Below are 59161 nucleotides of genomic sequence, written 5' to 3'. Positions count from 1 at the left end.
AACGGACTTTCTTGTGAATATGATAACTCACAAACACTTGGAAGATATTTCTTTAAATTTAGCACAAATATGCAGTTGAGCACAAGGATGAGCTAACTAGATTTTCATGGTCAGAGAGGAAAGGACACTGTGACATATTGCCTTGAGAAAATGTTGACTTCAACGAACGAACTGACTAGGAAAGAAGTGAAATCATGAATGGGCTTCTAGCTCTTGCTGGGACACATAATCTCTCACTTAAATTTCTGAGATGCCAAAAAGCAGATTTAGTTACAGCTTTAATGTGGTCAATGAAACTAATCCTTATCCATGGTTACACAGAGATTTATCGCATGAGTTGAGTTCTTTAGTGCACAAGAGTCCACAGTCAAATATCAGTCACTCTAACCTCATGACGATGACATTTTACACAGGATAAAAAGATAAGGCAATGACATTTGTCATGTAAAATGTCAAGTCTGGATAGACATGGATATGAACTGCAATTTGACTTATTGGTGGAGGCTCAACTAAATTCAAACTTTGCCCTGTGACTTAGTTTTTGTGAGTTAAAGTTGCACTGAAGTATTGACATTTACCATTTGATCATGAACAGCAGGACAAAAATCGTTATACATTTTGAGGATTTCCCTGATAATCCCTTTCTCTTCCAATTATAATGTACAATACTATGCAAAGGTCTCGAGTGACCCCTCATTTCTTTATATTTTCCTAAGAAAACAAAATGGTTGCAGCGATGCATTAAACATATTCAACTATACATGGATCATTGGTCATGCTGAAAAATTAAGCCATTGCCAGTCACATACTTTATGTAGGTTGCATTACATGGTGGATCAAAATCTTTTTATGTTTATAATTTCATTAATTTTGACAAGCTCCCCAAAACCACTGGCTGAAATGCAGCCCCAAACCATGATAGACCGTCAACTTTGCTTTACACGTGTCTGTGGACACTTACTGCTCTACCTCTCGTCCACTGAAACCATGTGTGATGTGATGAGTCTTCAGTGAACAGTAATGTCAGGTCTTTGCGTGATTTTTTTCTTGTTTCTTAAAGACACGACTTTCAGATACTTTTTATATGTTGTAGATAGTTTTTTTAAGGCCTGCTACTTCTTTTGTCCTCCACTTCTCAGCACTGCACACCATGCCAAGATAAAGTTGATAGCTCTTTGGGAATTGCCTTGTTGGTGGTTACGCCTGTCAGGTTGCTAATAACCAAGTGCCTAAAGATAACATTAAAATGGAATATTTGCTAAGTTGTCTGTTATATGTAAACACACCACTGGTTCATCTCTCGAATTAGTTTGTTAGGTAGGGTTTTTGTTTTTGTTTTGTTTGTTTAAGTACCTTAACAAACCTAAAAGAATTCTTCTGTTCTTCTGAAAATGTCAGGTGCAAGGACTGGACTAAAAATGATTTAAAAGCAGCCAAACAATGAAAGATCTCCAGAAAGCCTGAAGAAATATTGCTCAAGACCAGATTAAAAATGATGAGTCTGGCTCCTTGGAAGTGAAACATAAAGAGATGAGGAGTGGCTCAAGACCTTTCCAAAACACTAAAGATGAAAATCAAACAGATTTCCCTTTAAAACCTGCTGGTATGAGCTACAAAATAAATAAAACCTCAAGTGTTTATAATTTGAAAAATAAATTGTTAACAAGTTTCTCTTTGCTACAGAGGCTGTACCAAATGACAGGAGTATGTTTGTAACATTTTGCCTGTATTGTTCTGAGCTAAACATCTCAAATTTGAAACAAAGTACCCACATAAACAAAATCAAATCAAAGCTCTGTGAGAACATTAGAGTCAAATACGTGGTGATCCTTTCCTACAGCCTTTGCACTTAAGTGTTAACAATTAGTAATAAGAAGCAAAAACACGTCGACGTCACAATGTGCCGTAAGTTTTAAAAAAGGGTGTGGGAGATTATTGCAATAAAAGAACAACTCATATTTGTGGTTATATTTTACCCCATTTGGTAGAATTGGTAGTCTTTCCCAGTGACTGCATAAAGGAGTGCTTTTTACAGTCATTGGTCTCTCCCACGTTACAACCACATCCGGTCCCATCTCGATAGGGATTACGGTGAACAGCGCCATCTAGTGCTTATCTTTATAAACGAATCAAAGTCTTCACTATTACCATACTTTAAACCATTATTAATTGATATAGGGTACTTTTTCTTTCTTTCTTTCTTTCTTTCTTTCTTTCTTTCTTTCTTTCTTTCTTTCTTTCTTTTTTTAAAGATGGAAATGGCCGTTTCCAGTGTGCTTCATTTGTTTTTATCGATAATTTTCCGGCCGCCCCCGGATCTTTCATAACTTTCCTTCTCCTGATCAGCCGTTGGATCATCTTAACACTAGAAAACGACAATTTTTTCCCAGGTAGGCGGTATTAGGTATTTCTCTGCTATTAACAATAATAAAGGTCTGACAAATAGGATTTTATATAAAAAAGTAAATATTTGTTTTAATTCCGTATAAAACAGTGTTTCCCCTCTTCTGCTGGTCTGTTAACTGCTTGATAAAATGCAGTAGTAGCTAGGTAGCTAGTTAGCTGGCAGCTCTTCTTCTACCTCACAGTTAAATAAATGCGCTGTAAAGTAAGTCATGTTAAGTTCAGTAGATCTTTAAACTTCATGTAAAACTATCTGTGTGTTTCTGCAGTTTTCTCTATCAGGTTCACATTGCTCATGGAAGTAGTGCATAGCCAGGGGCGTTTCCAGGATTTTTAAATGTTGGGGGAGACAGGAAGTCTGAATATTTAAGCTGATGGAAATACCAGGAATGGGTTTTTCAAGCAAAGATATTTCAAGATCAAGTTCAGTTATCACTGATGACTGTTCTCTAAAGATTGCCCACTGCCCAGTGTGCTCTCTGCTATTGTGGATAGTGGTGGTAGACTCTCGGTAGCTTTAATTGTGCCCCTCTTTGATATATTTTTGAAGGGGTGCCACACATAACCTTTGCATGTTTAGACTGTCATCTCACTTTGTCGGTAGAGTCTGGGTACTTTGCATAGTTGATCACATTTTCTTCTTTTATTGTTGGGCAGTTAAATAGATCTCATCTGAATATTTGTAAATCATGCACATCCCTAATAAATTCAGCGTAAAAACTTTCATGTGCGGCTCTTTGCACTCATATAGATGCTAATGCCTAAAAAGTGGCAGTGCACAGGAGTTTAAAAAAATTCTTTTGTATTGATTGTTTTGCTGAGTGGTGGACTGAGTACACAGTGTTGCTTAAATAGTCTAATATCCTGCAGCAGTGAATCCTACCTGTCTGCTCCTCTTATATTATCTTCCAAACATACACTTGAGGTTGTCAGGATCTCGTGCCGGGATGAATAACATTCATGAAGACAGTGTGGATTTTCAGTCCAATTCACAAGAGGAAAAGCAGCAGCCCTCTGTTCAGTCAGTCCTGTCCAGAGGATCCCAGGAGGAAATCAAGTTCACTAAGGGCCAAGCAGGGCAAAGTGATGATGAATGCAGCACTGACCTGGAAGACGATAGTATGTTCATGGAGCAAAACAATTCCGTAATAGTAGATGTGTTTTTTTATTTACCCGTCACGTCTTCTTATTTTCATTTCAGTTTTCACCTCCAGCAGGAGATTGAATTTGTCCCCAGCAGAGGTGTACCTAAAGGCCTGCAAGCAGACAGGAGCCGTTCCTGTTTCCTACATCCTCCGCCACTTGGATGATGCTATTCTAGACCTGAATTACTATGGGCTGGGACCTCTGGGGGCCAAAGCTCTGGCTATCCTTCTGAAAGTAACCCTTTTTTCTAGCTATTCATGCGATCCCCAAATTAAGATGGTGTAGGTCATGCTGGATCAGGTTCTGGTCCTGTAATGAGTCTGTAACATATTTCAAATGAGTTTGTACTTTTTAAACAATATTGTATCATTTTTTATTAATTTATTTTTTAATGTTTTAGAGTCACAGTGTAGTCACCCACCTCGAGTTGAAAGGGAACTCACTTCAGGCTGAAGGGACACAGTATCTGATGGCGATGCTTTGTGAAAACATCAGCATTCAGAGTCTAGTAACAACTTTAAAAACATCACATTCAAAACTTCAGTTTTGTTAGGTCTACATGTAATCATCTTGCTGTATGTGCAAGAGAAATGGCATTAATGTTATTTTAAAATAAAAATCTCAATCTTGTCTTTTCTTCAGAATCTTTCCGACAACAAGCTGGGCCTTAAAGGAGCGGAGGTTATCTCCAAAATGCTGTCAGACAATCATAAGCTCAAATCCATCAACCTCTCAGGTGCTCAGCCAAGTCTTAAGCTATGCTGACGTGAACTCCTGTCTATCACTGTAATACAGCAGCGAAATGAAGAAGATAATTCACTCATTTCCCTTTGTTCTCTTAGAAAATGACTTTAGTGACGCTGCAGCTAAATGCTTGGCAGAAGCATTAAAGGTGAGTGCAGACTGCCGAATGCTGCATACATAATGAATTACACATGTCTATATGTGTCACGTCTATATGTGCTTTAAGCTGCAATTCAGAATTTTCTTTCTTATCTAACAGAATGATTTTGCGGTCAAAGAGCTTGACCTTAGTTACAACCGCATCTGTGATGCAGGAGGAGAAGACCTGGGTGTCATGTTAGGTACTGATCGTCTCTATTTCTGTTCTCATTAGATCCTTCAAATTAATCTAAAGGTTTACTTTTATTTTTCATAAATTAGAAGTTCTAATGATAAAGCAGCTTTTGACAATATTGGAATAGCATCTGGGCGTTAAGCCTCAGGGTAGAAACAAGCTATCGTCACTTTGGAACATCCAGCTGTAAATTTCTCTCTCTCTGCATTGGCTCCCTGTTAAGTCTAGAATTTAAAATTGTTCTCCTTACATGCACAATTTTGAATAATCAGGCCTTGTTATGTCTTAAAGACCTTGTAGTACCATATTGTCCTAATAGAGAACTTCACTCTTCACTCTCTGGTGTTTCTCTACTTTTAAGATTTGACTTAAAACTTAGCTTTTTATGAAGTTTATAGTTAGGGCTGAATCGGGTGACTCAAAAGGATCCCTTAGTTACTTGTTATAGGCTCAAACTGCTGTGCGACTTCCTGTGATCCACTGAGCATTTCCTCTCTGCTCACCTTGTCATCACTCAGCATGTCATTAGATTCGGCCTTCTCTCTCTCAGAGTTGCGCTCTCTCTCCCATCACCCTCAATCATTTGCAACTGATGGCTACCCCCTCCCTGTTTCTGTGAAGATAGGAAGTACCTTGAGGCAATTTTACACCGTATAAATAAACCTTCATGTGGGAGGACACCTCTGTAATGATAACAAAGAATACCATAGATCATGCAATGGGAGTCAGGGAAAGAAAGTTGCTAAAAAGCTGAGGACTATAGCTTCTTATTTGTAGATATACTGTGAAGGCTGTTTGAGCATTATTGTTCTTGTTGTTGAGTTTCCTTCCATTATGAAATATAGTCAGTGTGCCCTTATGATATTATACTATATCAATGTAGTAGTTTAAGTATTTTAGAGAAAAAGACAAAGTCTGCTGCACAGCATTGATTCTCAAAGTGGGTGTTGTAGCCTCCTGGTGGGCTGTGGAAGTAATGCAGGTGGTTCATTATGTGATTTTAACTAAAAAGTCATATTATATATTTACATACATTACATACATTTCCATACATACAGCTCCTATTTAAATAAGAAATAGAACTGAAACCAAAAAAGAGGATTTTAAAATAACACATTTTTTATTTTCTGACCGTTTTTGGTCTTGATTTTGGTCTTGAACTCGAACTTGAACTTGTATCTCGTCAGCAGTAGGGAAGAAGTAAAACTGAAGCAATGGCTGTCTGGTAGTAGAAGTAGAGCCAGCAGAGCAAATCATCAGGTGATCAAAATGCATCAACAAAAAATAAAGAACTAACTACTATATACTTCATCTTAGGCCCGTGTGATAATGTACTTTGGTTGGGCAGCATTTGATTTTCAGATTTGGGTCTCAGCAGTTTGAAGTCCTGGATTGGCTGCTGTACAGACTTTCTAAACTAAAGTCATTATGAAAACAAACAAGCAGACCTATAAAAGAGAAATGTGACCCACTGATATATTACTTAATAGTAAAGTATTAAGTATTCCTAAAGTATTTCTTGAACTTGAGCATATTTTACATGTAGCTTGTAGATTAGTCTCAAATGTATCGTGGCTTTGTAAAAATGTGTATTTCACTTCCTTGTAGCAGAGAACATCGGTATTGAAGTCCTAAATCTGAGCTGGAATCACCTTCTTATACGTGGCAACGCGGCTCTGATTGCTGGTCTAAAGGTGGCTAAAATGAAACACTCGAGCACAGAGTTCAGTTTTGTTAACTCTCGTTGCTGACCTTCTCTCCCCCTTTTCTTTCCTCAGGTAAACGCGACACTGAAGCAGCTCCAGCTGTCGAACAGTGGATTTGGCCGTCCTGTGGTACAGCTGCTGGCTGAAGTGCTGCAAAAAAATGACACACTTGCGCTGCTGGACCTCAGCATTAACTGTGTGGATGATGAAGCTGTAAGGCTGCTCTGCCAGGGCCTGGCCACCAACGAAACCCTCGAGGTTCTCAAAGTGAGTAAAAGACTCCTGCAGCATTACTTCATTGTAATGATTTTAACGTCATTGCACCCTATGAATTTCAGATCATGTTTGGTCTTTGCGTGTACGTTTCAGCTCTCTCGCAACCCCATAACGAAAATCGGAGCCGTCACGCTGCTCAGAACGGTTAAAAACAACATGAAATCAGCACTGGAGGAGATCGATATTTCTGTAAGTGCCGCAAAGCAATATTCACCTGAGAATATAAGCTGAGGTTTAAATAAAAGTAGTATCTGTTTTAATTTACAGTCTGTTTTTGGTTAATGATGCATTTGTTGTAATTTTGCCTCTGTACACCACCGAAGTGGATTTTAAATCAAACAGTCACAATGCCATTTTTGTACACAAGCCCCCAAAAGTAATTAGAAACACAATGACAATATTATATGATCATAATATGTCTGTGACTGTGTGAGTGCAGAGTGTGCTTGTGTGTGAGACCTTTGTGGAGCTGCTGGAAGAAACCCGTGTGACCCGCCCTGCTCTGCGGTTCCAGTATTATATTCTGCCCTCCATCGCCAAGAACTTATTGGCACTCGGGATCTTTAAGGTACATTGTCAAGAAGGCTGGGAAAACTGGTGATGGGAATATCAATAAAATTGCAGTTGTGCTAGTAATTCTGTATTCTTACTGCTTTTTCAGTTCATACTGCAGAAGTCTCAGCAGCATCTTTAACATGCTTCCAACTGTAAAACAAGATCTTTCTCTCTGTTTTTTTCCATAGAAGTTCTTTGAAGAGCAAAATAAGAGCATCATAGATTTCTTCCAGGCTCTGGACAAAGAGGGAACCATGAAAGTCTCCACCTCTGCCTTCAGGAAGGCTGTAAAGGTCAGGCTAACGGTTTGTCATGCTGCAGTGATAATGTAATAATGCACCTCATGAGCAATGATAACAAATCTATGACAGAATGTTAACTTAGTAAGTTGTAGCTCCCACTCTTGCGTGAATGAGCGATTGGGAAATTGAACTTGTCACACATGCAGGAAGCTAACATACCTCTGGATCAACGGCAGCTTGGCTGGTTGGTCAGGAAGTTTGACAAGAACTGCACGGCAACCATAGTGTACAGGTTAGTCTGCAAAGACACAAACAGCAGCACATAATGACCCCTAATGATGTCTTTAACAAATGCAGCTCATTTATTCTCATTTGCCTGGGCTTTTGAAAACCTGGACAGCACTGGGGTTAAATAAAAAAAGTTTATTTTTTTGTTCTTTTCTAAATCCAAGTTTGACAGAATCATCTTAACTCAGGCTTTTTCAACCCGGAGTATTTTCAATAATATTTTTATTGTCTTCATTTGAACACAGAGTTCAGTGAGGTTGTTTTTTATGTGTGGATAATAGACTGTATATAAATGATGGACGTAGGCACTGTGCTGTCATTGGTTAGTGATGTCCCATTGTGAAATCTCAAACTAAGCTGCTTTGCATCCTGTTTCATCCATTTTTAAAAACAGTCTGGGGTGTGAAGTAAGCCTTTAAATGTAATTAGGGGTGTTTCAAGTTAAACACTAAGTAAGAAATATCTTCAGAACGTTGTCTGTCAGCCGTGAATCTAATGTCAGGTTCTCTTTAAACTATGTCTCTGTTTTTGCAGTCAGCTGACTGAGCTGTCATAGACGTGGAGACACAGTATCGATAACAGGAAGATTTGGGAAGGCTGTTGACATCTTTAAATAAACGTTGTTGGAGTTTATATTTGATTTTCTCCTTAATATGCAGTAGTTCCTTCATTTTTTTCTAGTATAACTTTCAACTAAAAGCACAGTTTCACAATTTTTTCACAGTTTTAGCTAAATCCAAATCTGTCCACTTCAGTGTGTACACTTGAACCTGTGACATCAACCAGCTGCACCAACCTCAGTGCTGTGAGCTGTGGCTCGGCCGGCGGGGTCCTTTGCCTCATTCTCTCCATCCAAAATAATCTTCTGGTATGACAACAGAACAAGAGGAGGAAGAAGAAAAGAGCTGGGGTCCATATCAAAGGACCGAGGCGACACAAAGAATAGGGCCAGATGCGAGCCAGTTGTTTCGCCACATTCGTTAGCTTTGAATGAAATGGCCCGCAAAGGAAACGGTACACTTATGAATATGCATGCCGAGCACTACTTATGCAGGCCCTGCCGAATAGGATTACTATTATTATTAAGAGTGTGCAGAATTGAATTGTCTCAAGGTGTGATATCGAGCAGCGCCATCGGTTTTTGTCAGGTGGCTCCAGATGCAGCTACAGAGGAGACAATGACACAACGCACGGTCTCATCTGCGTATGTTTTTTGTGTCACAATTAAATGGCTTTTTGTGATACAACTATGGGTGATCAGAAGATGTGTCACCCTTTAAACTGACAGTTTAATTATCATTATTCTTTTGAATATTTTATCAGAGGTTTAGCAAATTTTAGAGAGAAACCTGGGGAATAGTTTTGAAACCTTTAAGTGAAAGGAGCTCCAGTTATTAGTTTTTTAACAGGCATGTGTTACAAAGAAACTTTGAGTAACAGTTCCATAGATTTGTCTATGAGATGAGCTACAGGTGTCAGCAAACCACTGTCTGTTTTGGTTGGTGCTTCTTTCACTCTTTCCGGATCTTCTTAAACATGAATGTTGACTTCTATGTCAATACCTGGGTTTTATTGTCAATGCTGCTGAAACAGGTTTTGTAGAATCCAGATCCAGACAGATCCAAATTTGAGCCCATCTGTATTCTTCAGTATCCAAACTATAGGAACTACTGAGTACTGGGCCACACCTCTTCGTCTTTGAATTTAAGGGGGTGTTTCAGTCCTTTTCCACATGAAATCAAGCACCCAGGCTTGCAGTCTACATTCGCAAACCTGTGTGAAAGAACAGGTCGTTCTAAAGAGCTCACTGAATCCAAGTGTGGTGTTGTAACAGGATGCCGTTGTCAGTTTGTGAAATTTCTTCCTTCCTAGATATTTCACCATCAACTATAAGCGGTATTATTGCAAAGTGAAAGCATTTAGGAACAAGAGCAACAAAGGCATGAAGTGTGTTAGAAGGCAGGAGAGAGAAGCAAAGGCAGGAATGTGGACCTGAGACTAAGGGATCAGCTGTGGAGATCCCTGGAGGGAGCAGCAGAAAGGAAAGAGTAGATTTTTCATGCATTACTGTGAGGTTGCTTAAAAAAAAAACCTAGGAAAAAATCACAACAATCACAAACTGTATTAACAAACAGTTTACCTGCATCTGATGTTTGGCAGCTAGATTGTTCCAAGCAACATGAAGAACTTGCCACAGGTCTTTTGTGGACTTCAGGCTTTCACTCCTTTTTACAGGACACTGTCTTCTTGTTCTAAATGATTCTGGCTCAATTTAGCTTTTCTGTCATGCTCATTGATGCTAAATGAATTTGGGACCAATCAGAGGTTTCGCTGACAAGACTGGAGGATGAACTGAAAAAAAACCTAAACTGAACTAAACATCTTAAGTGCGTTCAATCTTTTATGCAGTACTGCTCCCAAAAAACCTTTACATAGAGTGTACTTAGTTTTTTAAATCAGCTGTCCGGTAATGGACACATTTCTCTTAATGTACTTTTTCAGCTGGACTAAAATATAATTCTTTATATAACAGTATTGACACAATGAGCTTGTTTTGAAAGCGAGAAAAAAAAATAACAGAATAATTTAGGTAAATTATCTCTCTGATGTGGCTTAATCAAAACAAACAGCTTGCTGCCAATTTCTAATGGGCCATCTTTCATCTGAATGGACACAAAGACTTGAAACCCACGTCTTATTGAGCAGTCCCATTGGAAATTCACAGATTTGGCCAAATTTTGAAGACGAAACATAAAACCTGCCAACAGGCCCTTCAGATATCTATGCACCCACTGGCATACGCTGCCAATTATCCTGATCTCAAAAGCGCTAATGGAATCTTGAGCGGTAATAAAAGTAAATAATTAAATTAAAGGAGCTCTTGTATCATTGTTTGCTGTATTCAGGCCCATTAGAACCTCCAGTATTCTCATGGTAATGTAATGTTTTGGTTTTTTGTGCCCGCGTAATGAATTCTGTGTTTTTCCTCCAAACAGTGTTGTTCAGACATTTGTGTAGGTGCTGGCAGAGAAACAAAGACGTACATTAGGACCCATTGTGCCCTGTGATTATTAAAGTAAACAGAAATACTGAAGAGGTATCATACACAGCTGCAAACACTTGAGCCTGTGATTGTGAAGTGGGAGAAAGGGCCAAGCAACCCTCAAGACTTTGTCAGAGATGATCCCATTATTTGGAGCTTCTCAAGAGCTGAGCGGCAGGCTGGCTAATGAGGCTTTGAAGATCCATCGCTGGCACACAACTCACATACGGCAGAGAATTCGGGGAGCGAAACAGAATCTGGCACGAGATAAAATGTTTTTGCCAAGATCGGCCGCAAAGACGTCCATTGCCTCGGCGCTCAGCTTTTATTTTGCCGGCATTGCTTTTCCAAGACCTTTTAAAAAGAGACAAAGACTTCCCAGGAGATGAATGTGAATGTGTAATGTAAAAAGACAGGTTTTTTTTGAAAGATCAGGAGTAAAGTTAGGATAATACTTATGAAAATAAAATATCTGCCAAGAGAACAGGAAGAAGAGATTTTTAAAACGAGTAAAAATATCTAACACAATATCTAATATACAACATTTGGCTAGATACCAAGATTTATTTATTTTTCTCAATCCGTAGGAAAATGTGTCTAAATTCACTAGACTTCTTCAGCTCAAGAAAAAAAATAGCAAGAGGAGAATAGAGCACCTATGTATGAACATGAAGAAGAAAAGTGTGAGACAAGTTTCAGTACATATAAATCAAGAGATTTAATGTTTGAAATTGTTTCTTTAAATAAGTAGAAGCATTTCATATATGAGAGCGGACAATGAAAATGAATGTTCCAGCATTAAAACCTGCAAATTGTGCACTTTGAACTTTACTTCGAACATATTTTTCATAAAGTAACAAATTCTGTGTATCTATGTAAAAAAGCATGAGGTTTTTGTTATGTAAAGTTTCTGCTAAACAAAAATGAAATGTTCGTTTGTTTTACTAAAATCTGATAACAGTTGGATCAGAGCATGTAACCTTGACAACAGTGAGCGAGGCAAGTTTATACTAGATCGCTATATACAACACAGGACAGGCAGGAATATGATTAAACCAAGTCAAACAGAGTTGATGTGGACAGCATAGCACTGCTGTACACACAAGTTCCATACAAAGACCTGGTTTCCTGGTTACTGACTCATTTTCCCCAGGCTGCTGCCGGTTACAGTGTCTAACCAAAGCAATCTGTGAAACCTGTGTTAACATCAAACATCTTGAACTAATCTGAATTATCCCTGTTCGGCCCCGCTGTGGAAAAAGTGGCTCAAGAGCACTAATTAACAAGCGGGGGGAAAAGTTATGCAAGCAGCTGCTGTCTGGAAAAGCCATTCTGTTTTATGATTATACAACTGTGATGAGAGTAAAGTGAGTTTGCATCTTTCGACAGGCTTATGCGGAGTTGAAGCCAGAGTTTTGTCTTGTTTTTGGAGTTACTTCATTTGAATTCAAATGTCGGAAAAGAAATACTGATCAAAGTAGCAAACTTTTAGTTTCATCAATTTAGGCAACTTGACAGATACTTTACAGGTAATGACATGCATTTAAGTGCAATGAGTATTGGAACACAACCCTGGTACACCCCTGTAGTATCAACACTTATAAAAAACAATAATTGTACAGGCTATTTTGTGCGTTTTCTGTGATGTGGAGTTCATTTTTATGGAGCTGAGTATCTTTAAATAAGAATTTAGTGGCGGAAACGTCACATTCCCAGGAGCAGGACTCTTGGATCTTCCACCACCGCTTTGATCTTGCGTAAAAAGGTGACGGCTTCTCTGCCGTCAATGAGTCTGTGATCGTACGTCAATGCCACGTACATCATGGGCCGGATCTCAACCTGCCAAAGCAGACAGTAGTTAGTAGTCTTAAAAATATTATATATGAAAAACTGTATACTGATCTGATTCTAGGATTATAATTTAAAGAAAGAAGATCTCTGTATTTCATCAGTGCACACAATTCTCACCTTGCCATTGACGGCCACAGGTCTGTCAAAGATGCCATGCATGCCCAGTATGGCAGACTGCGGGGGGTTAATGATGGGTGTGCCAAACAAGGAGCCAAACACGCCACCGTTGCTGATGGTGAAAGTGCCTCCGTCCATATCCTCGACAGCGAGCTCATTTTTACGAGCCTGAGGAACAAAACGCAAAGGATTTACTCATTTATTCAGGGGTGCACAACAACGTCCAGAAACAACAAATATCTGAAAGACTGCTTTTCCCAGTGAGATGAAATGGTTCAAAACCAAATAATTCTAGGACGTCTGTGCTGTCTCATCATTTACCTTTTCTCCCAGAGCATTAATGGCTTTCTCAATGTCAGCGAAGTTCATGGTCTCAACATTCCGGATCACAGGTACAACAAGCCCCTAAAAGTCAAACCTGGTTAATGATGTCTGATCCATGTTACCTGGAGCAAAAATTGAAGGAGTCAAGCGATCTAACAGCAGTTTACAGAGACTCAAATCTCATACCTTTGGAGTGGCCACGGCAACACTAATATCTACATAATCTCTGTAGACGATCTCTTTGGTTGTGTCATCAATAACTGCAAAAGCATTTTGTAAAATAACAAAAAGAAGTTTGAATCAGTAAAGTTGGCTGCTTGAGCTCTGCCTGTGAGAGTGGAGATGTTTGTGTGTTCTTACCAGCGTTGACGGCGGGTTGGTCGATCAGAGCGTGTGCAGCAGCCTTAACAAACGCCGACATAAAACCCAGTTTGGTTTCGTGCTTCTTTAAGAAGCCGTCCTTGTGGAGTTTTCTCAGCTCGTGAATGTTGCTGAAATTTTGAACATTGGAGAAAACGATGGAAATCCAGCGCCTTAGGTACGGCTCAAGAAATCTGGACTGATGCTCACCTCATGTCTACCTCATTGAAGGTAGTCAGCATGGCGCAGGTGTTCTGAGCCTCCTTCAGCCTCTGAGCGATCCTCAGCCTCATGCGGTTCATCTTCACCTGGACACAGGAAACAACAGTCATCGTTATGCGTCTGTATTTTGAGACCAAATTATTACAGATGCTGATGCAACTGAGGAATATATGAAATGTTATGTCGACGTGTGTTACCCTGCTTTCTCCTCTCACTCCTGGAGCTGCAGGAGCTGCTGTGGGGGCTGGAGCTGCAGCAGTGGGTTTGACAGCAGAAACTAAGTAAAAACATAAAGACATATATTAATAATTTAACAAAAATCATTGATTTTTTACATAGCTCTTGTAAAACAAGGGTGTGAGAGCCAACATGAATTGATTGTAACTAGTGCTGTCAATAGATTAAAAAAAATTAACTAAAATTAACTTAACTAAAAACCATACAATTTTCTGTAATTAATCACGATTAATCGCATTTACTTGATCAATAGCCTGGTTGCAATTACATTTTTTTCAACTTTATATTTAAGCTTCTAACTGACATTTATGCAATATAATGAAGTAAATGCAGAATAAACACATGTACGCTTAAATTCAAAGAGAATTTGAATAGTTTTCTTCAGTCTTTTAGAACAGGTTCTCTCCTGTGAAATACAACTTTTTAAAAAACCTATATACTAATAGGTAAGTATACACTAATATACAATATATATTAGTGCTGTCAAACAATTAAGATGTTTAATCTGATTCATCACAGGGTTACTGTATATTAATTTGATTAATCACGATTAAATATCATTCATTTTTATTCTATATTAATCGCATTTCATTTTGCATGAGCAAACAGACTCGAAAAAAAGGTAAAATATATGCACTTAACATGTTTATTGAACATCTTACACATTCATGTTAACAAAAAACTCTGTAAACGTTTATCCGCTCTCTCTCTGTCAGTCTTGGGGAGGCACTTCAAGTCCTTGAAACGAGGAACCAAAGCTATGTAAAGTGCGTGTTCTCAACAATATTAATAGGTCTACATTTTGTTGCAATCCACTTGACAATTGTGTCAGTCAATATGTCCGAGGTAGACTTACTGCGTGAGTGGTTTGTCGCAAGCTGGGTGACGCGTTACAAGCCCAATGTGCGTTTGTCATCTTCCGTATTGAGTTGATTGGTTCAGCTGCCCGTCACTACCAGATCAACTGCCCATTTGCGCATGTACGAAGGTAACTCTACTTGGACAAACTGCCCCAAATGCGTTGACAGAAACATTTCAGGGACTTTGAGTCATTCTGGACTCCAGATGCGTTAATTGCGTTAAAAATTTTAATCGTGTTGACCGTGATGACGGATTATTTTGCGTTAACGCGTTAATTTTGACAGCACTAATTGTAACCTAAAAAGATGCAGAGGTACACATGAGTACACAGTCAGCAACTACATAAAAACTACACACCAGGCTTGGGTTGGGCGGGCTGTGGTGGTGGTGCTGGAGGAGTGGCAGCTGGGGCTGCAGGTGGAGGAGAGGTTTCGGCTGCTGGAGGTGGTGCATCTGTAGCTTGGGAGGGGGCAGCTTTGGCAGCAACAGCTGAGAAGAAAGAAGTAGAGAAGGACAAGTACAGTATAGGTTGCAATGATTGCCATATTTTGCTTTCCATTTTCATAATTTTACATTAAAAATCTGATATTTTTCATCTATAGGACATTTACAGCAGAATTTTTGACACCCGTGTTTCTAAACACCAAATAGATCTAATGTTACATGTTTTGTCTTTGATTTTTCCCATGTATTGTAAACTGGGCTCAAGTTACTGAAAATAAACAGGCAAACCTCCTTTCCGGAGTTTAAAGAGAGGCGTTCCTCCTTCTACCTTCCCTCCATCAGGCACCAGTAACTCCTCGATGACACCGGCTGCAGGAGCGGGGACTTGCACCGAGGTCTGGAAGCACAAGACAAAGAAATCTGTCATAATTTGAACAACACCCCCACCCTCCAAAAATAGACCATCTCACGTTTCCTCTGTCATACCTTGTCAGTCTCGATTTCACAAACCACTTCATCCTCTGACACGGAGTCGCCCACAGCTGAAAATGAATCGATAAAAACAATCAATCCGAAAGCATGCACGCATGTGTTGAACATTTACCACCAATATTCGGCTTATTCTCACGGTCAGTTATTTGTGGCATATTTATACACACCAACCTTTCTCCCACCTCACATCCCCCTCTGTAACCGATTCTGCAAATGCAGGAGTTTTGACTGTGACCACTTCATCCCCTGTGGAAAAAAAAGTCAGTTAAATGCAGAACAGATACAAAGCATGATGCTAACATTGGTTAAAGACATAGATTTGATACATACTGTGATGAGCAGATGTCTTAAAGTATCTTATTTGGTAGATATTGGCTGATGATGGAAAATCACATCTAAATGTCAAGAAGAAGGGATTTAACTTTTGATTGGGAAAAAACAAAAAAATACATAGATAAAAAAAAATGTATTTAGGGATTCAGTTTGTGGTATTATTTATCACCCAGCTGATCTGTTTTTGATTAGGTCTAGTTCACATTAGGTGTTAAATGACGGCGTTAAAAAACACATGCAGCACTGTCACACTTAAAGATCAAATATTTCGATTCATTCTGTACAGTGGACGACATTTTTGTGGACATGCCGGGAATGGGAGTGCGTTCACAGAGAGACAAACTTACGGCTGAGGTTTCCTGTAAACGATCTGGCTGCAGATGGTGTGGCCTTGAGGGGAACAAACAAAAGACAAGGAAAGAAAATCAGCACAAACTGCCGCCGCTTTTCCTCATGCTCTAACATAAGATATGAGTGGAGCTTTCTGAAAGCTGCAGTTAACCACTTGTGGGCTCCTCAGGCATCTTCGCCATTCAGCCAGCATTACTCATCCTGCTTCAGACGACCCGCTAATAGAGCATGGTTATTCATGAGAGACCGGATAAAAAGAGCAGCCCGAAATCCAGGCTCTAAAATCCACCTAAACGCTCTGTCCACTGATAAGCGTGCTTACCTGATGCGCTCTGTCGGACCAGCACATCATTGAGCTGTAAAGATATGAAAAAAAGAATTTGATTAATTAGAGCAGCTGCAACTAAGAATTATTTTTATCCTCTAATAAACTGCAGACTGTTTGGATTCATTTCGATTGAAATTTCTTTTTTTACAGAGGCTGTGTTTTGTTTTTTTGATCCGAAGATATAACTTCGCAGTTATCCACCCACTCACTGACCCATCCATCAACTTATCCAATTAAGGGTGTATAGAAAATTAAAATCTTGCTTCATTTCAAGTGAATTACTTGATCAGGTGTTGCTATTCTACAATATGTTAACCGGAAACCTGTAGGAGAAAATTCAGTTGTCTCACACACAAAATATTCTGTAAATTCTATAGGTAGGAACCACCTTTTCACAAGGTGAATCAAATGGACCATTACGGCAAGGCTGGGATGGTCCATTTGGTAAAGTAAATCCGTTGGGCATCTTTCTTCGCCTTTAGACAATAATTCTGATGGCAAAAGAACCAAACGGGAAAGGTTAAAAAAAAAAAAGGAATCACCTTTTACCTTTTATTTAAATGAAATATCGATATTTGGTCTCTCTGTATCGATACAATATTGCCAATGCAAAATATCAGGATACTGCGCTGTACTGATTGATCCTCTTTCATTCTGATGATTCTACATTTCTGCTCTCTCTTTTCGCTTTTCCTCAGTGGAAAATAAACAGTCTAAAAATCCTTCATACTTTTAACATTCAACCATAGCCGCAAGATTTTTCCAATGCTGACAACACAGGCTTCCGTAAGGCCACTCCGCTGCTGCCTGATATGAGTCGTCTGTGTATTTTAGAGGAGAGGTCTGTCTAGTTATGACTGCTTTTACAGTAATGTTTGTCTGGCGGAGTCACTTGTGCCCCAGAGCTAAACTTGCTTACTCTGGGCTTGCCGGAGCAGGGTGGAGTTGTCAGAAATGGATGAGATAATTCAAAGTACTCGGAAGCATGTGCAGGCACGCAGCCAAGTGTTAACAGCTTAAAAAAAAAAACAACCGGCTCATCCTGTGTGACCGCTTTCAGTGTGTCCCCAAGTGTTTTTCCAGTAAAAATAATATATGGAATTAAAAAACATTTATCTTTTTACACACCCGGCTTAAATGACTGCAAACTTTTCCAGATGTTACCTGATGGACGTGCATGTGAGAACACAAATGTCACGCCTGTCCGATCAGACATTAAGTGGATGTCCCGTTTTCTGCCTCCTGCACGCCCTATCCCGGCAGCACCACACCTAAACCAAATGAAGCCGTGGGAACATGGCTCGAGTGGACTGTTTTCCATCTGAGCTAGTTATGAGAAAGAGAAACTTTGAAGACTGTTGTAACTGGATTCTCCACACATCTGTGCAACATCTGAGTTGTACGCATGAAAACAAATTAATATTTGTTTTTGTTATGTTACAGATTTTATGCAACCGGCACTAGAAGTACACCAGCTTGTTTTGTCTTTTCCTGCTCTTGAACCACCTCACTAATGAAATTTGAAGGTACAGTCAGTTTTTTTAGGTTATTAAATGGTAAAATCTTGTACTCATAAATATACATTTACAAGTGTGTAATTACGTCTTCCAAGAAACTAATCCCTTGTCATAAATGTAGAATGCCCACAGTGGACGAGATGGATGTCACTGTTCCACCTTATAGTGTTTTATATACATGGCTAGAGGCTAGCGACATACATAGTAAACTGATTTGTACACCATAGTACAAAAACAGAATTCAGTTGACTACAATCTGCAATCTACTGACATCTAGTGTTGAAATTTTCCACACTGTACCTTTAACTATAACTTAGACTGACTAATTAAAACAACAATTCATCAGAGCCCTACTTGTAAATGTGGGATGTACCGGTTGTGAAATTCTGGCCTGACATGTATTTTTAAATTAATCATTTGGCAATTTTTTTGTTTGTTTGTTTGTTTTGTTTATTCTGTTCCTGTATTTATTACCTCATGAACTAAACTGCCCTAATGTCATCTTTAGACACAAAAATGTTGTAACACAACAAATAAACATTTGTTAATGCCATCTGCAGGGCAACTTCTTTTCCCATAGCCCAGTATCATTTAAAAAAAAGTTAATGACAGCCTAAAAATCTGTGCATCCTATTATAATCATCCAGCTGATGTGTGTGCAGTATTAAAAAAAATAAGCATGCAGCACCACTGTGTCATCACAAAGCCACCAACATGACTTAAAGAGGAGTCCACACCTTTTTTTTTTTTTTTTGAGGCTTCAGAGAAAATGCCAGCCTTTAATCTACACTCCATCGCTTTTATCCAAGTAACTGACAACCAACACAGCTCAACCAGGAGCTGTGTTGATAGCCAAGATAACCATTATCAGCACAGCTCTGCAAACTAAACCCACTGACAACACACTCATGAGAAGTACAGTTCAACTCTGAGGAGACACTTAGTACCATCCAGCTCATATTTCAGCTCATGCATCTGCACACACTGCTGGACTTGTGAAGGAAAAGCCATGCTATCTGTTACACACACGTCTGACACGGGCTATTTCTACACACAAACATCATCCTATTTCAGACTGTGCCTCCCACATATAGCAGTGTACAGCAACTGCTGGGCTTTCAAAACTACCAAGAAACAAAACAGTTAGCGGGACAGTGAATGGGTGGGTGTGCTGGACCTCTTCACAAATTTGTGCTGCCTCTCTGTCAGTGTGCCTGCAGGTCTATCCCTAGTAACGAGGCCCAGCTTTTACGAGCTAACAAGCTAGCCATGTTGTAACTCTTCGAAGCGCTTTTAAAACACAGGCTCGTTTGGCTATTTCTTCCCAGCCTACCTGACGAGCCGCTGACAGAGAGCAGCACAGCGTCCGGTAAACACGCGGAGATCGCGATAACATAGCGTGGCCGGGGAGTGTCTGCCTGGTCCTGACAGTGGTTGAAGCGGCGGTACGGAAGCCCGGCAGAGCTCTCAGAATGGGAGGAACCACTGCGGCTGGACTGAAGGGGTCCACAGTAGCGGGCGGTGGGAGCAGACTGGATATTATTCCCACTCCAGTCATAGTTCGCCTCACCATGAACTTTAATCCTTTAAATATCGTCATTAAAATTAAATAAATTTAGCTTTTGTTATTATAACATAACGAAAATAATTTATTATCAACAGGACTGTACCATGTCTGGATACTATACTAAAGCAACTTATAATTGATAACACATCATGCAGACCACGGTGTTAGAGACATAAGAAAATAGAAACAATGAATGAATACACTCATAAAGAAGTAACAATTTATTCATTACTAGCCATTCAAAGTTTCATATATTTATTAATAATGTGGTAGGTTACTGGGACGGGATAGGCTGACATATTAGAACACACCTCCTGCTTTCTGAAGCGCTCAATGCTGTACCACTACAAATAACCGAGTCTCCTCCTCCAGGTCCCAGACCTGCACCCTTCCTCTGAGCTGTAAGACAGGTAAGTTTTATATTGTATATCGAGTACAAAGGATGCCATGTTAATGATACTTTAATATCTGTTTGTATTTTTACTTATTTAGTTTGATTTCAATTAAATAGACACATGTTTTGGAGAAAATTATAAGGTAACCTGCAACCTAAAAAGGGATATCATGTATATGTGAGAATGTCTCCACTAGCTGTACCAAGTTCTCTTTCCTGCTACTATTACTTGCATTTTATTATTCATATGTGTTTTTTCTACTTCTGTCTTTTTAACCCAACCAGAATGAATCAGAGTGTTTGGAGCAAAGCCATGTATTCCTCCAGCAACATCTGCCTGGATGGCTGTGCTGCAGAGAATCTCTCCTCTTTTCAGCCTGACCTCATGCCATCAAACTCAGATTCATCAGGTGTTTCTTTGACCTTACACAGAGAAGGCGAGAACATGAAAACACTACCAGATAGTGCTTATTATAGCAGTGTAGATGCTGGTTTGATGTATTCCAGTCAGCTGGATCTCACTTCATCTAGAGGCAGCACCAGTGGACCTTTATCCATGAGAAGACACCCGTCTCCTGCACCCACTTCTTATGGTCACCATGACTGGAACCTGAACAGAGGCCATCAAGCAAAGCGTGCGAGAGTAGAAAATATAATCAAAGGTATGACCAGCCCTCCTCATATGTACGACACAGAAGTGAAAACAAATGAGCGTGAAAAGACCGACTGCATGCACGATGACGAAAAGATCCAAGAAGCGCCTTCCCTTCAGAACCACATGGAAAGCATGGCTAAAAGCCAGGTAACAAGAAAGCAGCTGGAGAGCCAGCATCAGCACCCCAGGCAGCTCAGAACAAGGGTTACTCACCTGGATGGAGTGAGTGAAGCCCATGATCCCATCAAAACATCTGGTGATGCGTTTACAGATTTGTACAGTGAGTTTGAGAGCAGTTCGAGTCTAAAATATCAAGGATGGAAGAAGGTTAAATTGATGAACTACTTCCAATCCAAACCGACCAGAATAAGGCTGATGGCAGATGTTCTGAAGTACGAGCTGTCCAGAGTTGTCAGCAAGAGCGTCGACTCCATTTTCAAAAGCGTGCCGCTTTTACAGACATCGCCATACGAAGTGGAAAATGTAGAGACTGGTACGCCTCTTCAGCCATCGGTGAGCAGTGATGATGATAAGTTAAGACTTCCATGTTGTGGGACTCCAGAGGTGCAAACCCCAGATGTTCAAACAGAAGCTCTGTCTCTGGTTGTGCAAAAACACAAACTGGAAAGATCCAGGTTAACAGCTCACCACCGTCCAAAATCTCCAACTTTCCTCATCAATGACTCCACCCTGCAGGAATCTCAAGCATCAGAGAAGAATCACCGCACGGATCATCATCGTGCTCTCAGGAGCCTACAGGACAGATGCTCAGAAGAACACTGGAAGTCAGTCAAAGTGAGATCAAAGGTCAATTCCAGATCTGTGAGAAGCCCACAGACTCACGCTGTGTCTGCAGGTCCGGTGCTTTTGGAAAGCATCCATCTCCCTCATGTGAAGACAGAGTCTGATAGCCTGGTGAAAAGCAACCTGTACATGCTGAATGTATCCTTTCTAATTTCTTTTGTTCACCTGTGGCTTTAAGTAGCACTGAGCAGCGACAGAACACCTCCAATATATCTGAATACTGTAGCATCTCACGCAGATGTCTTTAAACTCTTTACTGTAAGTACTATAAATCTCATTTAAATACTTTCTATAAAGCACAAACATATCAATGCAATTTGGGGTTCAGTATGTTAACAAGGACACTGAGACATGTTGACTTGAGGAGCCAGGGATTGAACAACTGGCCTTCCAATCGGTAGGTGACCCGGTTTTTAATACCTCTTTTAAACACTTTGTGACTGGTTTTGTCTTAAAAGGTGCTTAAAAAAACTTTATTTACTTAGTAAATGATCTGCTGGACCTACTGATTCCCAGCCACCCCCTTTAAAGAAAAAGGCAATAAACCAACCCATTGTGGAATAAACATTTTCATCCCTTGAGGTATTGGCTATAAATGAATCAGTTTTGAAGAGAAAATATCTTGTTTTTGCGTGTTTCGTCCTTAACAATGGTGAATTATAGGAGGGTCTGACCACAAACCATCTGAAGAAAGCAAAGCTTATGTTTTTCTACACTCGCTACCCGAGTTCACTTGTGCTGAAGATGTGTTTCCACGATGTACAGGTGAGAGACGGCTTGCAAGTTGGATTCTTGCACGTGTCATGTTATCGTTCTTCTCACAGAATAGAAAACATGTTACGTGTGGTGAATTTACAGATGTATACAATTTCATTTATTTTGCATTTGAGAAACAGCGATGCTGCTTTCCATTTTGGGAGAAAACATACAAAGTCCTCTGTAACCTCTGGGTTTATTATTACATCTTTGTCAGCATCATAATCCACAAACCAAAGACGACATCATATAAGTGTGTTTAAAAAAAAACAGAACACAGTTAAATAGTTTCATGGGTCATTTTATTTGCTTCACATATTGTACTGTGCACTGTAAAAAATACAAATCAGAAAACAACATCGTTCATCATCACATTTGACAAGCTCACTCACCTTTCTTTCCTCCTCAGTTCACGCGCTCTATCACCTCTCAGCTCATCAAGTGGTTCAGTAACTTCAGGGAGTTTTACTACATCCAGATGGAGAAGTTTGCTCGACACGCTCTCATCGAAGGAGTGGCAGACGTGAGGGGTCTGACTGTGGGGAGAGAATCAGAACTTTTCAGAGCTCTCAACAGGCACTACAACAAAGCCAGCGACTTCCAGGTGAGGAACAACTGAGGACTTGTTTTACTTAATTTATGGTCTCATTTTTGACCATGTATCATCCTTGTTTTAGAACCACTGTATCTGCAGCTCCTCTTTTTTATGTCGCTGGTATAGGTTTCAGAAAAAGTAATAAAGGAATACAGCTTACCAAGATTCATTACATTATTATGACTACTAATAATATTCTGTAGATGTTATGTAATAAAGCTGTAGAAACATACATTAGTAGCTGTCTATTATTATAACAGCACAGGCATTAGGGTATCATTTATGTTTCATTCTTTTTTTTAACCCCTTAAAGCCTAGTGTTTCATATTTAATGCATGAGGTTTTTTTATCCGCTGAAAATACAAAATAAGAAGCCTTTCTAAGCATTAAATTGGAAAATAAATAAAAATATTTAAAAAAAAAATTAAAACTCATATACGCAAATTAATATTTAATTCAATTTAAAAAAGTAAATAATAGATTCTTTAAATACCCCAGTTTTGTAAAAACAAAAACAAAAACAAAAAAAAACATTTTCTGGCAATTATTTAATCATTCAGGCTTCGAAGGGTTGAGTCAAATGTTTATTTAGCCTTTCCAAAATGTGAACTGGACCTGAAAATGTTACAAATCATGTGAAACTGCAGCAAATACGCAATAATTAGAAACAAAAAAAACAAAAAACAAAACAAGAAGCGTGTTTCAAAATAAGAAGTTTCTCTACAGTCTGATTTAACCCCCATGTGGAGAGGTCTTTTTCACCTATGTATAGTACAAATATAGCGGTTTTTCCTTTATTGAACAGTTGACTGCAGTGAATGAAACAGGATAAGAAAGTAAGATGTTAAGCATTATGTTTCACCCAGTTAACGTTAAGTTTGCAAAACTGTAAACAACCTATTAATTTGTAACTACTGATGAAGAGAAAGCAGAAATTGACCTATTCTGATCTTATGGTTTCTCTCAGATGGTCACGATGATTTTTTTTTCTAATTCATAATGTGTCCATGTTGAGCTGTTAATGCAGAGAGATCATAAAAGGTCAAATGACACAAATTATTTCATAGAGTTCATTTAAAAGAAAGGTTTAATATGTTATATAGATGTGAGTGTTGCACTTCGATGAAACAGCTGTGACAAGCTTTACTGAAGAAAAAAATAAGTCAGGGCACTTAGTATTATGTTAAATGAAGATCTGCTTTGAAAATGCAGATTGATTAATACAGAGTAAATGTCATCAGTGTGAACAGAGCTGATCAGTACAATGGACTAAAATGTCCTGATGATGACTCTGTTTGTACTGAGAAGCTTAAATCACTGGTAATTAAACAGCAGATTCTAGTCATTTATATGTGGTCAGTATGACTTAAACCATTAAGAACAGTGATGACTTTTAATGAAGCACATTATTTCCCACTTGTACAAATAAAAATAACCATAAAATTATTTTTCTTTATTATCCAACTTTTAAATCAAAACACATTTCTGTGTAGATCTTAAAGGTTGAGACAATTTTAACATGATTTGACAGAACTCAGAATCGGCCTAATAAAATCTAAACCTTCATGTGATTACCAGAGTTGTTAGGCTTAGTGTAATTGTTTGAAAATGTTTAGTTATATTAATTGTTTCAATGTTACCAAACAAACAGATACTAAAAACTAAGAACTTTCCTCTATATTTTTTATTCATTAGTTTTCCAGGATCTGAAATTGTTATTTTTTTTTTTTTCAAAAGTCTAGTTTTTTAGTTAACTAAAACATTTTTCATAACTAGCTCTAGTTTTTATTTTTGTTTTATGTAACTATAATTAACTTGGTGATGACCGTAACTTATAACTTCTCTGCAAAGACAGCGCACTCAAAAGCAAGTCAAAGCTTTAACACGAGTATTCCTCTAATTTCCAAATGAGTAACAGAGAAATTAAACCTATAAATTGTGCTTTGAGTGGGAGAAGACAAAGACAGCAAGGCAAACATAAGAGGAGCTACATGTATGTCAAACAGATTGGTTAATAAAAGGACAAAAAAATGATCCAAGGTTCTTCATTAGACATACTTGTGCTAGCTGTGCAACTGGACTGAGTAAACCTGTAAAACGAATAACTGCCATTTGAATAGGAAGTAAAGATTTTTTTTTTAACGCACAATGAAATTTTGTATAATTTAGCATAGTCCATATATGGTAAACACTTATTTCACAGCAAGTATTGCAATTCCATTTCACATATTAGTGTCAGCTGTTAGTGACAAAAACAAAAACTGTTGTTATACATATGTCCTAATGCCTGTTCATTAAATCCACCAATTGAGTGTTGTTGCTAATAAATACATTTCTTCTGTGACGATAAGACTTTAAACTTTGGACATCCTCTTGGCAGCAAAAATATATTCTCATGAGTTTGTGCAAAATAAGATTTTAATCTTTGTGCATATGTTTTAAATGTTAAAAAATATCCATACCAAACCCCACTGTTATTATAATTACTTATATTCTCGCTGTAGTCATTTGAAATTTCACCAGATTTAACAATTGCACTTCAGCATGAGTATCTTTAAATAACATAACATTGCTTATCACGTCCATTTTGGAAAATTTGTGTATGAACTTTCATTTTGTTACATGACGGTAGTTAAAAAACACTTAAAGGTTCACATTTCAAAATAAGAAAAGCTGATTACAGCACAGGTAGTTGTATACTCATTGGTTCAGTTTCCCAAACATGGATTAATCCTGATCCCAGACCACAAACCTTAGTTTGGGATCAAGGCTGAATCAGTGTCAGGGAAACCTGCTAAAATAATATTTGTTTTCGATCATTTCACTTCCTTTAATTTTGTTCTCAGTCTCTGTGCTAAGACCTGAATTGTTACTTACCTGAATTTGCTCGGTTAGAGTCGCATCTAAAATATAGTGCCATATACAAGTCACACTATCTGTCGAAGACAGACGGAACAGAATGGCAGCAAAGGACGGATATTCCCTCTCTCCCCCTTTTAAGAAATTCTTGTGTGGATTCACAGGTGCCCGAGAGATTCCTGGAAGTTGCTGAGATTACACTGAGAGAGTTTTACGTTGCCATTTCAATGGGCAAAGATCGTGATCCATCCTGGAAGAAGGCAATCTACAAGGTGATCTGTAAACTGGACACTGATGTACCAGCTGAATTCAAAAGTCATCACTCTGGATAAGAACCAGGAGACATCATGTGCCACAGTGACCGGTCACAATGTGGACTTACTCATTTCTTCATGGGAAAACATTTTTTTGTTTTTAATTTAATAATAATAATTAAAAAAGATTGGTCATCTGAAAAGTAATGTAGATTCTGCCATACAGAAGGCAGTGGGGTGTATATATATCTACTGTCAACCATTTTTGTTTCATCATTGGCTGGATAGATGCATGTATTTTGCTACATTATATAGCAACAATACATATTTTACATGATTAAAAACATTTTATTGTTGACAAGACGAGTCACAGATCACACTTTGTTTTCTGTAAACAGCACAAAAAAAATTCCAAACCAGGAATTTAAAAAAATCTTTAATATTGATGGAACAGAACTTATTACTGTACATACAAACAAAATGACAAAAGTATATCGAATGCAAACTATTTAAATTCTAGAATTACAATGTCAGTGAACCAGTTAAAAAAGTATTAATATAAAGGAATAGTTTCTTGCTTTGTTCCATACTTACCACCTGGATCCATCCACTCATTTACCACATGGCACACTTCAACCGATGGTCCAAAGCCAATTTAATCCTTCATCAGAAGTGATTTGTCCATTTGTAATTGTCGATCCTTGTTGTGTCTTTCAGTTACCCCAGTAACAATGTCGGTAATCCAGATTAAATTTATTGTAAAAAAAAAAAAAAAAATCCTGATGTGCTTGATTTCAACAACAAACAGGGGCCAAAAAACCAAAATAGTTTGGGAAACTATACATTTCACACTAAGAAGCCATTTCACTAGGTACAACTGTTCAACTGCTTATTAATGCAAGTATCTAATCAGCTAATTGCCATGTAGAAATGGTCAAACCTGCTGAAGTAAAAAAAAGTGAGTGGGAAAAAGTTGATTAAAGGGACTTTAAATGTGGCATGTTTTTTGATGCTAATTGGGCTGGTCTGAGTATTACAGAAACTGCTGATCTGCTGCGGTTTTTACACATAACCGTCACTAGGGTTTATGAAGTAACAACAAATAACCATGTGTCAAAACCAAGGAATGCAAAAGAACATCACAGAGCACACAACACTTTGAACCTTGAAGCAGAATGGCTACAGCAGCAGAAGACCACATTGGGTTGCACTTCTTAAAGTCAACAAAAGGAAACTGATGCTACATAGGCTCACCAAAATTGGACAGGAGAAGACTGGAAAAACCTTGCCTGGTCCAATGAGCCTTGACTTCTGGTGCGACATTGGGATGGTAGAGTCAGAAGTTGGAGCTTGACAACTTGTTTTCCATTACAACAGAGTACCATCTAATGTGCGTAGGGTCATTATATGAATGCGGTTGAACGCCATTTGTATGCAACACGGAACGCCACAACAAAGGTGGACGTCGAGACAATGGTATACCTGCAGTCAGTCTGTGGCTTTTCGTTAGACTCTGAGTGTTGTTTCTGTGTAGCCATTTCCATCATTGCTGGATTTCAAAAATGGTGGGTTTGATTTTCGTGAAGGAGTTGCTCTCATGACTTATCAAGTGACGTCCCTGACTAGCCAATCAGTGGCATGCAGTCTGTTGATGTCACATTTTCAGATCGCTTTGAACCCCGGTCGAGTAGGTACTAAAAAAGTACCTGGTACCAGGTACTAAGACCTAATGGCAAACCCTAAAAAAAAAAAAAAAAATGTCGAGTTGATCTGAGTAGATCCTAATGGAAAAGGGCTATTAGAACTAAATGAGCATTGTTCATATGCCAGACATACTGTTACTGACCTTGTCCTTCCCTTTATGACCACAGTGTACCCATTGTGTGGTGGTGGCTAATGCACCATGTAAACAGCTCATAGCATCTCACACTGGTTATGGAACATGACACGTTTACTATACTAAAATGACCTCCACATTCACCAGATCTCAATCAAATAGAGCACCTTCAGAATGTGGTAGAATGGGAGATTCCACTATGGATGTGCAGCTGAAAAATTGTGCATTAACTGAAGGCAAAAGGAAGCCCAACCCAGTACTAGTAACAGGGATGATGTGGCCAGTGAGGGCATAGTAATCAAAATGTGGTACAGGTAACATCTTATTTTGACTTTGAGAGCATAAAAATAATATTAGAATTTTTTTGTTTTGTTTTTCTAATAATTAAAAAAAATAAACAAAAACAAAACAAAAACTAGTAGCAGAAAACTTTTTGAAACGGGTGGTTTAATCATCTGAACGGCCAGTGTTCCCAGTATTTTTGTGCATGTAGTCTCATTGACTATTTCATTTAAACCTATGACATCTAAGAACCCCAAACCCAGAGCGGACTGATTTTTCCCTTACAAAATGTTCTTCCATATTTTGACAATTTGATGCACTGTAAGCCATTTCAACAGATGCTGCCCACAGTCCAATTTCAAACTAATCATCAGCTCTTTCTAAAGATGTTGTGAAGGGACTGGGTAAAGCAATCCAAAGTGTTAAAGCTTTTTATGTGAGAAAATGCCATGTGAAAATCAAAGTAGGTCAAATGATCTACATGGTAATTTCTAAAAAAACACAATTTTATACAAAATATGTAGATCATAAAACCCACCCGATAAATTCAGTAAGACTCAGAAAGTTTAGATTGTGTTTTTTATTGTCTTTTTTAAAACTATGGATGGACCAAGAAACAGTGCTACAGGTATACAGTACATGAATTAGGAAGAGTATAAAACAGCAAAAAAACCAAACATAAGAATAATGATAGGATGCAAGACTAGACGTAGCAGAGAATTATAAACTACATATTGATTTGATTTATATCCAGAGAAATAAAAGCCTCTAATATCTGTAATAATGAATGTAATAAGAAACATATAACAGCTGGTGAAATCACCCTGATGAAAATTTCATCGCCAGTAAGCTTCAGCAGTTTTCACATTCTGGACACCTGCAGAAAGAAAAGCAAGATATTGGTCATTTCACGGTTAAATTTCACTCAAGTTTATTTGTTTTATGTGACAATTAGGACTGCATTAATACAGTGAAATTTCATGTATTTTAAGGCATTCTGTTAACTACTGTTAAATACAGAAGATAATACTGTTACCTGCATTCTCATATAAGTCATTCTTAATCTGTATGCTCCCAATCAAACTCAATAAGATTACTTTGGAAATGGTAAGACGAGTCTTTTTCAGGAAAATGGCTGGCTGATTGACCAAATGTTTCTCTCATTATATTTTCCAGTATTACTGATACAAAAGAAGTTCCCTCAAACTTCTTATTTGAATCATTAAAAATTCTGATTAAAATATTTTAAATTGTAGAATATTATGACTTAACAGCCACAAACATCATCTACAATTGTTCTAACAACCTGAACAATATGAATAGGAAAAATACGAACCTTTCATTGAAACCAAAAAAAGTGTAAGATTATCTTCTTAGAAATACTTGGTACGGTTGAGAGCTCTTTGCGCCAGCTGGCCACTCTCGTCTGTTATTTTCTCCCAGTCCGTTTGACCCACCACGAAACCGATAGCACGCTTTCGATCCGCATCCTTTTGCTCTTCAAGATCAGCCCATCGAACCTTTGGGGGGGGGAGGAACAAAAACAAAAAAACAAAACAAAAAAAAAAACAAACAAAAAAAAAAAAACAGGGAGAAAACCAGGGTATCATGTTATGAACAAGAAATGGGTAAATGATTTCAGATAATTCAGTAATATCTTTTAACATTCAGTATCATAGAAACTACTAGGGACACAACAACTGTGAAATAAATGCTAAAAATAACAATTTAGATTTCTATTATATATTTTTTTAATTTTTAGTGAACTGTCATTCACTGTTTAAATGTATGTTTAAACATTTAGCCAGCTCACACCTGACATAAATATACATATCAGTCTCTGACATTGATAAAGGTCATATTTGCTGATTAGCTAGCTGTTGTATCAGTACATTCTTAGAAATGGTCAGGAAAAACCAACCCTGAACTTTTGTTTTTTCTCACTAACAAACAAATGCACTCATAGATGGTCAGGTCAAATTTTACCCTCTTCTTTCCAGGTTCGGACATGCGTGTGGCATAGTCATCTGGCAGCTGTAGGTAGTCTTCGAGGCCTGCCATATGTTCGCCTTCACGCTTCCTCTTCCCGCCACTCCCCAGACCGTCCAACTTGTCTGTTTAAATTGAAGATTACCGTTCAGTTTACCTCTACTCTCCCATAAAAACAACATAAAACCTCAACAAGGTATCACTCATTTATCAAAAGAAAAAAAAAAAAAAAGTATGAGACAACTACTAATATTTGTTTTATCATTGCTCCATAAAAAGATGATCCAGGACCTGAGCTTTTTTATTCAAAGAATTAGTCTATAATGTGTCTTTTTAACTTAAAGAGAAATGACGTCTTTATTTAAAATGTAACCTTTTTTATTTTTTTAAATTTACAATCACAACGGAAACAACTTAAGGCGCTTTCCTAGTGTTCTTACAGAAACAGCAGCCCATATCTCATTCAGTAACTGACTGTTTCCTGTTGACATGCTACCAACATAAATAGCGGTTTGTACTAGATCTGATCAGCCTGGAGGTACTGTGCTGTTATTGATTATAACACCATAAGCCTCATCTAACAAAACGCCTGCCCAACTAAATGAAGAACAGCTGTACAAGTCCTATGAAACAATTGTTCTCTCTCTACAAGCATAATTCATAAACTGGTTTATGGTTGACAGTGTACTCTAATGTACTAACAAGCAAAAGATCCCCGGTTCAATGCTGGGAGGAGACAAATCCCTTTGGGGGATTAAACAAATTAAACATTAGGTAGCTACTAACTGTGGCTACCCCTCATCAATAAAGGAGCAGCCAAAAGAAGCTTTGACTCAAACTTTTTCTGAATAAATCCCTTCAGAGCACGAAAACTGTACGTTCCTAAAGAATTATAGGTAGATATGAAGCTAAAACACCCTTAAACCCCCCCCCAAACGATTGTTAAATATTTTTTTATTTGCAGTATCCCCTATATGCAGTTTTAATAATTATGAGGTTTGGCTGTTGGTTGGTCTTTAGTGGGATATAGAAACCAGTTGAAACTATGGTTGCTTTTCATCAGCAACAAAGCATTAGACCAGTAACTTGGCCAAGTCCACCAGTGACTCAATCAAAATGCAAAAGAATCACATCAATCAAACAAAGTTCACAATAGAAACAGAAAAAATAACACAAAACAAACACACACAACTTCACAGATCTCGCTACATGACACTTAAAATGCATTTTAATGATGCAGAAGGCTCTATATGACAAAGGCAAATGACTGGATCATCATTAAAAAATAAATACCTACCAAGTTTTGCCTCAGACGTGTCCATCTCCCATTTGCTTTTTGGAATGTAGCCCTATATTACATAAGGAAACACTGCAATGGTTAAACTTCTGGGTGATACAGGGGGAAAAGGGAAGGGTGGAGAAAGTGGGGAAAGGGGTTGGCTGAAAAGACAGGAAACTGGTTTATCAGAGGTTATAAGACACAAAAACAAGCACAACTGTAGGGTGAAACTGCAATACTTGGTAAAGACATACAGTAACTACTAACAATGGCATGCACAGAGTTTAATTTGTGTTATTGCAAGGTGAGACAAGAGGTAAATTATTTGATGTAAGGCATCAGGAACTTTTAAAATGAAACTGTTCAGATCATCTTCTCTAGCATGAGATTGTGAACTGTGTGTGCCATTTCATTTAAAAATTTAATGTCCGAATTTTGAGAGTCCTGAGATCATAAGGGGCATATTTAATGCATGTTTTGTCATTTTAACCGATTGCATTGCTTTGATTCCTATATCAACCGTTTTGAAGGTCCTTTACTTTTAAGCAATTTATTATCCTTTATTTATCCAGGTGAAAGTCTCATTGAGATTTAAATTCCATTTCCAAGAGAGAACTGGCCATCATGGCAGCAAAAGTTACAACAAATACAACAATAAAAACATGCGTTTTTAACCTTGACCAACCATACATATTATAAAAACACAAAGCATCAGAATCAGTTCACATATGTTGTGAATACTGCGTTTAATGATTGTATAAGGTGTTTTTTAAGTAGTTTTTCTATTTTCAAAAACAAAGTGTCAAATCCATTATATAAGTGTGAAAATCGCTCTGCAAATGAGTATGATAAAATCTGACTTATGTTTAATTCCACATGGCATATGCATGGCATCAGGAATGTAGGAATTTAACATGTGTTATTTATTGAAGACACTTGGTTGCTGGCTTGTTTGGATTCTTTATCAGAATTCACCTCTGCAAAACTTCAACAACATCAACAAATGTGTTAAAACTAATGTGTGTAACTATTTAACTGCAAAGTTACAGGGACAAAAATCAACACCAGCACTCTGGTGCAGTTTTTTTTCTCCCACAGAAAATACTGCCTGAAAACGTCAGGCTTTTCTTTTATAACTTTTCGACATCACCAACAAACATTTGCATAACGGCTTGCTGTAAGCTTTTTTTTTTTTTGCATGCCTTTAAACAAAGAATAAGCAGCAGATACTGAAATTGTAAACTTTTAAAGGAATGTTTGTTCACTCTGAAATGCTGATTGTTGGCTTCCAAACTGAAGATTTATTAACCAAAGACCCAGTAGATTATTTTACTTTTGATGGAAATGTTTCTAAAATGTTAATGCATCACGTTAGTAACAGGGTAGTCAATATGGAATGCATTACTATCAGCTTTAACTGTATGGCCACAGGCCAGAACTAAGATGTAACTGAAACAAGAAAGTGTTAATGCTACCTGACCTGAGCTGAATTTATTTATTAGTGCTGCCTTATTACACGTTAACTGTCATGTTCAAGTGGTCACAGTCCAGGTACAATTGGGAGATATGCAAAAATGCATAAAACAAAAGCAGCTAAGCAGAAATGATCTAGCTTATTCGATGGATGAGCAATTAATTCTCCAAAGGGGCCACATGTGAAACTGGGACTGATGTGGAGGGCCACACCAACAAACTGAACTCAATTCTGCTCAATATCAATTTCATCTCTTTGTAATGTTATTGGTGACGCCTTCCACAACAGTTCCATAAGCTCCATAGGATACTTTTAATGATTTTACCCATTTGTAATACACATTTTGGAAGAGTTAAACGGTGAGGTCAGTACTAATATGACCACTGAGTGCATCCCTCCTAACACCAAAGAATGTTCAATAAGTAGAAATGCAGTTGAAACCTGTTCTCAGTCTATAAACAGAGATATATACAAAAATTATAACTGAGATCTGTTTTGATTTTTAGTTGCACATTATTATTATTATTATTACCTACTGAAGTCTGAATGAATGCCATTTTAAAATGTTATTTCAAATACTGGTAAAGTACTGCTTATATTACCCTGCAGCAGTTATGAATGCTTTGTATACACTGTATGTCAGCATATACGGGAGGAAAAGAAAGGAAAAAAAACAAACAGATTTTGTGTTTTTGTGAAAATTAATCAAAAACACCAAAAACATGTTATATGCGACTGATCACCAACATCCTCAAGTATATGCACCTACTTGCAGAGTTGTACAAATCCTTCTCTTTTATTTGTTTTGCTGCATGACCCTGTTAAAAGCCCAAGTACCGTGGGTTTTTTGGAAAAGTTAAAATGCAACTGGCACATTGATGGCTTTAGGATTAGTATCATTTTAGAGGAGCCTCTTTTTAATTGAAGATTTTTTTTAACATATGCCCATCATCTCAAATATCACAGAAAAAAAAGAAAATCGCGACAAAATATACATATTCCTTTTGTTTTAAATGTGAATGTATTCCTTGTTCAACATTAAATTAGATGAAATATTTTTTAAAAAGAAAAGAAAATAGCTCAGGTATTTTTCTTCATTTGATATGATGGCATTTGAACATGTCAGCTTTCTGCAGGGTTTTTTCCAGGGGTACCCCGAAGATGATTTGGCCTTTGCCCAAAAGACAATCATCAGTTTTGTAAAGTGATTTTTTTTTTTTTTTTACATTTCTGGTTAAAGTTGAACAAATAGTAAATAAGAGGGAAATACATAAACATCTGTTGCGCAAGCTAACATAGGCACATTGCATTAACCATTTTAGTGTCAATTTGAGCTTATATGCATAGTTACTCAAAAAAAGCCTTTATGTGAACTACAAAAGACCCTGGGGCTCGATGTCTTAAGGGATTGTCAGTGTTTCCTTCTTGTTTTTTTTGTTTTTTTTTTAAGGCACACTTGCTCACATCTGTTTTTCACAGTACGTCCACAAGAGACCAATCCAACAAGAGACAGTTTGAAAATCCAAAAGTAATTCCAAACTGGACTTGAGGTTGCCCTCAATTCTAGGAATAAACTGACAACAGACGGATGAACAGGAGAAAAAATGAGCACTCAAGTTAACTGTAGCAGCTACAGTTAACTTGATGATGGCCCAAGTATCTCCAGTGATTGGAGACACACATGATAAAAAGTGTCATCAGTGAATCACAAGTAAAAAGCACTTTTGGAGTATAAGAATGAGATTAAGAACATCCATCCATTCTCTTATGCTTATCCTTTTTTCACCAACTATAGCTTTAAATACACATTAGCCTAATATTAGTTGTTGCGTGATGATCTGATGTCCTGGTTTTACTTATATAATTGACAGTGGCAGTAAGTGATGTCTTTCATAATAACAATGCTTTGCGGCTGTTGTATAATGGTTGTGTACTTTGGGTATGCTTGATATCAGAACACTGTTGGCTTTGCCAATGTGTGAGTCATTGCAGGTAAGGTGTGGGCTTTCTGTGGAATATTGTACATCTGGCTTTCCTATGAGCCAGTACCCAGCCTCTGTAATGTGTGTCGAGTACATTTTATTTATGTTTTGCTAGATGACTATCCTTTCATAGCAAATTGTATTTGTATGATTGAAACTGTATTTTTATGGCTTATTTTAAGGAAAACTAAATTTCAAATACCATTCATACAAAAAAGTTTTGGTGCTCAGGGTGGTATCCACACTTCACACACATAAATCCTAAAAGCTCCCCCAACTTGGACTAAATTCTATCAAGAGGACCACTGTCCCCTGCATCTCAAGTTGCTTGAGAAAAAGAACAAAATTATACTCAACATGGAGACTAGATGAGTCAGAATTTTGTATACTTCACTTTAGACAGGTGAGCTGTCACACAGTTTGATATCTAAGCAGTCTGTTACATTTGATTAAATACATTAGCTACATCTTCTGTACTAACATCTCAATATAGAATTTAAGAATAAAATCTAAATTCAATATGTTAGTTGTACATAGTACATAATGTACCAAAAACACTGAGCAGAATGAAGTGTAAAGTGCAGAAAAGTTAAAATGTGCACATGGGGTCTTAGGAGGTTAAGTAAAACAATTAAAAATGTTTTGTTCATTTCAAATTAACTCTGAAGTTTAGATGTCTCACCTCCAAGTATTTATCAACAAAAATGTAAAGAACTTAATTTTACAGTGACAGCTCTGATAATCAAACAAACATGGCGGCCCTTCAAAGTGACCCAATTTGATTCAATGTCAGAGCAGTTTGAGACCTGCAGTTTACATGGACTGTTAATCTCAGTTTGTCAAAACAGCAAAAAAAGATAACACACAAGTTTTGTGTGGGACTGCAGGACTGAAGTGGTCAAAACAGCCTTACACATTAGTGTTTTTTTCTGTTTGTCCTATGACAGACTGCGCATTTCTGCACAATCCATATTTTTATCTTTTAATCTCATAAATAATAGACCATACTCCAACAGGTATTTGTCAGATACATCAATGACCTGGTGGTTTAAGTACCAAACAATATTTAAATAAATAAGAACAAAAATAACTTTGAATAAAAATAATATTTTGTAAAATGACATAGTCCTATATAACATTGGATTATTTTAACTTGGTGCGCACATGCTAGCATTACAACAACCGCAATAGTGTCTGTTACTTTAATATTTTAGAATTTAAGGGATATTTAGAATGTCTTTTCTTTATTCATTTAGTTATTTACATAAAGTAAAATCATCTCAGTGTCAATAAAATGAAGCCATATGCAAAAAAAAAAATTGTCACGTTTATAATTATGACATACGCAGATAAAGGAGAAAACACCTGCATAAAAATGGTCTGCACTGTAAAATTTTAAATATGTAATCACAATACATATTAACTAATATTAACAATTTAGCAGGATAAATCTCTCATCATTCATTTCATAAAACTACTACAAGCCATAAAAAGTACAAACAGGGTAAATAATAAAACAAAAACCACTAAACAAAAGATTTTAAAAAATAGTTTGGAATGAAAAAATCCACCCAAGCCTGCAAACTGCTTTAACACCACAAATGTTAACTAATGTCTCAGTTAACAACCTGGGACAGGAGCTCATCTTTATATTATAATGAAAGAAATATAAAAATTTATTAAGATATTTTTATGTAGTTATTAATATTGACTGTTTTTAGTGTTGTTGAATGAGCCATTTCCTACTCCAAGCAGGATAGGTTTAGTTGGGAACTTTATCATGCCTTTTAAAAGAGATTTAACTAAAGTCAGTCTTTTTATCCAAGACTGCCCGTGCTACTTCAGAAAAACCAGCATGAGAGAATACACTTGCGGTCCGGACCTAAATCCAGACCCATTACTAAACTGATGGACTGTTTCTATTTTACTCTGTGCAGCTTTTCTTGTACTTATGTTAAGGCTATTTTAAGCTGCACATCCTTTTCCTTTGTCTTTATAGCAGTCAGTTTATATGCACAGAAAAACAGACGCGTGCTTTCTAATTCATCCCAGGTGATGCTACTTAGCCAAGCAAACTGTTTATTCAAAGCGTGTGCGAAAACAGGAAACTCTGCAAGGAGACGAGATGTATATGTCTTAAGAAGTAAGTCAGAGTACTAGACTAAGAAAAGAGGGGTTGAAGCTGAGAGGTGAAATGTATTCAAGAAAAAAGAAGAAAAGAGGAAATGCAACTATAATTTTTTCAAAAGCTCTATTTTTTACATTTATGACTGTAAACCTTATTTTACTTGAAATGAGAAAAGAACATTTTACTATTATTTCATTACTAAAATTCCCTCCAGCTCATTGTGAGAATTAATATATGATGTTTAATATAACAAACATATATAAAGATTGTTGATTTGTACTTTTTGTTATATTTAAAGAGATTTTCTCAACTGGACCTCCTTAAATGTTAATTATATACCTCTGCACTAAATGAACAAAAGAATTAGGCCACAACTTATGCTGGGCTTACACTGTGCGATTTTTGGCCCATTTTGAGCCGATTTTTGAGTCGTGCGACCGTTTTGGTGATCGGCCCGAGTTTGGCCTTCATCGTGCGTCGTTCATCGTGTAGTATACGTGGGGTAACGAGAAGCGATTAACACCTCACGACCAGCTCCCGATCATCAATCGCTTGGTCGGGAGGGTGTCACCGCAGCCGCTCACAGTGCGCACGCGCAAACACATAAATGTCGGTGAAAAGACGGAGCAGCACGGCTGTGTAGCGTGTGATCTGGACCAGTGTTGGTCAAGTTACTTGAAAAAAGTAATCAGTTACTAATTACTGATTACTTCCCCAAAAAAGTAATCCCGTTACTTTACTGATTACTTATTTTCAAAAGTAATTAATTACTTAGTTACTTAGTTACTTAGTTACTTTTTAAAAACACAATTTACAACCTGAATAGGTAATAAAGCAATAGATCTTTCAGCCCAATTCTACTTTTTCTGCATAATCCATCATACAAAATGTAATCAAATGGAAACGTCTCTTTTTAAAACTTGTTTTATTAGTTTTAATCTTTTAACTTAAATTATATGCAACATTCTCTGACTGGAAGAAATTTGTTTAACATTTAAACTTATTTTCTGCACATTCCAGCACATAAAATTAAATATTTTTTTGTGTTTACACTCACTCTTTCAAATAGATGCAAGTAAAACACAGCAGAAAATAAATAAAGTCAAAGACTAGTTGCTCTATTTTCACCTGTAAAGCAGGAGGTTTAGGCGGAGGTTTGCCCTGGTGCAGGTGTGCCGCAGCGGTCAGTTGAAGACTCCGCGAGTTTCTCTGTGAATTTCCCATTACAGTCGTAGCGCATTCGGTGCTTGCTTGGAAGTTTAGGGGGGTTTTTTCGCTGTAAAAAGAAGTTTTCTTCCCACGCACAACGGACACTAATGTTTTTGTCACTTTTTATGGAATCAAACTCAAAATAAGGTCAGTACTTCCACACTTTAAACGCTGCATGCTCATGCTTTCTCCCGCACTCGATATATTATCCATTGTTGATCTGCAGACAGCTGTTGTCACGAACGTCGCACTCGCCACGCCACTGTCATGAGACATTCTCGCTTAAAAAACTCACGGTTTTAGTAACGCAGTAACGCAGCGTTCCTACGGGAGGGTAACGGTAATCTAATTACCGTTTTTGCAATGGTAATCCCTTACATTACTCGTTACTTGAAAAAAGTAATCGGATTACAGTAACGCGTTACAAGTAACGCGTTACTGCCCATCTCTGATCTGGACACAAGCGATGGAGGCACTTGTAGGACTTTGGAAAGCTCATCCAAGCCTTTTCGATGTGGCCTCACAAAATTATCACGACCACAACAACCGTGAAAATAGTTGGATTTACATTGCTGCTCAATCACAGCTGCCTGATCAATGTTTTTCATTAGCACTTTAGCAAAGTTGATGGTGGTGATGTGCGTGTCTGTGTGAGTGAGAGACAGAGAGGCAGAGCAAGCGACAGATTTTCTGTTATAACCTTAATTTTTATGGACGCACAGTGTGAGCACTCAGGTCGCATCAGAGCATCGGGCCGTATAGTGTGAGACCCTGCATCGTGACCTATGAACTTGTAACCCCTGCGAGTCAATCGTACAGTTTGAGCAGGAGCTGAATCGCGCGACTGAAAAGAAAAAAAAAAATCGCACAATGTCTGCCCAGCTTTACTGAATAATGCTATGGGTTGTTTTTCTTTCTCTCTCAGTGAGGGAAAACTTAATGCTGTATCTTACCAAGCTATTTTGGACAATTCTCTGCCTCCATCTTTGTGGTAGTAGTTAGGAGGAATGCCCTTTTCTGTTTCGCCATGAGCATGCCCAGGAATGCTCTCGTGAAACATCAGTGCTCAACCTCACAAATGCTCTTCCAGAAGAGTGGAAGCTGTTACAGATCCAAAGGGAAGACCAATTTTGAATGGAATGCCATAAAATCTGCAGCAGGTCTAATATATATAGGTGGCCCAATATTTTTGTCAATATAGATTAGATTAGATAAAACTTTATTAATCCCTTGGGTGGGTTCCTCCGGGAAATTCAGTTATTTATTTATTTAAGATTAAATAAAACTTTATTAACCATCAAATATAGTGTATATTTTAAGAATGTGTTGCTCCCAGGATGTTTTATGAATATTAGAACAAACCAGAAACAAAACATATGAGTTTTAATTTAATAAATTGAGAGTTTAACTTGAAACTGGTTTACTGAATTTTTATTAATGAGTTCATAAACTTTTTCCCAGCAGTCCAATGTGGGAACAAGCCACTGAATTTGATATTGTATGAAACACGTTTGGAAACTTTTAGACTTTGGTTTTTTATGTGGTATATCTTTAAAGGCTTCATCAAACAGTGAAGAGAAAGTTTCATTTTACCCTTTTAAATAGAAAAAAAAAGAAAAAAAAAAGTCCATCACTCAAATTTGCCCGGGTTAGAAAATCTTTACAGCTGTGAGTCAATCAGTTACCTCCTTTTAAAATATAACTCAACTGCACTGCATGTCAAAAGGCATTGTTGACCTCGGGTGCAAAATTTGGCAGAAAAATTAATGTCAATTCTTTCTCGGAAAATGTTCAACTTTGTAGTAACGGCATACAAAATAAAAGCGAGTGGTAAGGAGTAAAAACATTTTGCACAATGAGAATTTTTTATAGGGTTGTGTTACATTGTGATTTGTCTAGATAAAAGTGTGCCTTAAAAATAAAAGGAAACCAAAACTGAGCAACTGGTTCTGGTTTCACCAGAATCATGACAGTCTTGGTACTATTTTCCCTGCTCTTCTCTGTCTGAGCTTCACTGTAAATTTTCTAATTGCTACATAAACACAAAAGAGCACGAGCCTAATTATTTTGAATGAACCTGACAGTTTCCATGAATTTCACCTGTTTTGCTTTTCATTTGAGACATAAAACTCACCTTGTTGAAACAAGAAGTGGTGAGATAACACTAATGACTTGTGTAAAAATTACTGGATAAGCCTTGTATGGAAGATGGGAAAAAAAAATAGTGGATATGAATCTAAGAACTACGCATTTATGAAGTGAAGTTTTTCATGTCCTACCAGATCACTCTCTTCTTCCTCTTCTCTCTTGGGTTCCTTGGGCTCGTCATCGGGATTGAAGTCTTCCATTTCAACCTAAAAAAAAAAAAAAAATACAACAAGCACATGTTGGTTATCTTAATTAGCAACAAAGAAGTGTAATTTTCTGATTTTTGTCAAGACTGAAAAATTTCACCTCCTCTATAGCAGCATCCTGCAGCAGGGACCGGACATCCAAGCGCACCATGTGACGTGGTGAAGGCTCCCAGTTATTAGACATCTGTACACAGAATGTATCATTGAGAAGTGTACGCTGCATCTATAAGTTTAGTAGACATTACCCTTTTTGCAGTCCAAACAAATATCTCTGTATTTGAGATCAGCTAAGTGATCTTATAGACCTTCATTATATCCTTAAGCGTGCGCCCATGGACATTCCGCTTTGCACAAGTCTGAGTGTCTGCAGTGATTTCAGCCAAATACACCTTGAAACGAGAGAAACAAATCCTTTTTAGCACAGGGCAGACTGGAGTGTTTTTCTGGCTCTCTCATTAATATAACTCACCTCAAAGCCTTTAGTTTTAGCTGCACTCCAGAACTGATCAAAATGTTTAACCCTGTCATTAATAGTGTCTAAAATAATGAAGGGAAAAAAGCCATCATCCAAGGTTTTCTTAAACGTTTTAAGCATGCTGCTCCGGTAAGTATCCTCCATCTCCGGCTCATACTCGTACTCCATAACCTGCAAGACAGGTTTTTCTGCATTACATCGTGCATGTATTTTGCTTTAGTGCATGTTCTATGCAATTCATCTGTCAGACTTACCTTTTTTTTGACCCTCTTCCCAGTGTCTGGGTCCTTCTCAACTTTCTCAACCTCTGTCATGAAATAATCATCTAAAACCAGAACTCGGGGAGGTGCACCGCCACATTCAACCTCTTTGTCCTTAACATTGTCGACAAGACAGAAAAGAGTATTTAAGATTTTGTGTTGTTACAAAAGAGCATTTATTATGTTGAAACCTAATGACACATAAAGACAGCCTATAAGTAAGGGCTCTACTGTTTGTGCACTTATTATAAAAGTTCATTTAGCTTACAATCAAATTACATAACCCTATAATTTGCTAGAAGGACTCGACTCACCCGTATGAGCTTTGCAACATGGGTTTTTCCACTTCCTGGAAGCCCCCTCATGATTATGACAATCTGTTAAAACAGAGAACTTCAATGAGTGCTGCTCATTTAAAGAGTGGGGTATCGATGCATGAATTAAGACCGCAGTGGTAGTTGGTACCCTTTCAGGGCGAGACAATCTGCCAGGTAGTTTAAGGATATCGTCGATATTCTTGATTTCCGGCTTCTTCTCGACACGTGGGGGAGGTTGTGGAGGTGGGATTGGTGGTGCAGTGGGGGGCCCTCTGTCATCTGGATAACTTCTTCTGTCCACTACAGGATAAAAAAAAAATCTCAAGCTTAGATTTTTTTATTTCATATTTACTTTACCAATTTACCGTGATTTACCTCATGTTCAACTTACTGTAAGGTGATGGGCTATGGCTGTAACGTTCAGGCCCAGTACGCTCAAGTGTAGCACGCTCATATGGAGGTCTATCATAACCTGGCCTCCCATAATGTTCATCTGGATCACGGCTGCCACTTCGGTCCCTATCTCGAATATCCCGGTCCCTCTCCCTGTATCCGGAGCGTAGAGAAGATGCCAGTGGAGATCTACAGAGAATGGGGGCATTATAAGTTTCATTTCATCAACAGAACTTCACATTTCAGACTAGCACAAAGGCACAGTGGAGACTTATCACAGTGTATGACACAATGTGATATAGTACCTTTCATCATTCATGGCCTGAGTGCTTGAATCAAAAATACAGACAAATAAAAAACAATATTATATATATAAAGAAGCAGCACACTACTCCATAGGTAGGAAAAAATGCTGTCAGTAACAGTGAAGAAACTTCTTACCTGTCATCTCTCTCTCTCAGGGGGTAGCGCTCCCTGTCAAATCTTTCTCTTTCATATTCTGGCTTCTCTCTGTACAATTCCCTCTCTCTGCTGTACTCCCGGCGGTCCATGTAAGGGTCTGATCGTCTTTCGTAATATGGGTCTCTGCCGTAAGGATCTCTGAGTGGTTCTAGGAGAATCAAGTAGTTAATAACCATGTATTACAAAAAAAAACTTTATATATATACGTAAAATATAATAAGGCTTGGACAACGATGTTAGTGACTGATGATAGACAAAGTGCAGGATTTTAGTTAACTTCTCTATTGATGCATGACACATGTGAATAGCAGCCAGCTGGCTTGTTTCTACTACTGTTCGTGCATAAAAACATTATATTTTACAAAACACTATATTTCAAATCATTTGAATAAAATCACAAGCTCTGGCTGGTGTTTAGCTACACATTTTAGATGGTCGGAACACTGCTTCCATTGTGTCCATGATCATTTACTCTAGAGGAGGGTGTAAAACTTTGTGAAAGGAGTGTGGTATGAGTCAAAGAGACGGTGAAGCTCACTTCTGTCCAATGACAGCGACACTGGATATACCGAACTTTTCTGTTGGTAAGCACTGCCGTTTTTGCAGCTGTAAGATGCTGTTAGCCAGCGTTACTAAAGGTTTCTTTGAAGTGGATTTAATGTTGTTAACAGCTCGCACACTGACAATGTGAGAATCGAATCAACCTGTTTTTTTTAGAGGGAAAGCCTGATTTTTAGGACACACAAGCCTGACATTAGCTGCCATAATGTTTGCTTGAAATCAGCTTTTGTTGTTTAGCATGCACCAAAGCTTATGCCTATGGTGGAAGTGAGAAATAAATCATCATTTTGTATGTTTTTCTCAGAATTTTTTTGCTGCTGAATTCTTTGTGTTTCAGTCACACAGGATTAGTGGATCCTGATTGGTGACCCATCCTGCCAGCAATTCTCTGTTGTCCCATGTTGGGACAAAAGGAAAATTAGACTATTGAGTAAATCGCCCAACCTCACATTATACAACTGAAACCTACCCTTTTCATAGCCCCGGTCTGATGACACTGGGTCAGGCCTCAACACAATCCTCTCACCATAAGAGATCCGCTCAACCGTGGCTCCAGGTTCTAAAATATCAAGTGCTCATCAGGATAAAGCCAAAACATCATTTGGAAATACAAAAAAAAAAAAAAAGGTACTACACGCTGCTCATACCATGACCATGACCATAATCAACCGTCTTTGGAATAACCGGCACTGCAGGTGCAGTAGGGAATGACGACTGATAATGTGTGGCAGTAGATTTTATATCCAGAGGCACAGATTCAGCTGCAGTTGTCTGAGTTGTTGCAGTCATACCCTGGGAACATATTTGATATTAGAATGATCTAATAGTAAAATTAAAAGAAAATGGAGGAAAATTTTTTTTATATATTATATTGTATTTTATGAGAAAAGAGAAAACAAGGAATAAAATATCTAAATAGATGAAAACAAAACAGATGGGATTTGAATCAACATAATCAATTATCTTGGTCTTTTTACATCAATGTAGTCACACCAAGTAGACGAAAATAATAAAGCTGATCATTTTTATTTACCTTCAGAACATTCCTGACTTCTGGTGGAATCTCTAAACCAAGAAGACCAGCAGGCAGATCTGGCAGAACATCAGTTTGTGCAGGCTTGGATTCACTACCAGAGGTTTTACCCTCCTGCAATTCCCTGTGGACCCGAAAAGAATTATTAAGTTAAAACAGATGATTTAACCATGAATTAAAACAGAAATGAATGTGTGAAATTATGGAGCTTCAACAAAAAAACAAAGAAAATACATTTTTTTTTTGAACCTAAGAAAATAAAATAATTGTAAATCACATGGCTAGATGCTGGTTTTTGTTTGCCTAATCAATGGTAAATGTTTAGAAATTACCTTATTAGTTTAAGCTCTTGAGCAGCTTTCAAGATGATCTCATGTTGGCGTTGGGAAAGGGCAAGTACATTTGCTCCACTGGCTGCTTCAACTGAACTCTCAGGCAGGTTTGTGACAGGTGCAGCTGCAGGTGGAGGTATATGCAAAGGAATTTCTTCTCTTTGTTCCTCATAGCGAGGTCTACGATCTTCATAGTCTATTGGATACCCTCTCTCTGGCAGTGGAGGACGCCTGGAAGGCCTATCCCACTCTGAAGGAGGTGGGTAAGGTGGTTCATCCTTCCGGTAAGGTGGCTCGTCCCTGTATTCACGAATTCTGAGTTCTCCTCTCCCCCGCTCAAGTTCATCATATTGATATGGGTGACCTCTTTCTCTTTCCTCTTGCCAGTGGGGTTCTCTGAATGGCTCTGATGGTGCCTTGCGGGGGGGATAGTCCCTCTCTGGGAGAGCATGTTCTCTGTCCCACTCAGACTCATGATACCTGGCATCACGACGACAGTCATCAGGAAGATAGTCTGGTGGTGGCCGACGGCGATACCCATCTTCCCCATGATCATAATCTACAGCATAACCCTCTTTATAACCTTCTTCATAATCCTCATGTGTTGGACCTGGCCGCCACATGCCCCTTCCTATTCCCCGACCCATCGGTCTCCTCCTCAGTCCTTCCCTATCTAGTATCTCATGTGGAGGTGGTGGAGGACCTCTGCCAGGTGCTGGCTGCCAATCTAATTCTCCCTCCGTTCCCTCATCGTACATTGGCTCCTCCAAATGATCTATCATTTCATGAGGTGATGGTGGCACACGACGCCTGCCTCGTCCTACGTCAGGATGCATCGCATGGCTAGGGGGTTCATGTCCATGGTACATGGGATGCCTTGATGGGTCCATATTGGAATCATCAGATTCCATTCCATGGCCTAATGGCTCGTGATCTATTGGCCCATGTGGTGGGAAAGGGGGGCGGCCTCGTCCTTGAAGCATGAAACCAGGGTGACCACGTGGGGGACGACCCCGACCAGGAGGAAATGGAGGTCTCATGCCTCTCATTGGTGGTCTCCTTTCAATCCAGTAAGGGTCTTCATCCTCTAAGTACTCATTTGATTCAGCTTCTTCCCAGTGTCTGTCCACTGGTTCTTCCCTTCCCATAGGTGGTCCTCCTCTTCCCATGGGTAATCCTCTTCCCATAGGTGGACCTCCTCTGGCCATAGGTGGACCTCCTCTGGCCATGGGTGGTCCACCTCTACCCATTGGTGGCCCACCTCTACCCATTGGTGGCCCACCTCTGCCCATTGGTGGCCCTCCCCTAACCATTGGTGGCCCTCCCCTAACCATTGGTGGCCCTCCCCTAGCCATTGGTGGTCCTCCCCTAGCCATTGGTGGTCCTCCTCGACCCATAGGAGGACCTCCCCGACCCATAGGGGGTCCACCTCTTCCCATGGGAAGACCACCTCTTCCCATGGGAAGACCACCTCTAGGCATTGGGGGCCTTCCTCTCATCATTGGAGGCCCACCTCTCCCCATGTGGGGTCCTCCTATTGGCTCTTGATAATACTCTTCCTCTGTGAAATGATGTTCTTCTGGCATCCACATTTCTTCTGGGGGCATTTCTGATTCCTCACCACCAAACTGTTCATGTGAAGGATCTTGCCAATAGTAGTTTTCTTGTTCTTCTTGCATACCCACATTTTCTTCAGGGGGCATGTAATCATAAGGCATTTCTCCCATCTCTTCCCCAATTGGTACAGTGTTTGGTCCCTTAAACTCTCCACTGCTCCTCTGCCCACGTCCACGTCCGCGCACCTGGCTAGGCACTGGGGGCTGGCCTCGTCCCCGACCAGGGGGAGGTTTTGGAGGATCTAGTTTTGACTGCTTTTGTGGCTCTGGTTGGACTCCGGAGGACTTTGGAATCTGTGGTGGTTTGCTGCTTCCCAGTGGTCCATCTGGTTTGTGTGAATTTTGTGTTGTAGTGTTTGATGTAACAGCAGAACTAGTATTTACAGATGGCTTACTGTTAACAGGTTCAGGTTTTTCACCTTTGTCCAAAGTAACACTGCCATTTGAATTCTCAGGTTTTGTATCTGTTTGTAATGTCTGAGGAATTGGGTCACTTTGGACAAAAAAACCCTCAGTTGAAAGTAAGTTGTCATCTGTCATATCTTCAGAAGCGCTCTTATCAACCGATTTCAATTTATCTTTTTCATTTTCAGATAGCGGCTTATCAGACGATTTTTCTGGAGTCTTAGAATCTGGAGTTGGAGGTTGCGGAGTGACTGGTTCCACCTTAGGCAGCATTCCTTGCTGCTGTTTGTCTTGAAGCTTTGGTGGACATTCAAGACGAGGCGAAGGACCAGTGAGCCTTGTGGAATCAAACCTAGGTGGCTGCCCAAATCGAGGTTGATCAAATCTGGGCGGTCCATCAAACCGTTGCCGTTGTTGATCAAATCTAGGTGGACCATCAAAACGGTGCCTCGGTTGGTCAAATCGAGGGGGACCATCAAAACGGTTCTGTGGTTGGTCAAACCTTGGAGGACCATCAAAGCGTTGTTGCGGGTGGTCAAATCTTGGAGGCCCATCAAATCGCTGTTGCGGTTGGTCAAACCTTGGGGGTCCATCAAATCGCTGATGTGGCTGGTCAAACCTTGGAGGTCCATCAAATTGCTGCTGTGGTTTTTCAAATCTGGGGTTAAAATAACAAAACAAAAACAAAAATGTAATTAAAAAATTACCCCATTTAAACAAAAACAATAATTATAATTAAATATGAAACAATTTTATATAAAGATGTGCTTTTAAAAGATAAATATAACCAAATGTCTAATTGAGCAAAACATAGTAACACACAGTAATAAAATCAATTACAACTTACCGTGGACCCCTGACATTGTTGAAACTTGGTGGCTGGACAACTGGGGGAACTGGGGCTTGGACTCCTATGCCACTAGGGGCACTTCCTCGAACTGAGGGCACAGCAGGTGATTCTGAATGTGTTACAAAACCAGTAGGCTGTGGACCTTGAAGTCTTGGACCAACAGTAACGGGGGTCTGCTGCATACCTGGGTTTACTGACTGCTGCAAAGGCATGTCTTGTACAGGGTACTGGCCATACTGTCCCATCATTCCACTATTATACTGGCTTGACGCAAACGGTACCATGGCAGTGAGAGTAGCCACTCTTTCCTGTAGGTGGGCATTTGTTGCATTCATCTGCTCCTTCCACTGTTTCCACTGATGCTCATAATCCTGCAGTTGGTCTTTATGAGGATAGTTCTGGAATTGCTCATACCACAGGGTGAAAGAGTGATTCCAGTCTTGGAATAGAGGTGTAAACTGTTGCTGTTGCATTTCATAGTGCCTCAGCTGCATTTCTGCAGACATTGACTGCAAAAGAGAATTTCATTGATTATTTATTGCTTAATTTTACATGCAGATAGTTCCACATAGACACTGGATAATAGCAAAATTTGGCATTACAAGTATTTAGAAAAACACATTTGGGTTTGTACCCAAATTGAATGAAGGGTTTAGGGTTTTGCTTTTTAATAGGAAATACATTCTTTTTAGGAACCAAAGTAATTGGGTGAATGATTCAAAAGATATTTTATGGACAGAATTGAGCTATTCTTTAATTCTAAACTAATTAAGAAAGTAAAAGGTTGGTGTGAAAGCACAACATAATCTAACAAACTATTAATGAAAACAGATCATCCTTAGGCTGCAAATATAAAACAAATCCCATGTGATATGCAGTAAGCATTAGTAGCAAGTTTTTACGCTGCTCTGCAAGTCAACAAGTCTTCACTACAGACAACAAAAGTGGATGATAACACATGAGCTTTTCCGTGGTGAAGACAAAAAGCAAACTATCCACAAAAAACAGCCAAGTGTAGCACACTCTGCAACAGGTAAGCATATCATTTTACAAGTCACCAAGAGAAGACTTTGTAACAGTAAATACAGAAGGCTTAACATCAGGCACAAACTATTCATCAGCCTTAAAATGGAGAATGGCTGAACTTGCCAAAAAACAAAAAGCCAGACAGAATACAGAATGATCACCAGAAAGCACAAAGAAAGCTGGGACCAGCTCATGATTCAAAGCATAACATCACCTATCAAACACAGTCAAAGCAATATGATACATGGGCATGCTTCACTATATGTTTAGGGATGATGTGACAGTCGAATCCCATTGACTTCAGACATGTATAAGGATATGCTGTGCGCTCATATTAAGCCAACTGTAACAAAGCTGTTGAACCCCAAGAGTTTTCCCACAATACCATCTCTAGAGTTTAAAGAGAATGGTCCAAAAGTGCATAGGAGGAATCATGGAAGCTGTGTCACTGTTTAAATATTTCCAGATGCAACGGTACATACAGTAATAACAAAGTAATTACAACTGTACATAGGTTATAAGAAAGTAATTACTCAGACATTACACATGAAACTGAAAACTTGTTGGTCATCAAGATGCCATTGGGCATTTACCTACCTGTAGGTTTGCAGGCTGTTGAATGAGGCGTTGGTATTGCTCCAGAATCTGCTGAAGCTTCTCATGTTGTTGCATGAGAGCCTGATATTGTAAACCGGCTCTCTGCTGTTGAACCTGTTGCCAGTGTGCTGCTGCAGCCTGTAACTGCTGAAGGCGAGCAGCTTCCTCTGGGTCTTTTGGTACTTCAGGCTTTAAACAGAAACAAGGAAAAATTATAGCACAATATATCACTGTAAATCACAAAGAATTTTTCTTAAAAAAAAAAGAAAAAAAAAAGGTGTATGCAGCTTGTAATGAAGGGAAGGAAATTACTTTACGATGAATGCAAGACACTACTGAGAACAAAAAGCATTTTAGGTAAGAGTGCCTTAAAATACTGCTCATATTGCTTAAATATTGGACATGGGATGAGTACTATAACTGGGGAAGAGCCATTACAAACACTATTACAATTACAATGGGAAGGATGAATGAAAGTGGTTGATTCCTGCACACTTAAGCCACTTAATTCATATTATGGCAGTTAACACAAACACTGGGATAAAGTACACTGACCCGCTACTTCATTAGGTATGCCTGTTTACCTGGTTGTTAATGCAAATTTCTAATTAGCAACTAAATGGCAGCAACTATGTATTTCAGTATGAGGTCATGGTCCAGACGACCTGCTGAAGTTTGAACTGAGCATCAGAGTGCGGACGAAAGGTGATTTAACTGACTCTAAATCATGCATGGTGTTGGTGCCTGATGGCTGTTCCAAGTATTTCAGAAACTTCTGTTCTATTTGGATTTTATTTTTTCTAGGGTTTGCAGAGAATGGTCCAAAAAAGAAATTATCTAGTAAGGGATAGTTTTCTTCAAGGTCCCTTGTTGATGCCAGAGGAAAAAGGGTAATGGTCTGATTGCTTCAAGCCAATAAGAAGGGAACAGTAACTTAAATAACTACTTATTCTTCCAAGATATGCAGATGAGCATCTCTGAATGCACAACACTTTTAGGCAGATACACTATGGAAGCATAAGACATGACAACAAGTTCACTGTACTCAAATGACCTCGACGCTCACCAAATCTCAATCCAATAAAGAACCTTTGGGATGTGGTAGAATGGGAAATTCCCAACAAGGATGTGCAGCCACCAAATCTGCAGCATCTGTATGATCCCATCATGTCTATATAGACCAATATCTCAAAGGAATGTTTCCAGAAATTTGTTCAATCTATCCCATGATAAATTAAGGTCATTCTGAAGGAAAAAGTGGGTCCAAAACAGTACTAAAAAGGTGTACCTAATGAAGTATCCAGTGAGTTTATCGAGGAACACTACAATAAGGGCAGAATGGGTAGTGTGACTTACTGTGTCTGTAAATGTAGGTGATTTTCCTACATTTTCACTCTGTAAATTTATGTAAACAATATAAACAGTGTTTAGATTCAGGAACAAACTAATTTCTCTTACTACTGGTTCTGGTGTGTTCTTAAAGGCTATTGAATAAAACACTGGTCATGTTAACACTATGCAACTTGCTTAAATTCCCAGGCAAACGGACAAACATTTTATCTGTGACTGCTTCTTGAATAGTTGCTGGTAGAGGTAAAGCCTTCATTAATAATGTGCAAAACAAATTTAAAAAATAATCTCAGATTTCCACAGAATTCGGTGCAGCCCAGGAAATTTTAATTGTCCACTACAGCAATCAAATGCATTATTATTTTATTATTATGCATAAATTTAGTTTGACAAAGCTATAATATAGACTTTGAGCACACACCAACCTTTAATTCACAAAGAGCGAGCCATGCTGTTAAAATGTTTATAATGTATTGTATGACTTATGCAATATTTTAATAGTATGTCCTATCGCATATTATTTAAAAAAATTATCAAATTAGGAAACTATTTATGTGTTACTTCTTATATATTATCCACAATGCAAGTCAAATTTTTAACTGGAAGCCTTGACATGCTAGACTCAAGCAGAAATCAGGATAATCCTACAGAGATGTGTGGGTTAAGCTCACTTTTAGAGTTCAGCTCTATTGAAAACTGATATCACTTACAAATTCCAATAGATTTTGCACTGATTTCACTGTAGCAAGCTAATACTAACTAATGAGATATTAATGTGCAAATTGATGGTGTTCACTGTATATGCATCCAATGGTGTAGGAATTCTTACCCTTACTTCCTCAGGTAGTGGTGGCGGTGTTGGAGGTTCCTCTTTAGGCGGTGGTGGTGGTGGTGTGCTTTTTGGTGGTTCTAACGGAGGGGGTGGAGGAGCTGTTTTGCCTGGGGGTGGTGGCAGGGGGAAAGAGCCATCTCCATCTTTCTGATTCTGTTTGGCTCTCTCTTGCTTCAGTTTCTGCAGATTCTGAAGATGCTGTTTGTACCAGAGCTGCTGCTGCTCCTTGCAGAAACAATTACAAGAAGATCTGTTCAGCTATTTTCACACAATAATTTTGGACAATTACAGGAGAATTAGGTCTGAAGATTTTTAACAGTTTTCCTTTTTTTCCAGTAAATTACTTGCTTCTAATATGTTCACAGTGCTGGAAATACTGTGTGTTTTCTGTCAGCAAACTACCTGAGGGTACACGAGAAAATCATCTGCATTACTCTCCTATCAAACATCACAAAGTCTATTTTTTAAGTATCTTACAGGTTAAGGACCTAATAGTCGTCAATCTGTCTGCATTCTCACATGCACCTCTATTTGATAAAGCTGGTGTACAAAAACACTTCAGAAGAAGTGACAGTCTTAGCCTAATATTGGCAGTGTATCATTTTTTGTCCATAAGCTCTAAAATATATGCTACACATTAGGCTGCAGAAAAACAAACTTTTGCCTGTGGCCACAATCCATGACTTCTGTATTCAAAGCGAAAGTGTTTATCCTCTGGTGCTTACACTATTTGCATTTGTTCAATACCAATTCATACTTAAAAACAAAAACAAATGAGTAGGATTTCTTTATGTTCTACCTTCTTAAGTTAAGAAGGTTAGGAAGTTAAGAATATGTCACACTTGTCTTAAATTTATACGTCAGATTAAAAAGCTCAGGATATTTACTTGGTGGTATTATTAAGAATCAGTTTGCTTAACAGTAAAATATCAAATTAGGGTCCAAGCTTCCCTAGCTGAAAACTACATTTTAAAAATACTGATCTATTGTACTCTTCACTAGCTTGGGTTGAATGGTGTTTTCCTGTTAAATAGTGCAATGTACGTTTTTCATGCTTCTTTATTTGTTATTTACTAATTTCGTGTATATTATGAGTAATTCAACACTAAAAGCCATTACCTGCAACGGTAAGGATTTCTCGTCTTCTGCCGTGGGGGCCTCCTTGGATTTGGGAGGAACGCTGTTCTCCGGTGGCTTTGATGGCTGCGGCTCTGGAGGGGGAGGCACAGGCTGGGTATCGGTGGGATGCGGTTGCGGAGGAAGCGGAGGAGGCTGCTGGTGACCCTGTTTGGGAGAAGGGGGTACTCTCGTCGCCGGAGTCTCTTCTGGTTTAAAGTAGGACTGAGCGCCAGCGCCACTGTCTACATGTGCAGGTCCTTCCGGACGCCACGACGACCCCATGTACCCACCAGTGTGTGCAACGCCGTATGCAGGGGCAGCAGTACTGGCATTGCTGCCGTGTTGTAATACAGACTGGAGCTGTTTCTGGTGGAGCATCTGCAGCTGCTGCATCTGCTGGAGGTGCTGCTCCTGCAAGCTGGAGAACAACGAGCCGCTGGAGGAGGCCTCGAAACCGCCGAATCCGGGAGCCTGGCCAGTGTGGCTGCCAGCCAGTGGCTTACGGGGCCCAGCACCTCCATAGTTTTGGGACTGAGGTGCACCGTAATTTCCCCAGGTGGGATACATCGTTAAAAACAAAGCAGCACACGGCCTTTGTGCAGGCACATACAGTCTAGCCCAGAGCGGCTTCCAAAGCTAACAGCTAACGTCGACCTACGTTTTTTAAACAAAACGACGGCTACATTTTAATTCCCCACTGAGCACCAACACATTAAATAAAGATATCAACACAGATTAAATAACAGCTATCCGTTATAAGATACGATGTAACGTTGTGAAACTATATTAGAAAAATGTTCATACGGTTTTGCAGCTGAGCGACCGACATTAGACGGCACACTGCTGATGACGGAAACACGTCACACATTAGATGACGACATCCGGTCAAGCGCTGAACGTTTAATCGTAATATTTTTATGCAGTATATACATTTTTAACTTAACAATGCATTAAATTTTTTGTCTTCTGTTTGATCTGTAAAATAGTTTTTATTTTTTTGTTTTTTATTGTTGTTAGCGTCTCCTTCTTCTTTTTTCTGATTATTATTATTATTATTATTATCATTATTATTATTGTTGTTGTTGTTGTTGTTGTTGTTGTTGTTATGATCTATGATAATGAATATATATTATCTGTATCAGTGTTGCCCATCAGTGATCAAAAGGTTAGGGTTAGTCAAAGCTTCTGTTGTAATTGTTGATATCTCCCTAATCAAGCATTTGTACCGTAATAGAAAAACAAGTTATTATTATGGATGCAAAACACTCAATTAAATACATAAATAAATAAATGAAAGGCGTCTGCTTTGTTTCTGATCACTTGCTAAGTTTTCAAGGCTTCTCGGAACATATACTTTTGCTGCTGTTTTGTTCTATTACCACAAGAGGGAGACATTTACAAGCACATTCCAGCGTCACCCCCCCTCAAAAAACAATCAAACGAACAAACAAACAAACAAAAAAAAAACATACAGAAGTACAAACAGATTATCATTATTATTATTATTATTATCATTATTATTATTATTATTATTAGTAGTAGTATCACTGGAAAAAAAATGAGCACTTAAAGATTTTGGACTGAACGGCCACTCAGTGCAAATTGTAAAAGTCATCACTAATTAGATATATATACCAACAAGAAGTATTCACAGCAATGTTTTATTACATTGTACTGAGTAAAATATTCTATATGAGATGATATGAAAATATTTTTTTTATTATCAATATTATCCTGCAATGTGAGTTCCATCCATCCATCCATCCATCTACCCGTGTGTGTGTGTGTGTGTCCACAGACTGTATGTACAGTCTATGAGTGTTTTCATATAGTCCCATAAGTTTTTATCCATTGACTGAGAAACCAACTGTGGGAGTTCAGGCTGTGTTTGAAGTGGGTTTAGCAGCGTACAGGATGAAATCTGTGGTGGGTAAACGACCAGTGACTTTAGGTTGCCCTTGAGGTCTGATACACATAAGAGTATTTTTTTTCTTAAGATCACCAGTAAATCTGTATTAATTTTGACCAGAACCACTTAAAAAGAATCGTTAAAGCGGATTAATCAAGCTGGTCCTGTTTAATGTCTCCCGTTAATTAGTTTGTCAGCAGTGTTTTAATATCGCCTAATGACTTCATATTTCACTGATGACATTCAAGGGGTGTTAAAAGAGGGGAAATGGTCCATTCAGGATTCAGTTCTTTCACTTAAGACGCCCTCGATGAATAAGACAAGGTCACGGAGGCCTAGCCTTTAGGGAGAGATACATTATCAGGGGATGGGGGTGGGAGAAATCCCATAGAGGAAGTTCTCTCCCCTCTAAAACAGCATGACGGGCACAATGTGATACAGTTCTGTCTTAGGACAATACACAGCACAGAGGATTCATGATAGAGCTTAGGGCAGCCACACTGTATTGGATGGCAGAATAACCCCACAGTACACAATAATGGTGACACTAGGGACCAATGCTTTTGGATAGGAGAAACGCTTGACGCTTATTGTTATATATATTTTTATGGCGCGTTGAAAGCTCGGTTGAAACTATATCATTTAAATATTTATCGACTCTAGGGATGTAAAGAAAAACACCAGTGAAGAAGTCACCCCCTTTTCGATCTTCATCAGCAGTTTATAAAGCTTTCTAAGCAAGAACAAAGAAATCAGAAATCGTAAAGTTGTAGCTCACAGTATTGAGGACACGGCATTTTCTCTGAGATGAAAATCCTATGTTAAACAAAATGCTCAATGGAGGCTAATGGATCCCAAACAAGTCCATGCACTGCTTCCAAAATGCTTTGTTTGACAAATCAATTTTCCCATAACCCGGTGAGGAGAAAAGTGATGTGGATTGATCGCCCCCCCTGACTTTGTTTCCAGAATATTGTTTGATGGCTGGATAGATTAATTGGTATGACATTTGAAAGCCTTCTCTTGACTGTCAGCATCCGAGCCTCGATACGCCGATCGAACCTCTGTCTAATTGTCTCCTCTATAATACCTCAATTCACAAATTAGAGACGGTGCCTCTATAAACTATTCCCCATGTAAGGCCCAAACAACATCACACTGCTCAATCAGACACTGGTTTGAATAGGAGTGATGCTGTGGACTGATAAGATAGAGTGCATTAAAGGGCATCACCCAAACCGCTGTGCCAGCACATCTTTCCCTCGGCACGGAAGATCCGAAATATACAAATCAGATCCCAGCAGCAAGTTAACAGACTCTGGACTCAACAGTCTGTCAAAGCGCACACTATCTGAATCTTTATTAATATCCTCATTTAAATTAGGACTATTAAAGGACAGAATAAAAGGGTAAATCATGTACATCACTGACCTTGTAGTGTAAGCATGTAGTTCTCTGACTTGCTTTGTAAGCGCATGGCCATGTTTTTGTGAGGTAAAAGTCAGAACTTTAAGCTTTACATCTGACCCATGTCCATTCATACGACACTAAAGTAATTAAGTAATAAATAAACCAAGGGTGTCAAACTCTTAAGAAGTTTAACTACATGCTGAATCCTTCACATGTCTTAGTAAAAGAAATAATAATTTGAACAGTTTTTCTACATGATAAAGAAATGCTGCTGGACTTAATGGAAGAAATCTGTCAGCATGACTGTTTGGGCTTACAAAATTACAGTCAAATTTTCTGGTAGCTCATTGACCAGCCTGTCCTGTAATTGTTAAAGACGGTTTCTGCTATTTTTTTATTTGCTTGATTCATTTTGTTTTCCTTTTACAGAGGACTCACCATAAAACTTAAATTGTATTGTAGATAGTTATTTAAATGTTTGTCTATTACTTAGATACTGTGGTGTAGTATGAACGGGCTGTAGAGCTCATGAAAATACAGTAAAAAATCAAAAATCTATGCCTTCCTTTACATTTTCCAAAGCTGTACGTGGGTCTTATTGGAGTTTTTTGTGGGCCAATTCTGGTCCCCGGATGATCAGTTTGACACCCCTGATGTAAAGAAATAAATGACAAAAAAGTTCCTGCTTTTTCACTATTTACTGTAGAAATTTCTGTTTTGTTTTGTACAGAATGTTTTCTGTAATTTTACACATTTATTTACTTGTGCTTCCAAATTTCTTTCATTTACAACAGTAGAGATCTTGTAGAAAAACTAAGATGTACCATTGAAATTGCACTTCTTTTTCTTATATTAAGTTATCTCAGGGAGTTGAATGTCTGTAGAGTGACAGAAAGGGAAGTTTCATTGGTCTAGCCCACTTAAGATCAAATAGGTTGCACGTGGCCCATGATGTAAAGTGAGTTTGACTTTCCTGGTGTAAATAATTAAACTGCATTTGATGAATTCCAGTTGTCCACTGTCCCACTGTCATTATGGTATTAATGGTTAGAAAAGAGTTGTTTTTCATGTGAAAATGTTAAATTAAACATCAGATAATATGGTTTTTGTGCAATGTTTTGTTGCTTTTACAGTGTGGAAGTAAAGAAGAAAATATACAATATATAGTGGTTTTGGGGGGGCTTACACTGACTTTTGGGATGTTATGAAGTGTTTTTGGATTTCACAAAACAGTGTGACTGTCTGCTCAGCTGTGTTGCATACTCTGCTACATGTGCTGTAGGGGCCACTCAGTTGATCCATTTCTTAATGATCCCAAGCAACAACCTGCTTTCAAAAAAAAAATTATGCCCAAAATGTTGACGTTAAGTAATTTGATTACATAAGAATGTTATAAGTACAATGGTGTACAATGTAAAATACTGAATCTGGCCAAATGCAGGTTACTTGATTGGTAGTTGTATGTTCAGTCTTTACCAATCACATTTTCCTTAATGATTAATTATGTGAATAAGTAAACCTTTAAATTAAAAAATTTCAATTGCATTTAATTCAGAAATATTGCTTCATGTTTATCAGTGCCAAGACTAATTTTTTTTCAGTGCATCTGCAGATGCTTATATAGTTGTGATAGGTTAATATCAGCAGATAATAATGTGTTGGCCTGGCTTTAGTATACAGTACATAATAATGGCAATTTTTACAGTAATCCTGACTTATACTTATTAACAAGGCATTATAACAGCATCATTTACATTAGTTACCACATATATAGCAGTTAAAGTTAAAAGCACAAAGTCAGAATTAGTTATTTTCCACCCACTATAATCTTGATACTTTTGTGTTTTTTAAAAAATGGAGACAGGCTGGTTTACAGTCCTAAAAGCACCAGTAGTCTGTTAGTTCTCTGAAGGAAAGCAACATGTTTTACTAAATCAGATCTGTCGTTGGTGGGATGCCCGCCCACGACATTTTATCACCTTTTATTTATCATTCAGAATGACTAATTGTCCGACTTGACTTCAATTTTATGGGCTGGGCTCCTCACATTGCAAGCTGCTCAGACGCCCTCCTCCCTTCAGCAGCTCGCTCCTCCCTATCACCCCAACACACCCACTTGCCTTTGAAAAAGTGTAATTGAATGAGTTTACGTCGTCAAATTGATTAATCATATTAATTTGTACTTATTAGTGGGATGGTTGAAAGCGATGACAATTAGATTAATGAAATTAGTTAATTCTTCCTACCCACGCCACACTCCCAACTATGACGAAAGGGGGGGAAAAGGCATACAAAGGGAGACTGTTATGACAAAATTGGCAATCAAGATTTGGCTGCAAATTGAATGTCTGGTTTTTTATTAATGATGAGCTTTATAAGAAGACCTTGAGAAGAGAATATTAATTGATTAATCAAAGTCCTCCAAATTATGCAGGGAGTATACAAAGCAGAGGTCTGACGAAGCCCCCACCACCACCATCACCACCACATTACATTTAGAAGAATGTCCTGTAGTTAGTTTGGCTGGAACATAGACCTGTTTGATAAACTGTTCACTGACATCTGAGTTTCTAGCTGCTGCTTACATTTGTTCATGTAATTTACTTTTAATCTGTTTGCTTAAATAATTCAAAGTGATTAAAACCTGATTTTGCATCCATATTAAGCTTATATTTCCATCATCAGCCCATTGGTTTAAAGAACGAAGACTTTATTTTTGCATTGCAATACAACGGGAACCTCCCCACACTTTACTGTAAAGCATTACAGTTGCCTGATCACAGATCAGTTCTGCAGGGAGCCACATGTCCCAGCGGGACCGCAGCCAGACATTCATCATACCTGCTTGCCTGTGCTGGAAAAACAAAATATATGTAAATATAAGTAAACGGAGTGTGAGATCCCTCAAGCCGATAGAGTGCTTTGAATTTCATTAAGCAACAAGCTGTCCGCCTGTTATAAACGATACTGGTGAGAAAGAAGTGATTGTTGGATATGATAAAGGCGAAATGCAATAGTTTATGCCACCATGAATCTGATTGTAACACTCACACTATTAGAAAGGCTGATAAGAGCATTTATGACTATTTGCTTTGTGTCAAAAAGGGAAGTGGGCTGTTTGATTAATACAAGCAGCTGGCTGCTTCCAGGTCCTGCAAGAATGCATTGTTGCATATAACTTACAGAGGCAGTAATGGGCTGGTTTATATACTAAAATGTGACCTGCCACACATGTGAGATAAGCAGAATTATGACTAGCACATTGTGCATTTACAAAGTGCTATGCTTGATATGCATGCTGTGTAAATGTGGGTGAGTAATGTCTTTGTTTTCACTAAAGAAATATGTGCTTAAATGACAAGATGCTATCTGCTAATGTGGTCTGTATAAAAGTGCAGGAATGGTTGCTTTTTACATTTAAAAAACATATAAATCTTGCTCACACTTATGCAGCCAGAATGGATTGCACCAAGTTTTCAGCCATTCAATCAACATATCGGGGCACTTAGCTTTAGCTTATATCCTCAGTGTGTTCCTTTATATGGAGGGAATACTCGATAGTAAAGGAGGCTGTGTGAATTCATAATTGAAATAATAAAGTTTGTGTGGCTTAGCAGACCCC

At 38.4% G+C, this 59161-nt stretch overlaps 4 protein-coding genes across 9 annotated transcripts; 2 read left to right on the top strand and 2 right to left on the bottom strand.

Moving 5' to 3' along the window:
• The first annotated feature begins 2069 nt into the window (after positions 1-2069).
• On the top strand, positions 2070-11283 carry LOC116314096 (leucine-rich repeat-containing protein 74A-like). Of its 2 annotated transcripts, none has more exons than XM_031731992.2 (14): positions 2070-2390; positions 3329-3522; positions 3605-3783; positions 3950-4057; positions 4192-4285; positions 4392-4441; positions 4553-4634; positions 6236-6321; positions 6406-6600; positions 6703-6798; positions 7049-7177; positions 7353-7457; positions 7613-7698; positions 10691-11283. In XM_031731992.2, exons 2-14 carry the CDS (start codon positions 3351-3353, stop codon positions 10710-10712), a joined length of 1404 nt encoding a protein of 467 aa, XP_031587852.1. In that variant the 5' UTR covers positions 2070-2390; positions 3329-3350; the 3' UTR covers positions 10713-11283. The 2 variants fall into 2 exon arrangements, with proteins under 2 accessions (XP_031587852.1, XP_031587851.1); XM_031731991.2 differs by lacking the exon at positions 10691-11283 and adding an exon at positions 8229-8327 and having other exon boundaries at positions 2071-2390.
• A 176-nt stretch (positions 11284-11459) lies between these two features.
• Positions 11460-19747, bottom strand: LOC116314110 (dihydrolipoyllysine-residue succinyltransferase component of 2-oxoglutarate dehydrogenase complex, mitochondrial). The gene is made up of 15 exons (XM_031732008.2): positions 19508-19747; positions 16652-16685; positions 16326-16368; positions 15976-16040; positions 15817-15891; positions 15640-15695; positions 15442-15550; positions 15067-15198; positions 13809-13888; positions 13600-13697; positions 13390-13520; positions 13216-13289; positions 13027-13110; positions 12706-12873; positions 11460-12576 (listed from the first exon to the last, which is right to left on the bottom strand). Exons 1-15 carry the CDS (start codon positions 19745-19747, stop codon positions 12442-12444), a joined length of 1524 nt encoding a protein of 507 aa, XP_031587868.2. The 3' UTR covers positions 11460-12441.
• A 110-nt stretch (positions 19748-19857) lies between these two features.
• On the top strand, positions 19858-28593 carry LOC116314095 (prospero homeobox protein 2-like). 2 transcript variants are annotated; one of them, XM_039598998.1, is made up of 5 exons: positions 19858-20151; positions 20421-21732; positions 22258-22359; positions 22760-22954; positions 25969-28593. In XM_039598998.1, the coding sequence occupies exons 2-5, from the start codon at positions 20422-20424 to the stop codon at positions 26134-26136; spliced, it is 1776 nt and encodes a 591-aa protein (XP_039454932.1). In that variant the 5' UTR covers positions 19858-20151; position 20421; the 3' UTR covers positions 26137-28593. The 2 variants fall into 2 exon arrangements, with proteins under 2 accessions (XP_039454932.1, XP_039454933.1); XM_039598999.1 differs by lacking the exon at positions 19858-20151 and having other exon boundaries at positions 20488-20545; positions 20667-21732.
• On the bottom strand, positions 22636-53060 carry ylpm1 (YLP motif containing 1). 4 transcript variants are annotated; one of them, XM_039598995.1, is made up of 22 exons: positions 52221-53060; positions 51099-51326; positions 48920-49108; positions 47481-47805; positions 47294-47384; positions 44426-47104; positions 44094-44217; positions 43708-43852; positions 43530-43619; positions 42479-42647; positions 42036-42226; positions 41793-41944; positions 41642-41704; positions 41322-41441; positions 41062-41238; positions 40898-40981; positions 40693-40776; positions 40518-40592; positions 31464-31515; positions 30164-30291; positions 29514-29697; positions 28743-29054 (listed from the first exon to the last, which is right to left on the bottom strand). In XM_039598995.1, exons 1-21 carry the CDS (start codon positions 52785-52787, stop codon positions 29551-29553), a joined length of 5880 nt encoding a protein of 1959 aa, XP_039454929.1. In that variant the 5' UTR covers positions 52788-53060; the 3' UTR covers positions 28743-29054; positions 29514-29550. The 4 variants fall into 4 exon arrangements, with proteins under 4 accessions (XP_031587849.1, XP_039454929.1, XP_031587848.1 ...); XM_031731988.2 differs by having other exon boundaries at positions 47294-47805; XM_031731989.2 differs by lacking the exons at positions 28743-29054; positions 29514-29697; positions 30164-30291; positions 31464-31515 and adding an exon at positions 22636-22886 and having other exon boundaries at positions 47294-47805.
• Positions 53061-59161: the final 6101 nt, after the last annotated feature.

The sequence above is a fragment of the Oreochromis aureus genome, linkage group 15 (genome assembly GCF_013358895.1).
Source record: "Oreochromis aureus strain Israel breed Guangdong linkage group 15, ZZ_aureus, whole genome shotgun sequence".
In the NCBI taxonomy this organism is placed as follows: domain Eukaryota; kingdom Metazoa; phylum Chordata; class Actinopteri; order Cichliformes; family Cichlidae; genus Oreochromis; species Oreochromis aureus.
The sequence above is the reverse complement of the archived record's forward strand: the minus strand, read 5'-3'. Positions and strand labels throughout refer to the sequence as shown.

Excerpts from the sequence above, each read along its gene's own strand:
- LOC116314096 (XM_031731992.2), top strand. The coding sequence starts at position 3,351 with ATGAATAACATTCATGAAGACAGTGTGGATTTTCAGTCCAATTCACAA. Across the intron at positions 4,286-4,391 it reads CAAATCCATCAACCTCTCAG|AAAATGACTTTAGTGACGCT; the intron begins GTGCTCAGCCAA and ends TTGTTCTCTTAG. Across the intron at positions 4,635-6,235 it reads AGACCTGGGTGTCATGTTAG|CAGAGAACATCGGTATTGAA; the intron begins GTACTGATCGTC and ends ACTTCCTTGTAG.
- LOC116314110 (XM_031732008.2), bottom strand. The coding sequence starts at position 19,747 with ATGGTGAGGCGAACTATGACTGGAGTGGGAATAATATCCAGTCTGCTC. Across the intron at positions 16,041-16,325 it reads GTTTACAGGAAACCTCAGCC|ATGTGATTTTCCATCATCAG; the intron begins GTAAGTTTGTCT and ends CTTGACATTTAG. Across the intron at positions 13,698-13,808 it reads GAGTGAGAGGAGAAAGCAGG|GTGAAGATGAACCGCATGAG; the intron begins GTAACACACGTC and ends TCCTGTGTCCAG.
- LOC116314095 (XM_039598998.1), top strand. The coding sequence starts at position 20,422 with ATGAATCAGAGTGTTTGGAGCAAAGCCATGTATTCCTCCAGCAACATC. Across the intron at positions 21,733-22,257 it reads GCAACCTGTACATGCTGAAT|GAGGGTCTGACCACAAACCA; the intron begins GTATCCTTTCTA and ends GGTGAATTATAG. Across the intron at positions 22,955-25,968 it reads ACAAAGCCAGCGACTTCCAG|GTGCCCGAGAGATTCCTGGA; the intron begins GTGAGGAACAAC and ends GTGGATTCACAG.
- ylpm1 (XM_031731988.2), bottom strand. The coding sequence starts at position 52,787 with ATGTATCCCACCTGGGGAAATTACGGTGCACCTCAGTCCCAAAACTAT. Across the intron at positions 51,327-52,220 it reads AGAAATCCTTACCGTTGCAG|GAGCAGCAGCAGCTCTGGTA; the intron begins GTAATGGCTTTT and ends TGTTTCTGCAAG. Across the intron at positions 43,620-43,707 it reads TGATTATGGTCATGGTCATG|AACCTGGAGCCACGGTTGAG; the intron begins GTATGAGCAGCG and ends TTGATATTTTAG.